General features: G+C 37.3%; 3 protein-coding genes across 3 annotated transcripts; all 3 read left to right on the top strand.

Annotated features, from left to right (window-relative positions):
* The first annotated feature begins 13,055 nt into the window (after nucleotides 1-13,055).
* LOC132639228 (uncharacterized) lies at nucleotides 13,056-16,736 on the top strand. Its single transcript, XM_060355696.1, has 2 exons — nucleotides 13,056-14,132; nucleotides 14,226-16,736. The coding sequence occupies exons 1-2, from the start codon at nucleotides 13,056-13,058 to the stop codon at nucleotides 16,734-16,736; spliced, it is 3,588 nt and encodes a 1,195-aa protein (XP_060211679.1).
* Nucleotides 16,737-28,111: 11,375 nt separating this feature from the next.
* Nucleotides 28,112-29,690, top strand: LOC132639229 (LRR receptor-like serine/threonine-protein kinase RGI5). Its single transcript, XM_060355697.1, has 3 exons — nucleotides 28,112-29,168; nucleotides 29,257-29,472; nucleotides 29,572-29,690. The coding sequence occupies exons 1-3, from the start codon at nucleotides 28,112-28,114 to the stop codon at nucleotides 29,688-29,690; spliced, it is 1,392 nt and encodes a 463-aa protein (XP_060211680.1).
* A 394-nt stretch (nucleotides 29,691-30,084) lies between these two features.
* LOC132640544 (receptor kinase-like protein Xa21) lies at nucleotides 30,085-32,275 on the top strand. The gene is made up of 2 exons (XM_060357156.1): nucleotides 30,085-31,631; nucleotides 31,730-32,275. Exons 1-2 carry the CDS (start codon nucleotides 30,092-30,094, stop codon nucleotides 32,071-32,073), a joined length of 1,884 nt encoding a protein of 627 aa, XP_060213139.1. The 5' UTR covers nucleotides 30,085-30,091; the 3' UTR covers nucleotides 32,074-32,275.
* The last annotated feature ends 39,814 nt before the right edge of the window (nucleotides 32,276-72,089 follow it).

Below are 72,089 nucleotides of genomic sequence, written 5' to 3' on the forward strand. Positions count from 1 at the left end.
CCCATTGCCTTTGGTGACCTATTGTTGTTCCTCCCGCAGAGGAAATTATTTAGTTTTGGGAGGGGGTATTGGTTCGGGCAGACTCGGGACTCGAAGCTTTTTGTCCTTTATTTTGTTTAAGTTTTGAGCTTTTTGCCTGCTATCCCTCGAAAAAGTCCCTGCAAAAGAAAAGCACTTACTTGTATTGAACCATTAAATTTTGGAAAAAAAAAAAAAAAACTCAAACTCACATACCATAGTTCTGTGGCCTACGACATTTAGGAGGTGTGAAGGAAGACTTATGTCCCGGATTTCAAGACTAAAGATGGATGGAAGTTTTAGAAAGGCTGGCATTGCTATTAATGGGAGCTAGACTTGAGAGATAATTAATTGATGCATTTGAAGACATTTGAAAGGTTGAGGGTGTCATTGAACTACACCAAAAGAAACTGCCCCAATTTTAAATTTGTGGGAATTTATTTTGAAATAGTGGAAAACCACACCCTTATGTAGGGTTGCCTACGTGTTTTGTCAGGACAAGAATTAGGCCAAAACGTAGTTCGAGAGGATGGCTAGAATTAAAAGGGAATATATGATGTATGTATAATCATGATTGCTTGGGACATGCTATGGCTTTGACAAAATGATACTTTTAGGTGGGTGTATGGAGATTGATAATTTTGAGCAAGAAATAAAAAATAGCATAGTGCATGGATGACTCCTGAAGGATGAGAATTTGTGAAAGTATGAGAAATAATAAAAGAGTATGTTATTGTTGTAAACACCTAATTTTTGACCGAACATAAGTTTTTACACCCTTTTAGCTTTTAAATATTTCTTTTAGATGTAGATTAGATATTTTGATTTTTATGTCAATTTTAGTTAGCTTTAAAAATTGAAAACTTTAAAAATAGAGTCACATTTCAGAATAAATCTCGTTTTCATTTTTATTTTTAAGAGAAAAGAAATTTGCAAAAAAAAAAAAATCCAGCAACCTAAACTACCCCATCACCCTCACGTCCCCATCCTAAATTAACTACCCAAGACCCCTTCCCCAACTCCCACTCTCTCAATCCCTTTTTTTTATGCAACCAAACACACACACACACTCCCACTCTCACACGATTTCTCACCAATACACATGCACACAACCATCTACACATACGGACACCTATATAAATGCATATCCACGCACAGAAACAGATAGAGATACAACCACAAAACCAGAAAAAAAGCAGAGGAGAAGAAAAAAAGAAAACGTAGGAAGAAAAAAAGAAAAAGAAGAACAAGAGAGAGTAGAAAAAAAAAATACACAGAAACGTAAAAGAGCAAACACACACACAAAAAAAAAAGTTTTTCTTAAAATTCGAGTTTGAGGTTTCCGTTGGTGGTTTCGAGTTCGTGTACTTGAAGTTAGTCGTTATTAACTAGGAAATCGGTAGAATATTGTAGCTTCATATTATTATTTTTCAGCGAGATATTTACGCAAAGGTAACAACCGAATCTTTCTAGTAGTTATTTGGTGTTTTTTTTTTTCTCAATATATAATACAATCCGTTCTGGCTCCATTTAAAATTTGTTGACGCTTTTGTTGAAGATCATGCATGTCTATTGAAGGTTTTGGTGATATTATGAACATGATGGATGAGTTTTAGTGGTATTTCTTCTTTCTTTCTATTTGCTGAATGTTAAAATGTTTAGTGATTAATATTTCGTTGGATTTATCTGCATATGTTTGTTTGTTTTGCCATTTTAATAATGAGTATAAACTGATATAAATCTTTTAATCATTACTATTTAAATGTTTCAAAAGTGAGTTGAGAACTCTAACTGCTAGTACACTTTTAGTTATGAAATTAAGAAGGAGAAGTTTATGTTTGATAAGTTATATGATATAGACAACTGAAACAGTTAAATGGAGGTTTGATTTTTATTACTAATGTGTTAAAGGAAACGAATAATTTATGTATTTTAAGTGCTTTGTTGCGGTGCTCCGTTTCAATACTTAAAAAGTTAAAATCTAAATTTATTTGTCTTTAATCATTATTATCATAACATGGAAATGCCCTTCATAGTTTGGGTTTTTGGATCTCTATCGTTGAAATAATTTGCATGAGTATGAATATTTTATTTAATGCTCAAATATTGAATCTTTGTAGGTCGAGTTCAGTTCTTGCATATTTTCTTTAAAAATTTATTTTACTCGTCTCTTTATCTCAAATTATTAGGGAGCACTCTTAGGTTGATAACATTTGTTTAAATGAGCAAATATTAGTCTAAGCATAACCGTGCTTAAATTATTAATGATATGTTCGGTTACAGTCTTATCAAAGAGTGAAAAGGGGACAAAATAATTGTTTTGGATTAATTACACCTTTTGACCTAAGATTTTAAATAAAGATAATCACCATTGTTTAAATAAGGTGAGTAGGTTAAAAATTCTAGGTGCGATACACAAGTTAAGGTCGCGTTTACGCGTCTAGCTGGTGTAAGTCGAGGCTGAGGTCGCAACTATGCATCTTAGTCAAGACTAGTAAAAGGTCAATAATATTTAAGCGAATCATAGGCATAGCTAAATAAACACATTTTCTTCAAGATTAATTTAAGCCGAATATTAGTTGATAAAGCGACCGTGCTAGAACCACGGGACTCGAGCGGTGCCTCACACCCTCCCCTCGGTCAACAGAATTCCTTACCCGGACTTTTATTTTCGCAGACCAATAAAAAGAGAGTCATTTCCTTTTGATTAGGGATTCATAAGGTGACTTGGAACACCAAAACTCAATTCCAAGTGGCGACTCTGTAACAAATAAAATAATCCCTCTTCAAAACGTCACTTTAATTGGAAAAACCCTTTTAAAATAAATTTAAATAAACTAATTTATTTATTTATGAAAAAAAAGGGGTGTGACAATTGTCACGATCCGACTAGGGGCCATGACGGGTACCCGGAGCTGACTACCGAGCACCTATCATTAGGCTAATCATCATACTCAACCTGAACATATAAAATCTCTAAAGCAACCCGTATCTATATACATAAGCCCTCACGGCTACAAAAATGATATACAAAAGTATGATGACATCATCATGGGACACAATTTACCCACACATACGTATCTACGAGCCTCTATTAAAGTACTAGACATAAGGACGGGACAGGACCCCGTCGTACCCAAAATATATACACAAAAGAATATGAACATAAGTAGCACCTCCGGAATAATGAAGTGCTCCTGTGAATCTGCTGATAAGCTCCTACGGATCCGCACTGTCTCCCTGTCTACCTGTGGGCATGAACATAGCGTCCAAAAAGAAAGGACGTCAGTACGAACATTGTATCGAGTATGTAAGGCATGAATAGTAATAGCATAATAAAGAAACAATGAAACATGAGCTGAAGATATGACCTGCTTAACCTTTAAAGGACAACACATGTATGCATATCATGTATACCATCATCGTTAACCCACATCCGGGTAACCATCATAATGCCGCCCACTAGTGGTGTCATGTCCGGCCCTCTAGGCACGGTGTAATCATAAGCATCCCGCATTAGCGGTAACATGTCCGGCCATCTAGGCACGGTGAAATCATATGCAGCTCGCCTTTGCGGTAAGGCACGGTGTAATCTCATCATCATATACATCTCATAAAGCATGCGTAAGAACTTAAGACAAACTATAACTCTATCGGGGTGACGTAAGGTCGAGAACCCCCGCTTTCATTATGGAGTAGTCATAATCATCCTGCCTCATCTTGAAGGAACTAGCATTATAAGGTGAGTGTAACAACAATAAATATCATCAAGGAATCATTAACTTCATAATAATATCATATCATAGGCTTTGGAATCTTTAGACATAGACTCATCATCATTATTATTCATATTCGTAACATAGCATAAGCCTTAGAATCTTTATAAACTTTGACTCGTATTTTCCGGAATGTAAGAAGGTCATGGAGAATAAGGATAGTCATGTCATAAGAATCATGCCTTAGAAAAGAATGGACTAGCTTTACATACCTTTACGTTTCGCTAACTTTATCACTTGAACGCTCCCCTCCAACATTCACGTTTCTACATTCAAGGGAGTTCGTACTAAAATTAGATAATCGATAACATAGGTATGCTTGAACTAAAGTTGGGCAGCATCTCCTTTGTTTCTACAACCTTCTCCATATCATATAACAACTCCCAAACATCAATAATAACATTCATAATCTCATAATCAACAATCTTCATCAACCATACATTATTCAATTCCCCCAATTCTATTTCAATGTCATCCATAACCATGGTCATAATACAACATTACATTCATCCTCCTATAATGTTTCTCCCATGTTATTAATATCATTTATAACAAGATTATACTCATAACATCTCAAGAATTATGATTCATGTCAACTACTATTCAAGAATACCATATTTTCACACTTGAGCTCCATGTTCCACTTTCTTCCATAATCTAAGTCTTTCAACCATTCGATATGCTAAATAACATGTAATGATTATGAAACTCACCTTTGATTGTGTAGGATAAAGTTTTGGATGAAAATGCTTCACTTGAAGAAAAACCCTAGCTTCAATCCAAAGAGATTTCTTGACTCTAGCAACCCCTAAGAGCTTCCTTGCACTTGATTTCCTTGAATTAATGATATTGCTCCTTGATTTCCCTTGGATTCTTGAATATGAAATGTGTGGAATGTTCTAGAGCCTTGGAGAGAAGTGGAGAAGTGTGAAAAATGACAATAATGAAGTGGGAACATCATTTTATGCTTGAAAATAACTCAGCCCGACGGGACTTTTACGGACACTTATATGGTCCGTATAACATTATACGGTCTGTATAAGTGACCGTACATCACCATCAGAGAAAACAACATTTCTGTTAGGTGTTATACGGACCCTTATACGGACCGTATAAATGGCCGTATAACCCCACCTTTATGAAATTATTTCCGTCATTCGTTTGATCTCCAATCCTTATGGAACCTCCTTAACACTTGTTTAACACTTCATTAGCAATCTAAGGAGCATTATAACTTTTCCTCAAGACGTCATTAAATCAACATTAGCTCGATACTTTGCAAACCCTTTCAAACACGACTTATACTTTACCTTCTTCAACGAACTTTCTTCGCTTACCTCAAACGTCTTTGGAATCTTAATTAGAACGCTTTAGTACTACTTCTTACTTATAGAAACATCGTATATTTCTCACCCTGCATTAGTCTATCTACCATGCGACGACATGAAATTTTCTGAGGTGTAACAGTTATTGATGTTGCAAGAATGAAAAACAAAAAAAACAAAGGTAAGATGGTGAAGTTCTAGCGATGACATGATTATGATTGGTGGTCCTAAAATCTAAATACGAATTTCAGTATTTTACAAAATTCAGGGTTCAACACAAGTCAACCAAAATAATTAGATAAAGTGACTAAGGTAGTGGAAAGCAAATAGCAACAATATTTATTTAATAGAGAAAATAAAAACTATGTAACAAATGAAGAGTATTTGGAAAATGAAAAGAATGTTCGAAATAAAGGATAAAATTCAACCTAGCTAAAAACAACTGCAAAACAGAATGTACAGTAAGCTAGAAATTCTAAGAGTTGTTTTATCTAGACAAAAGGTTCTCGAGCGGACTACTCGAGTGAGAAGGCCACACGGTCACACGAAAAAATTCGGACACCCCGCACATATGCCAGCTCTAATAAAATTTGGGATTCTAAAAGAAATTTGCGGGTACCCAAAACACACCTCGCGTACGCGTGTGATAGTGCGAGTTTTCCAAATTTGGAAGAAGTATGAACAGATTGACAATTCATATAAACCGGTAACACATATAAATACTAATATGAAAGCACAAAAAGATAGCAATTAAAGAGAAATAGTAAAAGGAAGATGCATAATTTACAATAAAGTGAAAAATAAAAATAAAAATGGTAAATAAAACTTGTTAGTCAAAAAAGGACAATGATAAAGTGTATGAAAAAAAATAGTAGATATGTACTTAAACAAATAAAGGAACAAGGAGAAGGATGTGCATGACTATTAAAATAATTACAGGCAAGTAAAAAAATAAACAAATACTCAAATAAATACAAAATCCCTCAAATAACATATTGAGTCCATTGTGGTTAGAACCTCCCCAACAGAGTCGCCATGTTGTTGCACACTATTTTTACCAAGGCTAAATAAAGTACAACTTATGAAGCTCTAAAAGGATTAATTATGTACATAGTCGCCACCTAGCATTTAAGGTATATTAGGGTACCTATAAATTATTAATGTATGCAGCTTAAAACTGATCTGTGAAGATAAGTGATATTCTAGGTAAGGGTTCAAATTATTCCGAAGGGAAGATGTTAGGCATCCTTCAAAATCCACAAAATGTGATTCCCGACTGGACCTGATTTAGTTACATGAGGGATGTACTAAAAAAATGGTTATTATATACAAAGAATTATAAAATAATCGAATAATAAATGTGAACGTCATGTAGTAAAATGTGAATATATGTGCATGTATGAAAATGTATATATATAATATGACAAATAATTAAAGTATAAAATTATTGTATTTGTGAACAAATATATATAAGAATAATCTTTGAGTTTTTTTAAAAGAATTTTAGAATTCTAGAAAAAAATAAAACTTATGATTAATAAATGATATAGGAGAAAGCTCGTAAAAATGACTTAAAGAATGAAAGTTGATCTATAAAGATTAAATAGCTAATGAAAGGATTTAATTGACAAATAAATAAAGCATAGAAAAGGACGGGGAATAAAAATGTATAATTAAGTGACTAATCAGTATTAGCTAAAAGAATCAATTGGTAACTGATTGACGAACCAACTTAGCATAAAAGGGTTTTATTAAAAATATATGACTGAGTATAATGCCCTTTTGTTGCCAAAAGGCATAACAGGTTTAAAGGGTATTTACAAATATTCAAGAAAATTAACTTAAAAGCATGACTTTAGTAAACAAAAGTAAAATATGCAGTGCCGAGAATATTAACAAATATGAGTACAATATTATAAATACGATGTGATACAAATAAGATAATACGAGTAAATGTTTTGCTTTGAAATAAAATAATAACGGCCTACGTTAATTTGCCTAAAACCCGTTGTAAACTTTAAATCACATAAGCAAAGCTTAAATATATAAATACCACCTCCCGACACCCCAAAAGTATAATTTTTCAATATGTTTTATACTTTGTACAATTTTAATTTTTCAATAAGTTTTATAATTTGTACAATTTTAAGAACGCATAAGTACATACAAACGGAGAATCAAAGAATATCTTTGAGTTTCTTTCGAACGTATTCTTCGGAAAGTAACTCCGGATACCTACATAAGACTTAGTAAAATTATTAGTAGTGGATAAATATTAATCGAAATGATAATAAATATACATTGCGATCTAAAATATAAACCTGTCTTATGTGCATGAGAGACCTCGAAAATTGACGGAAATTTCTTCATCGGCCAAAATATATTATTTGTTTTTCTAACTCACAAAAGAAAAGCAATTAGTAGAAAATTGATGAACAAACACCCAAAATGAAATAAAACAGTACATCAACCTAGCATAGTTCACCGAAGATTGAGGTTTGTTTCCTTCAGTTAGGTAGTGGTGTGAGAGCTCCTTGAGCAAAATAAATGGGGTTGGAAGTGCTGAGCAAATAAAAAGAAGAAATAGTTTCTCCCAGAATCAAAGAGATGAGAGGAGTTTGTGAGTATGAGAAAGGGAGAAAAGTGAGAAAGTCTTTTTTTTTTTCTAAAGAAAGAGGCACGAAAGAGTTTTAAAAAGAAAGATCAGCAAAGGAGTCCGCAACTTTTTTAATAAAAAAAAGTGTCAAAAGGCACCAAAATATCCAACTAAAAAAAAAAAGTAACCAAACTACGTAATAGGACCAAATTGCAAATTTACAGTTAAGTTCTATTGCGCACTAAATTAGTGCGCAATAGAGATTTTTTTTTTTTTTTTTTTTTTTTTTTTTTTTTTTTACAATTTTAAAGTTCTCAAATTCACATTTTTTTAATACTTTGACCAAAGATTAGTCATATTTCAAAACTCCGAAATATTAATATTTTATATAGAACTTGATATCTTTTTTTGCGGACAACAATGTCAGCACATTACATCAAGTATACCTAAATGTTTGGATCGTCGTTTTAGGGGTTGTAAAGTGCCCCGAAGTAAGTTTTGTTTGTTTGAATATTGTTATCTTTAGTTTAAGTGTTTTATTTTATAAGGTTTTGATTTAACTGTCTTATTATTTAGTTAAGGCATTACTTCATTTCGAATATATAAATAAAAATATTATATTAAAAAATAATTTATTTAATACGAGAGGTTCAAAATAATTCAAAAATAAAATAACAAAATAATATCCCTTATCATGTCCCTCCACCAAGGTTCGATCCCTAGTAGTTGAGGTAAAAAAGTAGTCAAATAGGTAGACCACCAAGCCAAGTAGGCATTTAACTAATATATAGACACTTTTTATGTTTAATAGTGTTCACTAATGTTGTTTATCTTCTTTTATCAAATTGAATTTTCTACATTGAAATTGACATTCAAAACATCATCACCACGGGATTTCCATCTTGAAATCTACTTTTTATCATCGCATTTTTACCAAGGAAGAATGAAAATTGTGCACCAATTTAGGGGAAAATTCAAATTGAATGAGATAATGGGCCTTTTTTTGGAAAATAGGCCTGGCCAAACCGCCTTGAGGCAGCTTGACCTGCTAGATCTCGGAAAAATACCCTGTAGACGACGAAATTTTATTAAAAGTAAATTCACAAGAAATTCGAATTATATTAAATCCAAGATATATTCGTCCGAACAAATATTATGGGCTAATATAATTGGATTAATTGCTTAAGTCCAATTGATATGGATTTAATTGAAAGACCAATTCAATTGGGCTAGCTAGTCTATCTTGTCGGACTTCACATGATGAGCCCACTCTATTAGCCCAAGGTCCATGCCACGTGTCAAATGACGTGGCGTGCCAAGTCAAGTCAAGGACCAGTAAAATCATGCCACGTGCATAAGTGACGCAGCATGTCAAGTCAATAGAAGAACCAATCAAATGTCGCCAAGTGTTCAAATGACATAGTTCAACCAATCATATACAAACCCTAGCTCTCCCCTGCAACTATAAATAGGGGTCTTCACAAAGCCAAAGGGGGAGGAAGAAAAAAATACATAGAGAAACTCTCAGCCGCAAGTCTTCCGCATACTAAGAAGTCTTCGCTCCAAGTGGTGAGCCGCAAGTTTCCATACCTCTACGTTTGTGATTAAAGCTCGGCTCCGCATTCGTAGTGAAATATCAACAACAAGTGATTCGTCCATTCAAGAATAAGGAAAAGCCCTTGATTGACGGCCGTATCGTGAGGAGAAGAATCAGATGATTACATCTTTTTATTTAAGATTTCATAAAGATTGTAACCCCCGCGCAAATTCTTGAAATCAAATATTATTCTTTGTCGCTATTTTTCTTGTCTTGATTATTATTTTCAGGAACTAAAGATTAGTCGTTACAAATTTGGCACACCCAGTGGGACCATCTTTACCTCTCATCTCTTCTCTCCAATAGTCGAACTTCAAAAACACTAAGATGGCTTCCAAGAAGGTCAACTCGAAATCCGCATCCGCAAAAACTACCGGATCCAAATTCTCTGTTGCTGTTGAAAACATCCTAGATGTTACTGAGGGGAGCGCCGGACCTGTCACAAGGAACCAAGCCAAATTGCTATGGCAACGAGTTCCGCAAGCACAGCCTGAATTTGCTGTCGTCTTTGGTTCGTCTTCCGCAAACACCACAGAAGAAGGGGAGAATGTCACCAAAATGGTGGAGAGGGTTCTAGCCCAACTTAGTTTATCTAAGCCCAAGAAATCCATCAGGCAAGCTGACGGTGACGTCTTGAGCACTGGATCTACTCCGCATAACATGTCTGCATCCTATGTTCGCAAAAATCTGTGTTATTCTTCTTCATCTATGATGGTGATGCATGCGATGATGACCAATGCTTCAACTGTTGAAGAACAACTCGCGAGCTTGACAAAGGCAATTGGAGACTTGACCAAATATGTGCAATATCAAGATAATCGAATTGTGAATTTGACAGATAGGTTTGATAGTGTGATGGAGGGGGATTCAAGTCATGCCCCTGGAAAACGTCCGCAAGCACAAGAAAGGATTGAATCTCCCGCAAAACAAGTGGAACATGCTTCAGAAATCCAAGTTTCCTCTGAAGGGATGATCCCAATCAATCAAATAAAGGAGTTCATCATGGGGACCATCAAGGATAAATATGATGTTTCCGCAAAATCATCCCTTACATATGCGAAGCCGTACACTGCAAGGATTGATAGCTTGAAGATGCCTGCTGGTTATCAACCCCCAAAATTTCAGCAGTTTGATGGCAAGGGAAATCCGAAGCAACATGTGGCACACTTCATTGAAACATGCAACAACGCTGGAACATATGGTGATTACCTTGCCAAAAAGTTTGTTCGTTCCCTTAAAGGTTATGCTTTTGATTGGTACACAGACCTTGAGTCTGGTTCCATTGATAGTTGGGAGCAAATGGAGCAGGAGTTTCTCAACCGCTTCTATAGCACAAGACGCACCGTAAGCATGGTGGAACTTACAAACACTCGCCAGCGAAAGGAAGAACCAGTTATTGACTTCATCAATCGATGGAGGCATGCAAGTCTAAACTGTAAAGATAGACTCAGCGAAGCTTCGGGAATAGAGATGTGCATTCAAGGTATGCACTGGGGTCTCACCTATATCTTGCAAGGCATAAAGCCTAAGACTTTTGAAGAATTGGCCACTCGTGCTCATGACATGGAGTTAAGCATGGCGTCAGTCGGAAGTGAAGCGCCGCCGGTCTACGAATCCCGCAAAGGTAAAGACAAGTAAGAAGTAAAAAAAGTGGGGAGATATTTTTCCAAGACCGAAAACAAAGAATCCATGAACGTTAATGTTGCACCTGTGAAGTTCACCACTAAAGTAAGAAAGAAGCAGAGTGTGAAGTTAACTTCTTTGGAGGATAGAGCTAACAGAAAACCAACTTTGAAGGAGATGCAAGAGAAGGAGTATCCATTCCTTGATTCAGACGTTTCTGCAATCTTTGATGAACTTCTTGGGCTGAAACTTTTTGAGTTACCCAAGATGAAGCGGCCGAATGAAGTAGGGAGAACTGATGAACCGAATTATTGCAAGTACCACCGATTGATCAGCCACCCTATAGAGAAATGCTTTGTTTTCAAGGATAAAGTTATGGAGCTAGCCCGCGAAGGAAAGATTTCACTTGAAGATGAGAAAGAAAGTGCAAACCAAGTTGGTGTCACAATTAGATCACTCGATCCAGTCATGACCTGCAACTTTGTTGAAGGATATGGAGAGAAAGACATCCCGAACATATGTCTGGCAGGAATGATTAAGTTTGGAGACTTCGAACTAGTTAATGTGAATGAAATGTTTTCTCTTCTTACACCGAGCGATATTGTGTCAGTAGAAGGAGGACCGTCTGAAGAAGATGAAGACCAAAGTGGTCATCTTGATGATGGGGGTTGGACTCTCGTAACTCGTCGCAAGCACCGTAAAACAGGTTCGCGAAAGGATTCAGTGAAACGACAAACTAAGGGAAAGAAGGTGAGTAAACCTGAAACAAAAATCCATCTAAGCACCCAAAGAAGGAGAAAATAGGAGGGCGCTACTACCAAGAACCACGTCGTCCAATAACATTAGGAGAATACTTGCCGAGTTGGTTTCACACCAAATTCGTCATTGATGATGTAAAAGCTTCATGTTGTACCGTTGATGAGAAGGAAGCGAAAAACGTGACCTCGTCATGTCCAACATCAGAGGACTCTGCAAAGTCATCTCCTGAAGTCATAGATGCGTGCATGGACAAAATCACATTCACCGATGATGACCTTCTACTCGGCGACATACCTCATAATCGCCCTTTATTAATGATTGGGTTTGCACGTGAGCAAAAGGTGAACAGAATCCTAATCGATGGTGGATCTGGAGTTAACATCCTTCCTATTCACACAATGAAGGAGCTTGGAATCGCAATGGAGGATCTTTCTGCAAGTCGTTTGATGATCCAAGGATTAAACCAAGGGGGACAAAGAGCCATAGGAGCTGTCAAAATAGACCTCACCATCGGCGAGTTGCAATCCAGCGCGTGGTTGCATGTGATCGATGCAAGGACTTCGTATAACATCTTGCTCGGTAGGCCTTGGGTACATGAGAACAAGGTGATCCCCTCTACCTACCACCAGTGTTTGAAGTATCATGAAGACGGAGTTGAAAAGAAGATTATGGCCGATGATAATCCCTTCACTGAAGCTGAAGCACACTTCGCCGATGCCAAGTTCTACTTAAAGAAATGTGCCGCAAAAGTTGATGAAGTTGCGATAAAAGAAAATGCTGAGTTTATGAACCAAAATGCAAAGGTGGCTACTTGTAAGGAGAAGGCTGCTGTTAAGGAAGATCAAAGGTCCTTCGATGTCAATAAGTTGCCCAACACAAATGGCGCTTCTTCGAGTAAGAAAGTGACTTATGTTCTTCGTTATGCTCCAAAGGCCAAAAAGGACGAGGGAAACATGTTGGGAGGACTAACCCTTCCTATCAAGCAGATCGACACCATAATGACATCTACGAAATTACTCAGAAAATTTGTGGCTAGCAGCTCGCTACAAAATGAAGCACTCCCTACGAGGCGTACAGGTGAAGGTTTCGATCCAAATGCTTACAAACTACTCGCAAAGGCTGGATACAATCCTAGCGAACCATCAAAATTAGGGAAGCTTCCGATGGAACCTGCGGCGAGGCAAAAACGTGAAGGTTTGGGGTATAAACAACCCCCACCAGTTCGCATCTCCATAAGAAGGGCAAGTAATAACTACATCACTGCAGAAGAGGAACCTCTTGCTTCTAACAAAAGGTCGTCTGTCTTCGACCGACTGGGAAAGTAGACCGCAAGAGTTTCTGTATTTGAGAGGTTAGGACCAATGAAGAATGGAAGCAAGATTCGGAGAAACCACAAGTGTATGAAATCATCAGTTTTTCCCAAATCTCAAAATATCTCCAAAGATTTCCGAAGTCTGATCCCTTCTAGGATGAGGCGGCAAACGGGTCTTGTGGTCTCATGTGGAGAAGTGCTAAAAGCAAAGTCGCATGTTGTGGTCTACACCAAGGAGCGGGATGAAGATAAAGAAAGTGTTGGCTCTTCATATCACGTTGCTGTACAAGATGAAAGGGATACTTTATCTCCAATAAGGGTTGGTGAAGAGTTGGAGGATGTTTATTGGTGTTACCATATATCTGTCGATGATGGCGAACCTCAAGAAGATGAAGACGTTAAGGATGCTCCGCCCGAATTTGAAGAAGGGGTAAAAACGACAGTCGACGCATTGAAAGAAATCAACCTTGGCACTGATGAAGATCCAAGGCCTACTTATGTAAATTCTTTACTTGCAGTCGATGAAGAGAGTGCTTATGTTGAATTACTTAAAGAGTATAAGGATGTATTTTCCTGGAGTTACAAAGAGATGCCTGGCTTAGACCCTAAAGTTGTGGTCCATCATCTCGCTGTCAAGAATGGCACACGTCCTATCAAACAAGCACAGCGACGTTTCAGGCCCGAATTGGTTCCCTTGATCGAAAATGAAGTTAACAAGCTTATTGAGGCTGGTTTCATTCGCGAAGTTAAGTTCCCCACATGGATTTCGAGCATTGTCCCTGTGAGAAAGAAGAATGGACAAATTCGAGTATGTGTTGACTTTAGGGATCTCAACAATGCATGCCCTAAGGATGAATTTCCACTTCCCATTGCTGAGCTTACGATTGATGCCACTACTGGATACGAGGCGATGTCCTTCATGGACGGCTCATCTGGTTATAACCAGATCCGCATGTCACCTAAGGATGAAGAGCTTACCGCATTCCGCACTCCTAAAGGTATTTATTGCTACAAAGTAATTCCTTTTGGCTTGAAGAATGCTGGAGCAACATACCAAAGAGCTATGCAAAATATCTTCGACAACATGCTTCACAAAAACGTCGAATGTTATGTTGACGATCTGGTGGTAAAATCAAGAAAAAGGAGTGATCACTTGCAAGACCTGAGAATGGTGTTTGACCTACTACGAAGGCACCAACTCAAAATGAATCCTTTGAAGTGTGCATTTGGGGTTACCTCCGGAAAATTCCTTGGCTTTGTCGTTCAACATCGGGGGATAGAAATTGATCAAGCCAAAGTAGATTCAATCGTGAAGATGGCGGAGCCAAGAAACATCCATGAGTTGAAAAGTCTGCAAGGGAAGCTGGCGTATCTTAGGAGATTCATCTCAAATCTAGCAGGGAAATGTCAGCCGTTCAGTCATCTCATGAAGAAAGGTGCTCCTTTCGAATGGGACCAAGCTTGTGACAACGCCTTTGAGAGCATAAAAAATTACTTGACCAAACCTCCAGTTCTAGCGGCTCCTGTGCCTGGAAAGCCATTGATACTATACATATCGGCACAAGAAAGTTCAGTTGGAGCACTCTTAGCCCAAGAGAATAGCAAAGGGAAAGAAAATGCCCTTTACTACTTGAGTAGGATGATGACGCCAAATGAGTTGAAGTATTCGCCGATTGAAAAGTTGTGTCTGGCCTTAGTCTTCTCGATTCAGAAGATGAAACACTACTTTCAAGCCCATGTAGTTCGTCTTATTTCCAAAGCAAACCCCATCAAATTTGTGATGTTGAAACCTGTCCTTAGCGACCGACTAGCAAGGTGGTATCTCCAATTTCAACAATTTGAGATTGTGTACGTTCCTCAAAAAGCTGTGAAAGGGAAAGCATTGGCGGATTTTCTAGCAGACCATCCGATACCCGATGACTGGGAATTAACTGATGAACTACCCGATGAGGATGCGATGGTCATTGAGATTCAACGGCCTTGGAAGATGTATTTTGATGGTGCTGCACATCGCGAAGTAGCTGGCGCTGGTGTGATATTTGTCACTTCTCAGGGGGAGGTCTTACCGTATTCCTTCACTTTAACACAATGTTGCTCTAACAATGTTGCAGAATATCAGGCACTCATACTTGGGCTTGAAATGGCTGTTGATATGAAGCAGTTACAATTACAAGTCTTTGGAGATTCTGAATTGGTAATCAATCAATTGTTGGGTACCTACGAGGTCAAAAAGCCAGAATTGCGTCCCTATCATCACTATGCACAAAAATTAATTGGGTGGCTCGGCAACGTAACTCTCCAACACGTGCCAAGAAAGGAAAATAAGAAAGCTGATGCTTTGGCTACTTTGGCTTCAACATTGAATTTGCCTGACCAAGCGCAAATCACTATCTGCCAGAAATGGATAGTACCACCGGAGGACGATGGGGATGAAGAAAGCAAACTCGAGCTTCTTGTGGCCGTTACTGAAGCTGAGAAAGTCGATTGGCGACAAACCATGATCGATTACTTGTGTTATAGCATTCTTCCAGAAGATCCAAAAAGAAAGACCGAAATTCTTCGTCGTGCCCCTCGCTTCCTTTACTACAAAGATACTTTGTACCGTAGATCATTCGAGGGAGTTCTCTTGTGTTGTCTGGGGGAAGAAGAAGCGACTCAAGCTATGCAAGAAGCCCACTCTGGAGTTTGTGGATCACATCAATCTAGGCCAAAACTGCACTTTCATATAAAAAGGATGGGGTATTATTGGCCAACAATGGTGAAAGATTGTTTGGACTATACGCGAAGTTGCAAAGCATGCCAATTTTATGCAAATTTTATACACCAACCTCCTGAGGTGTTACATCCAACTGTTGCATCTTGGCCATTTGACGCTTGGGGGATAGACGTGGTTGGACCGCTACCGAAATCTTCTGGTGGCCACTTGTACATCTTAGCTGCAACGGATTACTTTTCAAAATGGGCTGAGGCTGTCGCCCTCAAAGAAGTAAAAAAGGAGAATGTGGCAAACTTCATTCGAGTAAACATCATCTATCGTTTTGGCATTCCTAGTTATATCATAATAGATAATGGCAAGCCGTTCTCCAACAAGTTGATGACTAAGATTTGCGAGCTTTTTGGCTTCAAGCAACGAAACTCGTCTATGTATTATGCTGCTGCAAATGGACTAGCTGAAGCATTTAACAAGACCTTGTGCAACTTGTTAAAGAAGGTCGTCTCCAAGTCTAAAAGATATTGGCATGATAGAATGGAAGAAGCTCTTTGGGTATACCGAACGACTCATCGCACACCAACTCAAGCAACTCCTTATTCTCTTGTTTACGGAGCTGAAGCGGTCCTTCCACTTGAACGCCAAATACCTTCATTGCGGCTCGCTATCCAAGAAGGGCTCACTGAAGAGGAAAATGCTCGTCTACGCCTTGAAGAGTTAGAGGCCCTTGATGAGAAAAGGCTAGAAGCTCAGCAAAGCCTTGAATGTTATCAAGCTCGTCTTTCCCGTGCTTTCAATAAAAAGGTTCGCCTGAGGTCCTTCCAAGTTGGTGATCAAGTCCTGGCGGTAAGAAGACCTATTATCATATCTCATAAATCTGGACGAAAGTTCACTTCAAAGTGGGATGGGCCATATGTTGTCCAAGAAGCCTATACAAGTGGTGCTTACAAGCTTATAGATGCAGATGGCTTGCGGATCGGTCCCATCAACGGGAAATTCTTGAAGATGTACTATCCTTGAAGCAAGATGATACTCCTTGCCCGCATGAGTTTAAACTGTGTGCGGCCCCAAAAAAAAAAAAAGTCCGCTAGGTTGAAAACCTCGAAAGAGGCGGCCTAGGCAAAATTTAGGACAAACAAAAAATGTCCGCTAGGTTGAAAACCTCGAAAGGGGCGGCCTAGGCAAAAGTTAGGACAAAAAAAAAAATCGGAATTACGAAATGACTTGATCCTCTTCACCGAGGTACGTAGGCGCTTAGAGTTTCATTCTAAGTTCAGTCACACCAAAAAAAATCCTTCTTTCTTGTTCGGAACTACGAAATGACTTGATCCTCTTCACCGACGTACGTAGGCGCTTAGAGTTTCATTCTAAGTTCAGTCGCACAAAAACAAAATCCTTCTTTCTTGTTCGGAACTACGAAATGACTTGATCCTCTTCACCGAGGTACGTAGGCGCTTAGAGTTTCATTCTAAGTTCAGTCACACAAAAACAAATCCTTCTTTCTTGTTCGGAACTACGAAATGACTTGATCCTCTTCACCGAGGTACGTAGGCGCTTAGAGTTTCATTCTAAGTTCAGTCGCACCAAAAACAAAATCCTTCTTTCTTGTTCGAAACTACGAAATGACTTGATCCTCTTCACCGAGGTACGTAGGCGCTTAGAGTTTCATTCTAAGTTCAGTCGCACAAAAAAAAAATCCTTCTTTCTTGTTCGGAACTACGCAACGATTTGATCCTCTTTACCGAGCGAGGAGACAAACATAACTGGAAAGAAGAAGACAATTCACAGCAAGTGAGAACATTTTATAGGTTCATGCTTGAAAGAATTTGATACATCAATGATTGAAAGAAATGAAAATATCTATACAACATCCCATACAAAGTATCTAAGCTATTCATGATGGCAGTTGAAGCCGAAGATGATTGCAGTTTGTTTTAAACGCTTCTGTCAAGTCGACACTATTTCTTCAAAGAATGATGCCACTAAAATATCTGATGGATGCTTCAAGTAGTCGCTCGCCAAAGCTAGAATGTCGCTCCTATGACGAGTTGAGATTTCTTTTACCACAAATGCGCAAAGCTGAAGAGTCGAACAAGATAGATTCTAGCTGAACTTGGAGAATTATCTGTACGGATGTAGAAAGCATTTGGCCGTATTTTTTTTATAAATATTGTAGATCAATGAGTCCTCTTTCCATATAAATTGTAATCTCGTTATTTCGGCACTCGTACCCCGAGTTATGAATTTTCTCCCACCGAAGCGCAAAGCTGAAAATAGAACAAGGCAGCATCGGAGTCGAAATTTGGAGAATTATCTGTACAAATATAAAAGGAATCTGGCCGTGATTTTTATAGATATTGTAGATAAATGAGTCCTCTTTCCATAGAAATTGAAATCTCGTCATTTCGGCACTCGTAACCCGAGTTATGAATTTTCTCCCACCGAAGCGCAAAGCTGAAAAATAGAACAAGGCAGCATCGGAGTTGAAATTTGGAGAATTATCTGTACAAATATAAAAGGAATTTGGCCGTGATTTTTATATATATTGTAGATCAATGCGTCCTCTTTCCATATAAATTGGAATCTTGTGATTCCAACGCTCGTACTCCGAGTTATGAATTTTCTCCCGCTGAAGCGCGAAGCTGAAAAGTCGAACAAGGCAGAATTCGAGCTAAATTTCGAGAGAGAAAAAAATCACAAGATTCTTCAGTTATCGTCAAAAAAAGGTGGAGAGAAAATTGATCCAAATCACAAGACGAAATGATTCATGTTGAAATAAAGGCGACTACTTTTATTGCTTCAAGAAGGAAATGTCACTACATCATAATAAGCAATTAAAAAGTAAAAATCCTAAGCAAGAATCTAAGTCACGGAAAAGGCTTGAAGCATAGGATTTGTTGACGACTCGTCTCAACTGCCTCTTCAAGCTTGGATAGTCTCTCTGCTTCTTCATCAGATAACACATGATTAGCTTCAATAGTATGAATCTCGCCCTCTGTAATGGTGATTTTCTCTTGATTTTTGGACAACTCCTCTCGGTGTTTGTCAAGCAATGCAATAAGCTTCTCCTTCCTAGAGTTCAAGGCTGCTAAGTCTTTCTCCACATTCGCAAGATTTTCTTGAAGCTCCTTCATGGACCCATCTAGCTTTCCATGTTCTTGTTTAGCATCATCAAGGCGTCGTTGTGCATCTGAAAGTGATTCTTGGTGTAATTCTTTAGTCATCTTCGACGATTTCAAAGAGTCATACTCTGCATACGCCTTGAAGAAGTTCTCGACAAGACCCTCCAAAGCAGAAACATCGATAATATTGATTTTCCTAAGTTCCTCAAGAGTCGAAGCAATACTTGCCTCCAACACCACAAAGCTGTCTAAGGAACCTAAAGAAAATTGTGTAATCCATCCGCACAATGCACCCCATATCTCAGAGACGAAGGTTGATTTGAAGCGGAAAATAGTCCCTTGTGGATCAAAGATCGACGCGCTAGGTTGCAATGGCTGTGAGGAAGGTCTGAAGGGCTTCGGATGTGTAATCTGATCAATGACAACTTCAGCCGCGTTCATTGCGTCTAGTTTCTGGAAACCCAACTACAAAAAAAAAAAAAAAAAAAATTAGATTTAAAAACAAAAAGTGTAAATGCAGAAAATATGGAGAGAAGAAATATTACTTATTCTGCTACTTCTTCCAAGCCCATCATCGAGTTTGGATCCCCATCCAGATGGATATCAGATCCAAATGCTAATAGCGTCCAAATCAGCAAATTCATTATGGTGATCGTCGGACTCCTTCGATTTCCTTTCTAAACGATTCCAATGTCGATCTCCACTTGTATTACTCTCCGTCGAACTAGAGGATGCGATGGTATTTCCAACATCGATAGGAAGATAGGAAGGGCGAGACTTCTTGTTGCAAGGTGGTGCGAGACTTGATGTTTCTTTGGCGCCCTTGTCCAATGAACTCGAAGGCTCCCTTCTTTTGGAGGTATTGTTGGTCACCTTAGGAGCCGTAGAACTTGTCTTGGAGACTAGTCGGACGCGTTTAACTCCTTTGTCCATAGGGATTTCAACATCCTTCAAGGTTTTAGATTTAGAAGAAGTTTCATGAGCTTGCGGAGTATCATTAAGTTGCACCTCAAACTTAGAAGAAGGTTGCGATTTTTCTTTCATTCGAGTCGGACCTCTTTTGGACAACATAGGTGTATGATATTGCTTTGATTTCTGTGAAATAATTCGAGGACTCATTTCTGATGGATTTGTCCGATTGGCTAGCCACCATTCCATGTACTCACGAGTCATTAAAGGCGAACTACCTTCTGATGGGCGCACCGGAATTATGACTTTTGAAGAGGTTCCAAGGCGAATTGAAGAATTCCAAAGTTGTGCTAGTGTTAGCAATGTGCCATCGTATGGACGCTCCATGAGGTATCCAGGGATGTCTTGACAAAAACCAAATTGTCTGCTAAACCTATAAGGGCTATAGGACTCCACGATGAGATCCGCATCATGCCTAAGTGTAACATAGCTCGAACGAAGGCTTATGATAGTATCGTTCCATGAATCTGAGAGATCGCCAGTATCAGTGAAGTATAATTCCCTACCTTCTAGCAACGCCAAATGATGGAGGTGGCGGGCATCATCTTGTTGAAATAACTTTCGGGCATCAGAAAAATTGAAGTATTTGGCCATCTTCTCGCCAGAAATCTTGCATAAAGGTATACTCCGATGTGAGTGATTGGCACGATGATGGGTCTTAAAATATTCTCCTAGCCAGCCATATACATAGTGTATGGGGAAAATTATATTCCCCTACTTCAAGTCTGGACAAGTAGAGATCTCTCTCAAGACACGATATATGCTCGCAAGGACTGAGACTGCCAAAGAGAATTTCTCTCCATGAGCCATCAAGCTCGCTACTTTAAGGACGCTACCACGCACATAGTCAATTTTCTTATGGGGGAGAACAAACTTGCAGAGCCAACATGTTAGGAAAGCCGACAAATTCGTCTCATCTCTAAGTGAATCTTCCACTCCTAGCTCGACGAAGGGGGCATGCTCCTCATCGGTTCGTGGTAAGTAATTCATGTCAATATACCCAGAAGGATTGTGATTCAATCTTGTCTTCATTGCACGACCCTTCGACGCCTTTTGCGGATGCTCCGCATACCTGCTTGGTCCTCTAAACCAAAATTTCACCCAATCATGAATGGACACCTCATGACGGTCACCTTCGGCAAGTTTGTAAAAGGCTGAAAACAAGTATAGGCAGCTCTTGGGGAGCCATGGTTTCCCCTGATTGTCCATTTGCGTCAATTCTTTCGCCGAAGGAACAACTTCATCATAAAAAGATCCGTGAATGGGAAGTCCTGCAATTGTTCGTAAGTCCCAAAGCGAGATAGACATCTCCCCGACGAAAGTGGAAAGCCTATTGGTAGACGGACGCCAAAGCTCACAAAAAGCATGCAGTACTTTGTCATCATAATCATATGTGAACAAAGAAGCGTAGATGGCATCGTAAACTTTGACACGCTCCAAGACTTCCTTATAGCGAGGAAGCACATCTTCCACCCACTCCCAGTAGCCGGGTGTGTAGCAAACTTTGCCGAAACCAGAAGGAGGGACACTCCAGTTGTTGAAACATCCATGGGGATGAGAAGATTCGGTGGGCGCGACTTCTCGATGAATTGCGGACTACAACAGAGGGATGTCCATAACAGTGGCTTTGCCTGAGAAGTTGCTCATGACGTCTTTGGTCTATTTTTTAGACCATTCAGCAAGATGAAGCGTAGAAAGCTCTCCGTCAAGCGAGAAGGCACCGATCACTGGAGGTTGAACCTCCAAGGCAAGGACTTTGGCGTTCGGATTTCGTTTGTCGCTCACTATCTCTAGATGAGGATGCGGCGTATCGCGATCACAAAAGTGAATCATCTTTGTTCAAATTTAAAGCCGTACAGATGCGCCCAATGACCTGCAAAAGAAATTAAAAAAAAGGGACAGGTAAGTTTCGTAGAACATGTCCAAAGCCAAGAGAGCAAAACCAGATTTTGTGTCTGATTAAAAGAAATATACCTGAGCCAATATAGAACAATTTGATTGTGGTTTTCGTATATGACGTAGCTCTATGAGTCTTATTTCCGACGCCGCAAACCGTTCGTGATTGCGATGTTCCTATGTCAAGATATAAGATTTTTCGTCAGGACGCACAAAACTACTGAACCAGTGAACCAGAACTGAAAGTCTGATTCTCGATCAATATCTGAGTAAATATATAAGCAATTTGGTCATGGTTTCCGCGTATGACGTAGGTCTACGAGTCTAGTTTCCGAAACATCAAGCGGATCATGATTTCAACGTTCCTACATCGAGATATGGATTTTCTACCACAGACATGCAAAGCTGTGAATAAAGTGACGAAAATTCATATTGAAGAAGAGAATTACCTGAAAGAGATGCGTTCGAACCAACTCGATGATTCTGAAAATTGAGTTCAAACCACCATGATAATGCAGATGCGCCCAAAGACCTGCGAAAAAAAAGGGGACGGGTAAGTTTCGTAGAACATGTCCAAAGCCAAGAAAGCAAAATCAGATTCTGTGGCTGATTAAAACAAATATACCTGAGCCAATATAGAAGCAATTTGATTGTGGTTTTCGTATATGACGTAGCTCTATGAGTCGTCTTTCCGACGCCACAAACCATTCGTGATTGCGATGTTCCTAAGTCAAGATATAAGATTTTTCGTCAGGACGCGCGAGACTAATAAACCAGTGAACCAGAACTGAAGGTCTGATTCTCGATCAATATCTGAGTAAATATATAAGCGATTTGGTCATGGTTTCCACGTATGACGTAGCTCTACGAGTCTAGTTTCCGAAACATCAAGCGGATCATGATTTCGACGTTCCTACATCGGGATATGGATTTTCTACCACAGATATGTAGAGCTGCGAAGAAAGTGACGAAAATTCATGTTGAGGGAAAATTACCTGATAGAGCGATGGGTTCGAACCAAGTTGACAATGCTACAAATTGATGCCCAGCCACCATGAGAAGGCAGGATATTTATAGATGTCAAACACAAAGAAATCCTTGTACTAGTTGGAACCGAATTATGGAAAGTTTAAGTTTATAAATGGAAAGTTTGAACTTATGGAAATTTCATATGTTCTCCTAAGAAAATAACAAAAAATACCATGCAAATATGGAAAGTATCGAAAATATGGGAAGCATGAAAATATGGACGTATTGGCTGCTTGAAAATGGGGCTGTTTGAAAAGGAATCATAACTTGAGCTAGTTATGAAAATATAGACGTGTTGGCTGCTTGAAAAATGGGTTGTCATAACTTGAGCACCTAAACTAGCAAAAGTAAAAAAAAAAAAAAAAAAAAAAAGGAAGCTACAGGGATTTATCTTAATACAGATTTTGCCCGTTGTGTAGTTTATGACCCAAAACAAAATTATGATACTTCTTAAGTCTTGATAACATTTGCTGATAAGGAACTTGATTTCCTCGGCTATCAAATGGCAAGGAGTACCATACGATATTTCCCATCAACTGGAAACGCCTCGAAGTGCGAAATGAGTTAGCAAATGATCAAAAGTCGAGTGGACCTCTTGCAAATTAGAGAATGCCACCACCTAAAAACTCCGACGATCAAATTGCGGTGCCATTAAAGAACTTGACCGAGTTATTGTCAAGTCTCAAATATTTTGCAAAAAAACAAATCAACTACATGGAGTAAAAAAAAAATGTTTGCCGCACGAATGCTTCAAGTGTCGTCTCTAAAAGACCTGACAAGTCATGCACCTCAACAAGCCTTGAAGCAGGGGGCATTTGTAGACGACGAAATTTTATTAAAAGTAAATTCACAAGAAATTCGAATTATATTAAATCCAAGATATATTCATCCGAACAAATATTATGGGCTAATATAATTGGATTAATTGCTTAAGTCCAATTGGTATGGATTTAATTGAAAGACTAATTCAATTGGGCTAGCTAGTCTATCTTGTCGGACTTCACATGATGAGCCCACTCTATTAGCCCAAGGTCCATGCCACGTGTCAAATGACGTGGCGTGCCAAGTCAAGTCAAGGACCAGTAAAATCATGCCACGTGCATAAGTGACGCAGCATGTCAAGTCAATAGAAGAACCAATCAAATGTCGCCAAGTGTTCAAATGACATAGTTCAACCAATCATATACAAACCCTAGCTCTCCCCTGCAACTATAAATAGGGGTCTTCACAAAGCCAAAGGGGGAGGAAGAAAAAAATACATAGAGAAACTCTCAGCCGCAAGTCTTCCGCATACTAAGAAGTCTTCGCTCCAAGTGGTGAGCCGCAAGTTTCCATACCTCTACGTTTGTGATTAAAGCTCGGCTCCGCATTCGTAGTGAAATATCAACAACAAGTGATTCGTCCATTCAAGAATAAGGAAAAGCCCTTGATTGACGGCCGTATCGTGAGGAGAAGAATCAGATGATTACATCTTTTTATTTAAGATTTCATAAAGATTGTAACCCCCGCGCAAATTCTTGAAATCAAATATTATTCTTTGTCGCTATTTTTCTTGTCTTGATTATTATTTTCAGGAACTAAAGATTAGTCGTTACATACCCAAAATAAAATAAAAAATCGCGTAAAATGGACAACCGAGCGCAAAGTTATGACTGTTTAAAATTTCATCAATTTACAACTAATTTTTCTCCCTCTACTCCTTAAAATGAAATTGCCTTGACTAAAAAAAATAAGTTAAAACTTAATAAATTAAAAAACTTATAAAGTATAACACTTAAACCTAAAGATAACAAGTCACCAAACAAAACTTACTTCGGGGAACTTTACAACCCCTAAAACGATGAACCAAACGTTTAAGCCTACATTATTGTTCGCAGAAAAAAATATCAGTTAAAACATTGATATTCCGGAAATGCCGTGGTAATGAAGTTTTGAATGTCAATTTCAATGTTGGAAATTCAATTTGAGAAAACAAGATAAATAGCATTAGTGAACACTATAAAACATAAAAAGTGTCTACATATTGCTTAAACCTAAAGATAACAAGATTCAAACAAACAAAATTTACTTCGGGGCACTTTACAACCCCTAAAACGGCGATTCAAACATTTAGGTATACTTGATGCAATGAGCCGACATTGTTGTCCGCAAAAAAAGATATCAAGTTCTATATAAAATATTGATATTTCGAAGTTTTGAAACATTACTAATCTTTGGTCAAAGTATAAAAAAAAATGTGAATTTGAGAACTTTAAAATTGTACAAAAAAAAAACCTCTATTGCACACTAATTTAGTGCGCAATAGAACTTAACTGTAAATTTACAGTTTGGTCCTATTGCGCACTAATTTAGTGCGCAAAAGGTAGTTTGGTTACTTTTTTTTTAGTAGGATATTTTGATGCCTTTTGATACTTTTTGGGTTAAAAAAGTTGCAGACTCTCAGCAAAGTCTTCAAAGTTACATAAGAGGGCAAAAAGTTAGGAGCAAAAGTCTTCAAAGTTAGAAAAAGAGTGTTAGAGAAGTTTGAAAAGGAATGTGTGATTTGATATCACACATAATTTAACGAAAAATGTAGGAATTAACTGTGTTTGCGATAAACTCTCCGATTTTATAGGATGTATTAAATTATAATTAAACACATATAAGAAATGTAAGTTTGATATGCAATTAAAATATGTAAATAAATATTGTTATTTACAAAATACATCGTGTTGTAAAGAAATTAAAAAAAAATCTAATTATTTACTGAAATAAAATTGCAGTGTTGCGCAGTGTATGTGCAGATGACTGTGAAAAAGTAAAGATTATCAAAATTAATTTAAATGAAAATAAATTGATAAAAATTCTAATATTTCCATAAATATGGATAATTATCAATAAATTGTGTTAAAATTAAAAACAAAACGTGTAAAAAGTTGTATTTTGTGCCATTTAACGATTGGGATCATTGAGACGTTAATTTCAAGCACGATGAGGCAAAATTGGGTGTCAACAATTGCCTCCAGAAAGATACATTAAATTTAAATTTAAGTCCCCAAAGAAAATATAAATCAAAATAAAGAAAACAAAAAAATTAGAAGGGGTCAAACTTCTTGATATTTGTCTTTATGCTAAACAGGATAGGTTGAATTCGTAATTCAGTGAGATGCTTTTTATAAATGAGGCCGTGGGAAATTCTTTTCTTCCAACCTTGTTGTGATATAGGGAGTCATTCTTGCTTTCTCTCTCTTGGAAAGCTACTAGTTAACAAAGGGGATTGGGATTCGTCTCGCCCTAGAACACCAAACAGGAATTAAATTTTGGGCCTTCATCTTTCCGTCAAACCAGAACGAGAGCCAATCGGGTTAATATCCTTATTTCAAAGTGCTATAACATTCTCAAGTTAGTCGATCGGTTTCAAGTCAAATAAGGAAAACTAATAGATTCCACCTCTAGAAAACGTCCGATCAAACTAGTTTATAATTTTTTTTTGGCTTATCTATATAATTGATAAGCATAAAAATGCTTATAAGCGAAAGTCAATCATAAGTTGGCCTCCCATAGGCCCCAACTTATGGTTTTAGGGCTTATAAGCACTTTTAGTTTGACCAAACCTTTTACTATATTATTTTATCCTAATATCTTTTGTAAAATGTTCTTTCTAAAACATAAATTTTCAATTTTCTCTATTATATTTCCCGTCATTCGCCCTTTTTCTATTTTTGTAAAAACACTTTTAAATTTGTATTTTTTCGAAATAGCTTTGAGGACACTTTCATATCTCTAATAGAAAAAAGTGTTTATCAACATCTTTTTGCCAAATACATTAACTACTTATTATCAATTTTAATATTTTTATCCAAACATGTAACTACTTGGTTATAAGATCAGCTTCAACACCTAAAAACGCTTTTCAGGACATGATACTTATCAACTACATCTAATCAGCTAACCCAAATGAACTGTAAATGCAGTTATAGAAATATAATAACCTAAAGATAATGACAGTTGAAAAAAATAAGGGTTTCTAGTTGGTAAGAAATGAAGCACAAGTAATCCAATGCTTCCTTCCTCTTCCTGAATCATCACGCTAGAAAAAGTTGGCAATGCAACTCTCAATTTTCTTTTTCACTGTTTTAGGATCAATCACAAAAATGGTGGAAACAGTGATGGCTTGTAAAACTGCTTTAATAAGAACACCTAGAACTCTTGTAAGACAATTATTTTCCTTTGCCATCCTTGTAACCTCTCAGTGATCTTGGTCACCTTTTTTCTTCTCCCAAGTAGATTGGACATTCAAGATATTTAAAAGAGTTAATAGACAAAAACACACCTAAACTATAACTATTTCGCGAGTTTCATACATCAATTACCCATTATTGTCTTTATCTACCTAAACTATCACTCTATTTGTATTAACACACCTCGATGCTTAGTTGGCCAAATATTTGTTCCCAATCGACAATAGGCGTGTGGAGACCTACTCAACAAAAGGTGTGTTTTAATACAAAGAGAGTGAAAGTTTTGGCAGCTAAATGGAACAATGGATAGTCGAGGTATGAAACTAACGAAAAGATGATAGTTTAAGTGTTTTTTTTTATCTTTTTTAACCATTAACTCTATTTAAAAGGGAAGTTGCTGTTGTTATAGCCAACTATTTGGTTTAATTCCTCGATTGTATCAGCATAAGTGTTTGGAGCCGCCAAATAGCTAGAGAGTTGCCATTACCTGAGGAAAAAAGAATATTATCATCAGCATAGCATAACGATAATTGGGCATATTTTATGAACCAAAGTAATGAATAAAATCCTTTTTTGAGTTAAATTATTCATCATTATTGAAAGTAATTGACTGGAAAAAACAAAAGGAGAAGGTGAAAATTGCCAAATTTGCAAGACTTGGTTGGTTGTTGGTCTAGTCCTCAGGGCCCACATGACTTGGAAAATTTCTCTAAAACGAGTAGCTTTAATGCATGATAATTCCATATGAGGAAATTAAGGCAAGTTAGGTAACCAAGTAAACTGAAGATGTATTAATATTGAGACACTAGCGCAAAGGTAACACTACTTCTCACCACAATTCTAGAGAATATGAAAGCAAGACTTGGATGACTTGCACAAGTCTTTGGCTTATTAGAGGAATTTTTGCCACCATATTTACAATTCTGATTGAAACGTGCAAGACTTGGTTGATTTGGTGATATATATTAGTATTGATATGACAGAATGAATGAAGAAAAGTATTTTTTTTTCCTTTTTTCCTTAAAAGAGATTAGAATGAAAAATCTCCTAAAAATATAATTTAAAAATCCTGAAGACCAAAAGGGAGATCTCATTGCTATTTATAGTCTCAAAAACACAGGTTACTAGCCATACCATCTTCCTACTAATTTCTGCACTTATGGAGAAAGCCTTCACATTTTTTCTCTTAACCCTGGTGTTGCTTCACTATGTTATGGCTAGTTCAGCCATGACTCACACGAACATTACCACTGATCAATTAGCTCTTCTTTCCCTAAAAGCCCAAATCATTTCGGACCCATTTCACTTCTTGGATGAAAGCTGGTCTTCAGCCATTTCTGTTTGCCATTGGGCTGGAGTCACTTGTGGCTCTCGCCACCAAAGAGTGAAGTCCTTGAATCTTTCCAACATGGCTCTTATAGGCAAAATTCCACTTGATTTTGGAAACCTCTCATTTCTTGTTTCTCTAGACTTGGTAAACAACAGTTTTCATGGCAATTTGCCTCAAGAAATGGCACGCTTGCGTCGGCTTAAGTTTCTTGATTTAAGTTTCAACAACTTCAGAGGGGAGGTTCCTTCCTGGTTTGGGTTTTTACACCAACTTCAAGTTCTAAATCTTGGAAATAACAGTTTCACTGGTTCCATCCCTTCTTCATTTTCTAATATTTCCACACTTGAAACTTTGATCCTGAGATTCAATTCCATAGAGGGTCAAATCCCAATAGTGATTGGAAGTCTTATAAACCTTAGAAAATTAAACTTGAGGGGTAACAAGCTCATAGGCTCTATTCCTCTGTCACTCTTGAATGCCTCAAGGTTGGAGGCTTTAGATATATCTTTTAATTCACTTCAAGGAAACATTCCAGAAGGAATTGGCAATCTACACAACCTGAACTGGTTGTCCATACAATATAATCAGCTTACAGGTTCTATACCATTCAAAGTTTTCAATATTTCTAGAATCGAACACATTGCATTTTCAAGAAATAGCTTATCAGGAAATCTTCCCAATGGTTTATGCAATGGTCTCCCAATACTCAAAGGCCTTTATCTATCTGCAAACAAGCTTCATGGTCATATGCCTACAAGCTTGTCAAATTGTTCAGAACTTCAAATATTGTCTTTATCACTAAATGAGTTTGATGGACCAATACATAGTGAAATTGGAAGATTGAGTAACTTGCAGGTATTGTATCTCGAATCTAACCATTTCACAGGTATGATCTTGTATTATCTTATGTATGCTTGTAGTATTGTTCCAAGTTATTTCCACAAAAAAAAAAAATTATTGCACATGAATTGCAGGGATAATTCCACAAGAAATTGGAAATCTTGTTAATTTGGTGCAGTTGGACGTGGACAACAACCAATTTACCGGCTCTGTCCCGATCTCCATATATAATATCTCCTCACTACAAATTTTATTTCTATGGGGCAACAATCTCAGTGGATTCTTACCACGAGCGATTGGCAACTTAACCAAGCTACAGGCTCTAGAACTTAATGAAAATATCTTTACCAGTACGTATTAAAAGTGATAGTAAAAAAATACAACTTAGACTATATTGAAGTAATTAGGTAAATTCACTAGTATTCCTTCTTTGTTCATGTGTTTGACAGGTGAAATACCCAAAGAGATAAGAAATCTGGTGGAGTTGGAGATACTTAATCTTGGGTTTAATAGTTTTAGTGGTTCACTAGCAATGGATTGGGGAATTGCTGCGATTCTTCCTGAATAGCCTGGATTCTCCCGTCGAGAGTCACTTTGAAAGTATTACCCTTCAACATATCAGGGCTGAGAATATTTGCTCTTACACTCAATAATCTATCAGGAACTCTACCATCAAACATATGTTCCTTCTTACCCAACATTGAAGTGCTTAATTTGGTTGGCTTGACCAATCTTGCTGGGACTATACCTCATTCTATCTCCAATTGTTCAAAACTTACTATTCTAGAGCTTTCATACAACAAACTCACAGGCTTGATTCCCAATTCTCTGGGATATTTGACTCGTCTACAGGTCCTAGACTTTGCGAGAAACAATTTAACGAGTGACTTGTCATTAAGCTTCCTGACTTCCTTAACCAATTGCAGAAATTTAAAATATCTTTTTCTAGATTTGAACCCTCTAAATGGCATGCTTCCGGTCTCTACAGGGAACCTCTCCACATCTCTTATCAGGCTTCACATCTTCAGATGCAAAATCAAAGGGCTAATTCCAAATGAAGTTGGGAACTTAAGCAACTTATTAGTCCTGGATCTTTCTGGAAACAACTTGGTTGGATCGATTCCCACATCAATTGGCAACTTGAGAAACCTTCAGCGTTTCAACTTGAATAACAACAAACTTGCAGGATTTATTGGTGATGATCTTTGTAAGTTGCAGGGTTTGGGTGATATTTACTTGGGTCAAAATCAACTTTCTGGATCTCTTCCTTATTGTTTAGGGAATGTTACTTCCCTTAGGACAATATATCTGGGTTCCAATAAATTGAGTTCCAATATACCAACAAGCTTAGGGAATCTAAAAGATCTCGTGGTTCTTGACTTATCGTCAAACAACATGGGTGGTTCTTTACCTCCAGAAATTGGAAATTTAAACGTTGCAACACTGATAGATCTGTCAATGAATCAATTCTCAAATGAAATTCCAAAAGAAACGGGAGGATTGCAAAATCTGGTGCAACTTTCATTGAGACACAACAAGTTGCAAGGATCTATACCTGACTCAATGAGCAACATGGTAGGTTTGGAATTCCTAGACCTTTCTCATAATAATATATCGGGAATCATTCCCAAATCTTTGGAGAAACTTCATTATCTCAAGTATTTCAACGTTTCTGTCAACAAATTGTATGGTGAAATACCCTCATGGGGTCCTTTCAAGAACCTCTCCAGTCAGTTTTTCATCTTAAATGAAGCATTATGTGGTTCTACAAGATTTAAGGTCCCGCCATGCCCCACTTCATCAAAGCATAAACCAAATGGGAAAAAAATGCTAGTTCTATTTCTTATACTAGGAATTGCACTTGTCTTCATTCCTATTACCTTTGTGTTTGTATGGATAAGGTATGTAAGAGGTAAAAGAGCTCCTCAACAAGCTGATTCATTGTCCATCACAACAATAGGAAGAATTTCATACTATGAACTGCTCCAAGCAACTGATGCGCTTAGTGAGACTAATCTGATTGGTTCTGGAAGTTTCGGATCTGTCTACAAAGGAATTATTAGAAGTGGGGCTCATATTGCAGTTAAAGTGTTCAATCTGCAATTGGAAGCGGCATTCAAGAGTTTTGATACAGAATGTGAAGTTTTGCGCAGCCTTCGCCATAGGAATCTCGTAAAAGTCATCACTAGTTGTTCCAACCTTGATTTTAAGGCTTTAGTGCTCGAGTATATGCCTAATGGGAGTCTAGAGAAGTGTTTGTATTCGCACAACTACTTCTTAGACATCATGCAGAGACTAAGCATAATGATCGATGTTGCATGTGCATTGGAATATCTCCACCATGGGTGCTCGATGCCTGTGATTCACTGTGATCTGAAGCCTAGTAATGTCTTGCTGGATGAGAATATGGTTGCCCACCTAAGCGACTTTGGTATTTCAAAACTGCTTGGTGAAGCTGAAAGTGATTTATACACTAAAACTTTAGCAACATTGGGTTATATTGCACCAGGTATGTCTTTTGTTTTTTCTTTGAACACTGATTTTCCCTTCTTCTATTTTTCCACTAAGAAATTATGTTACATTTTTTAATTAACTATTTGGATGTAGAGTATGGATTGGACGGATTGGTTTCAATAAAATCTGATGTATATAGTTACGGAATCATGTTGATGGAAATATTTACAAGGAGAAAGCCTAATGATGAAATTTTTGAGGGAGATTTTAGTTTGAAGCAATGGGTGAGTAATTCACTCCCAGAGGCAGTAATGGATGTTGTAGATGTCAACTTGTTAACATCAATGGATAATCGTTTAGAGAAGGAGCTAGATGTTATGGCATCAATCATGAGAGTGGCACTGGATTGCTGTGTTGAATCTCCTGCAAGAAGGACAAATGTGAAAGACGTTGTTGGGATGCTACATAAGATCAAGATTCAACTTCTTTCATGTTAAGCATACTCCTCGAAACTTTTGTTCCAAATCCTTTGTTTGTCGCAAATGTTTACTAAATTTTTGGATTTATGTAAAGATTGCCTTTTTTGTTTTTGCATTTGGTTGGACAAGATTTTGTTTTCACTTTAGAAATCCTAATTGTAATGAATAGTAATATTTCCTCTTTAAATCAATGTCACAAATTGGTGGATATCACAATTAAGAGAGGAAAATAATTCTTTCTATTTCATGCTTTTTGGGTGTCTTCTAAACATGGTAGCACATTCTAGCTGTACAGTTTGGCACGACTCCTCTAGACAAGTCCAGAGTTGTATTGTTTTTTTTTTTTTTTTGTATTTTAAATAAATTAAGCGTATGCATAAGGGGCAATATACAACTAGCAGGCACAAAATTTCCATAATAACCTTACAACTTTATGCACGAGTATTATTCGTTGGACCAACTTCTTCCATTATTTTTTAGCATATCTAAAAAAAAATTGTGAGAATAGAAACATTACAGGGCATCAATTATAGGCATTTTGGAGGAACTATTTTTATATTTAGAGAGTTCCATCAGCAAATAAATCTAAGACCGAGTGTTTTCTTATGATGTCTCAAAGTAGACTAAGCACCTATTTTTTTTTTAATTGAGAAAAGCAAATAACAAACTTTTGTTTCCAACCTCTGTTTACTTAAATCAACTACACATGGTATCACACTTTCATGCTATTTGAAAACCCGCAGAAAAAAATGTAATTGCGATAGAACAAAAGAACTCCATTCTAAACCAACAATCAGAATTATGCATTTCATGGACATTAAAAAATAATCTCCCTGAATAACTCTTGCACACACTTTAGCGTTTAATAGATATTGAACACCTGAGACTAAGAGAAAACACATACATTTTGTAGATATTGATTGAGGCAAAACGTCGAACAATTGGTGGGCAATAATTCAAATGCGTTCATTATCAGTAGCAAAATTTCAAACCTTTCTACCATCTACTAATCACTTTATCAGTGTTGATACTCCATTTCGCCCCGTGCACTCTAAAAAATAAATGAAAAAGAACTCAAGAAAACACGACACTTAGGAGTAGTTCACAAATGGATCAACAGAACTTCAGTAATTGATGATATCCTTGAAAGGCATATAGTGTGTATTGAAATGGCAACATAAAGGATAGATTTCATACTTGAGTGAGTACTTTCACTTCCTTAAAGGTTCTCTTAGTGGAATCAAATCCGTCGAAGGAGAACTCTCCAATTATTTCTTCACACGACAGAGAACTACTCGATGCTTTGGTAAGTTCGAATGTTGCAAAGTTAAACTCTCTGGATCATATTAACACGAATAAACAGCTACAAGTCATAGGAAGTAAATCCAAACAATTGGTTGAAATTGTATATTCTCTCCAATTAGATTTTCTAACCTACAAGCTAGGACATCTACGAGGAAGAGGAGGAAGACGACTTGGCTCAGTGTTTTGCCAATGTAGCCAAAGAAGCTGACGTCTCTCCTAGGAAAAATCAAGAAAAAGCATTCTCATTTGTCATATCATCACATAGTGTGCTATAAACTCTGTGATATCATAGAGTACTTCCTTTTTAGCCCTTATTTTGTGCATGCTTGTTAATTAATCAAGGTTTGTTACTCATTAGATTGGTAAGGTAAGGCATAGCCCCATTGCTTGTACTTCTCTCTTTTGAGAATTTTATTTTTATTAATAAAAAAATGCTAGACATTCTATCTAGTGTATAAATTCTCTTAAAAAGAATATATAGAACCAACTAAAAAAAATAATAAAATTGTAATCCAACACTCATAACTTAAACATCCTTGCTCTACCTCTGGGTATGATAGTTGTATTTTGAAGCTTTGGTTTCTAGATTAATCATTTTGTACGGCACGGCTAACTAAGAGGGAGGAGTTTGCCCTTCTATTACGAGTTCAGCAGAATCGAGTAATTTGGAACACACCCTGTATTTGCATTAAAAATCTATTAAAGTGTACAAATTATTAACGTAGAAACCAATAATTCTGAACCACTGCTAACTAAGAGTAGAGTGGTGACTATAGACACACGTGTCTGTAAACATTGCATATGGTGTCTCAGTTTTATGTCATTGAACACCTATAGAGAAAAATGTAATTGCGACAGAACAAGAGAACTAACTCTCCAACTTAAACCAATAATCATAATCATGCATTATACGAACATTTAAAAAAACAATCTCCGTGAATCACTCGTGCACAAACTTTAGAGTTAACAACCGTCGAATACTTGAGACTTAGTAGAAAAACACAAACAATTTCTAGAAATTCATTAAGGGAAAATGTCGAACACTTTGTGGGCAATAATTCATGTGCTCAGCTGCATAATGAGTCCAAATTCTTAGGTTCACGGTAAGAAAAGCAAGTGGGTTTCAGTAATTGAATCCTTGAAAGCCATGCGGTGTATTGAAAACATAAAGGATAGATTTCATAGTGGAACCATACCTGAGTGAGTGCTTGCAATTGACTACAGAAACAACGAAGGAAAAATAACAAAAGTTTTACACCTAAGAGTGACCCCACTGGACACGGCTTCTTAAACTTCCTAGGACACTTAAACCTAATGCTCTAATACCAAGCTTTATCACGCCCCGAATTATGGCCTGGGCACAACACTGTCACGATCCAGCCCCGTGGGCCGTGACTAGTGCCCTACTTGGGCACCCAAACGGACATACAAACTAAATCATCATAACAAAGCTTAATACGGATTCCATATTCATCATTTCTAAACAGAGTTGAGAACGAATATTATCTTGCGCGATTGCGCGTACAAAACATCATATCAGAATCAAAAGAGGCGGCGGAATATACATCGCCGAACATATGCACATATATCAAAAAGCCGGCAAGGCTGTCAAATATATCAAAAGCCGACAAGGCTATCAAATGGCACAACGGCCCAAAACACATATACAAATGCACGCCGACAACGCTGCCATAACGAATAGGGACATATACACACATCTATACAGAAGTAGGCACACACCCACAATTACGTCTACAGACCTCTAAACAGACCAAACAGAACATATGGCGGGACAGGGCCTCGCCGTACCCCTGAACAAACATATACATACATAGCGAACAAAATATATATACCAAAAGTGTATGCTCTGAAATGAGAAGAACACTCCAAACAGTAGGAGAGGATATCCTAAACTGGGGGATCACCGAACTGTGCGTCTGTACCTGCGGGCATGAAACGCAGCCCCCGAAGAAAGGGGGTCAGTACGAAATATGTACTGAGTATGCAAAGCAGAATATACAGAAAACAAACCTGAGACATAAACGAAACAGAAGTGTCGAACATAAGTGCAAATCCAATCATATCAAAATGTTTAGTTTCAAATATGTAAGTCATGCATAGGGTACAGAGGAATATGGTCGCCCGCCCGTCGATGGCGCCATAACACAGCATAACACCAGAAAGATTTCAAATCTCCGTATCCCCGTCACATATCACATCACCACATAACGCCATACACAGCATAACACCAAATATAAGTGGAACCCGACCCTCTTTTGCGAGTAGCTCGGTGAACCATAAACATAGCATAACTCCGGAGTATATCAAAATGCGCACGACAACAGAACTGGCCCGGGACTCGGCGAAAGGAATAACAGAATGCACGAATAGAGACGTGAGTAGTCATATGCATACAATCATTATCATAAATTCAAACATAAGTAAAATGATCATATTTGAAAATCGAAATAATAATCTTAACAAATTCTTTCAAAAGTTTTCAAATTTCATAAAGGAAAGTCGCGGGACCTACGGGTGGGTATTTACCCGAGTCGGGCCCGCCTATGGAAAACATACATATCATATGTCATATAGACTTCTACAAAAATATTAGAATAATCTGAGCATATTTGTGCAAGATATGGCATTCCAAAAATTACGAACTTCTTTAAAGTGAATCCCTTTTTTTATGCAAAATTCGGAAGGCGGTTATTTCAAAGACATAAGGGTTCATATTTCATCAAATCATACATAAGAGTGCCAAAGAATATATGTAAAGATCATAGCGAACTCGGATTTCGAATTTAGGATTTCCTTAAGGCTAGTAGTCTAGCCTATTCATAACTAAAGCATGCCAAACGAAAGAAGGGTGCTTTACATACCTCGTACGCACTCCAAGCTAGCCAATCTAAAGCTAATCCAAATCTACGCCTCGGGCTCCCCAAGGTCTACAAATACGCCAACGAATACCAACCATTAGCTAAGGGCACTTAAGCCATCCATTCCAAACTAATCATTAAATTCTACAGAAAATTCGGCAGCATTTCCCCTGTAAATAGGCCATCTCGAGAATTTATCTCGCTAAAAATCAACAACAACAACCACAATAATCAACCTAGCAACATCAATAATAAATTCGGAAGGCAAAATAACATTAATAGCTCTCTTTTTCATCATTCGACAACTTTCCAATTATTCAATTCAATGGCTTACTTTCAAGCCACAATATCGTTCGTACTTTCGATTATTTACCCAAATCCATACTAACAACATTCAAGAACATTATAAACAATTCACAAAATTTTTCCAACAAGCCAATAATTTTTCTCCAAGTGGCTGAAAACAGCCCCCCCTTAGCCGAGAGCAGCCCCCTATTTTCTTTCCTCATTTTCAAGTCATGTTTTGTATCACAATCCACAATATATCGATGTCATTTTCACAAATATACGACTTACATCAAACGCATAATAAGGCCCAAATCAGCCCGCAAAATCTCAACATCATTCTTGAGTCATTAAATGCTCAATTCCAACTAGAATTCATAACGACGACAACCAAAACGCTAAGCGATATTAATGCGATCTTTGCCAAACATTTGGGACCATGCACGGCCACACCCACATATATACATATAGATGGTTCTAATTTATTTCTTCGCTCTACGACAATCAAACATGCTACAAGGAATTTAATTCATCAATTTTGTCACAACACCCATTTACATAACCACACCCATACACACGGCTAGAATACCTATCACACACCCCACTTCCAACATACAATATTTCATGATTTCCATCCATATTAACATACCACAACATGAATAAAATGTTCACAACACATAAACAAGAGCAAAACATACCTTTCTTCTTCAATACCACAATGGCTAGGGTTTTGCAATTGGACACAATGAATGGTTAGATGATCTCAACAATGCCTCCACGCTACTTAGGGACCTCAATATAGTGGGTTTGTATCAAGGAAATATTTTTTAGAGAGGCTAAAAATGGAGTTGGTTTTCCTCCACTTTGGCCGAGAACCATGGAGTGGTTGCTCCTCACTTCTTGCTTTATTTTTGCTAAGTAGAGAATGAGGAGAGATGACTTGAAAGTCATCTTTTAGTCCCACAAAAATATCTCCAAGTGTCTTGGCCCACACAATGTGTTGGACCAATTAAAATTGGCCACACAATGTGTGGGGACCATTCAACATACACGACCCACCATGGCATTTGCACAACAATTTTAATTCCAATTTTATGAATTGTGGTCCCAATTTTCCCTAAGTGTTCAATGCCATCAATTTCATATATAACTTATGTCTTAAAATAAAATCAAATGGTCAAAAGTCCCGACTTCAAATCCCGGAATAGTCTTGGCCTTAAATTATCATAGTTAATATGGGTTGTCCCAATGTATAAAAATATGGGACGTAACAAACACGACACTCGATGCCTGACTGCATGAAACCGAGCGAACCAACTGGCTGGCTGAATCAACATGTGACATCAAAACATACTAAATAGAAATAATACTAACACATGCTGATCTACTAAGAATTTGTCTGAAGTATCATAAATGCGAAAATAATGAATAAGCCCGAAAGTCTGAATAAGTGGCCGACAAGGCTAACACAAAAGCTTGCTAAACATCTGACTGACTGCAACTATAATCTATGCAGCCTCTAAGAATAATAAAGTCTGACTGTTTACTGGGACAAGGCCCCCGGCATACCTGACTGACTAGAAATACTAAAAAGATTATAAAGTGTGATAACGCCCCGAGGGAACTGGGGCTCACCAAATAGCTGGTATGATAATCCTAGCACTCTGAATCGTCCACCTACAAATCATTAACTGCAGCATGAAATGCAGGCCCCCGGGCAATAAAAGGGGACGTCCGTACATTTGAATTTCCCTTGTATGTAAAGCAACTGAATAAAATAACTATAAATGGGATGCTCGGGGAAAGGGGCAACCCAATAATAATAACAGGTAATACATGCTGAGATGGAAACTACAACTCTACTGAAACTATAAACTGAAATAGCAAGGGAGTAGAGTTATGAATACTCCCTGTTCTGTATCTGGAGCATTTGTTTATCTGTATTTATATATGTGAGGCCTCGACCCAAAATAAATGCACAACTATGGCCTCGGCCAAGTAGTGCGCAGTCGATAGCCTTGGCCAAGTATATTGTATACATAAGACTGTGCCCTTTGGCAGTCACATATGTTCAATTATTCATTAATTATTATTAAAGACTGAGACCACTACAATGAATAATAATGAACTAAGACACATATTCTAGAACTGACTGTGGGGACGGAAGTCTTGGCTGTTTCTAAGCGTACTAAATTTCTAGACAAGTCTTTTTAGATTACGTTCTGGGTCCACAACGTTCGGAATGAAAGTCATGAACAAATAATGAAACTGTAGAACAATGATGCTGCAGATATTCATGGAAACTAAAGTACAACTGTAATTCTGAGGCAACTACAATGATCAATAAACTGTTTCGTAGGGAGAATTACCAACATTCTAAAAAATAGTGAGTTAGCCTCACGTACCTTAATTCTGGCCTCGGAGCGTAATACAACGTTCGTCAACCCTTTCAACTTTAATCTATAGCAATACAAGTCAAAAGGATTCCATATTAGCAATAATATTCATGATTTGGTCATCTAAGCATTTTATCAAACACTTGGTAGGCATAAAGTGTCATGACCCAGCCCCGTGGGCCGCGACTGATGTCCTACATGGACACCCAAACAGACATACATACCGAATCGTCATATTACAGCTTGACTCAGACTTCATATTCATCATTTTAAACAGAGCTGAAAAACAAATAATATCTTAAGCGGTCGCGTGTACACAATATCATATCAAAGCCAAAAGGGGCGGCGGAATACACATCGCCGAACATATGCATATATACAAACATACAGGCCATTTTGGCCGTATCCAAATCTGATAGGTTGGCGGAATATACCTCGCCAGATACATACACGTATACAGACGAATGGGCCGTTTTGGCCATAATAGTAAATGGGACCGCACTAAGACGCAGATCATAGACAAACGAAAACACACATGACCCATGACCCACATATATGACTATAGGCCTCTACAAATCATAACAGAATCATATGGCGGGACAGGGCCCCGCCGTACCCCAAATAGTCAGATATACAGAAGCATATACATCATAAAAGATATGTACCAACATATGGGCTCCGGATCAAAATGAGCACTCTGTAATAGCAGAATATGTGACCTACACTGGCGGATAGCGAACCACTGTACCTGCGGGCATGAAACGCAGCCCCCGAAGAAAGGGGGTCAGTACGAAAGATGTACTGAGTATGTAAAGAATAAAGTACAGAAACTCAAACCACAACTGAAGTGAAAGGTACAGAGAGAAAATACCGAATCAGTACATCAAAGTCTGGGCTTAAAGCATATGCATATATATCATGCAAATAAAAATCATGCATAAGGCTCTGGAACGTGGTCAGCACTCCGACGCTGGTGCCACACACAGCATACTCCAGAAGGTTTCAAATATCCGTACAAACCCGAAACGTAATACATCATCACAACATATCACATCATCAAATCGTATCATAAGCCATATCACATCATAACTCCATAAACGGAACCCGGCCCTATGTCGAGGTCTCGGGAACCGTAACACATCATACTGCCGAATTTGTCATAGTGCGCACGATCACAAAACCGGCCCGGGAACCAGCGAACGATATCATAGTAGGCACGAGCAGAGTAGTGCGGAAACCATATGCATATACACAATTAAATTTCAAGACTCGACAAATAAATACATATACATATATTTTTGAGATCAGAAAGCTCAAAGTAAGTATCGAGTCTGTCGGAATTAGTATACAAAGATGTAAGCCTTTAAATTTACAAAATTTCGAAGATATACTTCATAAGCCATTTTCTTAAAATTTGGTATCATTCACATTAAGGAGCTTTCAAATAACTTATGGAGCAAATCAAACGAAGCCTTAAATTCATAGGCGAAAGTCCCCTTTTTATTTTATACAAAAATGGATCAAGTAAGACATACGAAGGAAATCTCGGGACTAGTGGGCCCATCTCGGGTCAAATCGAGGTGGCGTACGTAATTGACGAACATTAGACTCTATGAAGTCACCCAAGGGGATTCGGTTACGTTCATGACAATTATAGATATTTGAACATTTCTTTCCAACAAACCAAGGGTTCTAATTCAATTTTACTGAATGAAATAGTACCAAAAGTAAACTCGGATTTCTATGAACTGAATAATCCCCGAGGTTCAAATCAAAGCCTAGTACATCTAGGACATGCCAAGAGAAGGAAAGGGATAGCTTTACATACCTTACTTGTGTCTTATGCTCGTCCAAACTCAACTCCCATTTCGTCCAAAATCTACAATTGGTCATAGTTGCCAAATATGAGTTTCAAGCTTTTAAGAATTCTAATTTAATCCGTATTTGTCTATCGAAATTTCGGCAGCATTTTCCCTATAAATTCAACATCCCCGAGAATCATCTCGGTCCAAAACATCAACAACAACAAAACAACAATACCAACAACATCAACAATCATCACAAAATACGTTATAACATAAATAGTCTTCTTTTCCACATAGTTCAACAACTTCCATTCCAACTTCAATTTTTCAAACTAATATCAACATTTCCATATTCATTAACTAACTTAAGACCATATAAATACGATTCGAAACCATTTCACATTATTCCACAAAATGTAAAAAAGTTCCGCCAAAACCATAATTCGTCCAAAACCTTCAATCTTCGGCATAAATATTTATAACACATTTTCATCTTCTAATTTCATTAACCTTAATCATGATTCGCACCTTAAAATTTTTATTTTCATCATTATATAAATTTCCCATAAATCCACAAATCTTCCTACAACAACTCAACAACCAATTCTCATACAAATTTTGAGCTAGTATTCTTCCATTTACACCACAATGCTACTACAACACAATTAACATCATAAATAAAATTGGTTCATTCATCTACACACATACACCCATACGGCCACATGCACACCCACTTTGCAAACTTCCATATTTCTATAAATTCTACCCATTTCTACATACTACAACAAAAACAAGCCTTCATAACATAATTAAAAGGGATTAATTCTTACATTTTCCTCCTAACTTCTTCACTTGACCAAGGTGTTAAATCGATGAAACAAGCTGTCTATCTTCCGAAACAATTATACCACGTTGTAGAGGGTCCTTGAATTAGTAGGAATATCACAAGAAAATAATTTTAGGAGAAAGATTTCAAGGGGAAAATTTTTCTATGCCATGGCCGTATGGCCTTAATTTTTTTGCTCTTCTTTCGTTGTTTTTCTCCTTCTCTTGTTTTCTCTTGAAGCTTCTAATAATGAGGCTAATTTAATCACATGGAAATTAAATAAATTCCATGGGTTTGGGCCATGTATGGCCGGCCACCCCATGCAAATTGGGCCCAAATTTTCTTTTTTTTTATCCCAATGACTTGTGGATCACATTTTGTAATTCCCGAAACTAATTTTCGAAATTCCAATTTTGCCCTTGGCTTTCCTCCGCACTTCCACATCAATATTTTTCATGAATATCACACATATGTTAAATAAAATAAAAACATAGCCTTATTTCCTACAAGGCAAGATTATTCCAAATTTTCCAAATGCGCAAAAACGCGGGATATAACATTCTCCCCCCTTTAAAACATTCATCCTCTAATGTTAAATTAGTCTTATAGGGTCTGTCAAACATTTCGGGGGAGTTTCTTTTTATGAGTAGTACACATAATTCACTTACCAATTAATATAACAAATTTAGAAATTTAGATTACCGGTAGGTGTAGAGAACAGGTGAGGGTACTTTTTCTTCATTTCATCCTCTGCTTCCCAGGTCATTTCTTCTCTATTGTTGTTTCGCCATAAGACCTTAACAGAGGGTATATCTTTGGTACGTATCCTCCTCACCTAACGATCCAGAATAGCTACAGGTTGCTCTTCATAAGATAGGTCCTCCGTCACCTGAATATTATCCACCGAAAATACTCTGGAAGGATCACCGACACATTACGGAGCATGGATACAGGGAATACCGGATGTAGTGCCTCCAGATCAGATGGTAAGTCTAACTCATAGGCGACCTCACTTATCTTCCGAATAATATGATACGACCCGATATACCGCAGACTAGGCTTACCTTTTTTACCGAATCTCATTACACCCTTCATAGGCGACACTCTAAAAAATACCCAGTCGCTATTCTAGACCTCTAACGGTCGACGTCGTTTACCTGTATGTAATTTCTGTCGACTCTGGGCAGTCAATAACCATTCCCGAGTGAGTTTTTCCTTATCAATTGCTTCCTGAGTCACATCTTGCCCAATTAATTTAGTTTCACCCACATCAAACCAACCAATCAGGGATCTGCACTTTCTACTATATAAGGCTTCATACGGTGTCACCTGGATGCTGGCGTGATAACTATTATTATTGTAAGAAAATTCAATTAGTGGCAAATGATCATCCCAGTTACCTCCGAAGTCAATAACGCAGGCCCGCAACATACCTTCCAGTGTCTGAATAATGCGCTCGGCCTGTCCGTCGGACTGAGGATGAAATGTTGTGCTAAGACTCACCTGAGTCCCCAATCCTTTCCTGGAATGATCTCCAGAAATTCGCTGTAAACTGGACACCTCTGTCAGTTATAATAGATACAGGAACCCCGTGAAGTCTTATCATCTCTTTAATATATAGTCTGGCATAATCCTCAGCCAAATAAGTAGTCCGGACCAGAAGAAAATGGGTTGATTTCGTTAATCTATCAACAATGATTCAAATAGAATCATACCTGCATGGAGTGCGCGGTAATCCTCTAATGAAGTCCATATTAATCATTTCCCATTTCCAAGCTGGAATTTCCATTTTCTGTAGTAATCTGCCGGGCTTTTGATGCTCTATCTTGACTTACTGACAATTTGGGCATTGGCCAGCGACTCTGCAGTGTCCCTTTTCATACCATCCCATCAGTACAAACATTTAAGCTCATGGTACATTTTTGTTGATTCAGGATAAACAGAATACCGAACATTATGTGCTTTGCCCATAATTGACCGTCGCAGCCCTGCAACGTCAGGCACACATAATCTGCCTCTGTCTAACAATACCCCATCAGGTGATACCTTAAACTGGGTCATTTCCTTATCAAGGGTTGTATCTCTGTACCATACCAGAATAGAATCCTCGAACTAACGTTGTTTTACCTCTTCAATAATCGACGATTCAACAACTTCTCGGACAAAATCCCAATATTTCCAGAATCGACCAAACGGACTCCAAGGCTAGCTAATTGATGAATTTCACGAACCAATTCCTTCTTTCTGGATGCACACCGGTCAAACCGCCCATAGGTTTGCGACTAAGTGTGTCAGCCACAACGTTAGCTTTTCTAGGGTGGTACAGAATATCGACGTCATAATCTTTCAATAATTCAAACCATCTTCTCTACCGCAAATTCAGCTCCTTTTTGCTTAAAATATACTGGGGCTCTTATGGTCCGTACAAATATCAACGTGGACCCCATATAAGTAATGCCGCCACATTTTCAAAGCATGAATCACCGCGGCTAATTCCAGATTATGTGTGGGATAATTTCTCTCATGCGATTTGAACTGCCGGGGAGTACAAGTTATAATTCGACCGTACTGCATCAATACATAACCCGCTCCAATACTAAAAGCATTAGAATAACCAACCTACCCGTCTGGCCTCCCGGGAAGGGCCAGAACTAGAGCTGTAATTAATAAACTCTGTTCACAAATACCGATTCACTAGAATTTCACTGTCTTCTGAGTTAGCTCCGTTAATGGCGCCGTAATAGAAGTAAAGTTCTCCACAAATCTTCTGTAATATCCGGCCAATCCCAGAAAACTGCGTACCTCAGTCGATGTCGAAGGCCTAGGCCAATTCTTTATCGCTTTGACCTTCTATGTGTCAATTATTTCCATTTATACTTACTTTACTTTCATCCACTCCCCCCCCCCCCCCCTTTTTGGGGTTGTACTTATACCGTATCCATGCCTTTTCTTTATAATCTATAACTTGGTTATCTTCGTACGAGACCTTAACAAAATCACGAAGCGATGAGAACTCTCGATCATATAGTACAAAATCTTATCTGATAGTTGGCACTCAAATAATGTAATTAATGTAACAATTTATCTTTTAGTAACCGTATCCTTCCTTCATACCCGTTCCTTATCTGTCGTTCTAGTTTCTCGATAGTTGAATTACTTGATATTCACATGATTCCTCATTCCATGCCATAGGTTTTTCTTTTGCCCTGCAGTATTACCTTTTAGTTCGTTTTCGCAAATAATTCCGTGCTTTGCCCGTCGACTCTTTTAGAAGCTCTGCTTAATTACGTTCCTTACTGTTCACTTTTCTGACTTTTTGATCTCCTTATCTTCCACTCAATTACACTCTTTTCTTTCCAAAATATCGTTGTATTAGAATCTTCCAATCTCAACCGGTAGCAAAATGAATATCAGCTTATTTCGTAACATCTGTACCATACCTTTCGCTTTGTCTCACAAATTCTGTTCAGTTAATGTCTCCTATATATTACAACACTGGCTATTAGGGTTCACCTATCGATCGGCATAATCATAAATGGGGGTCCTATACATACACATATATTACTGCCATTACTTTTACAAGACATCTTCAATCACTTGTTCAAACTTACTCTAATTCCAGAGCTGCGTTTTTCTTTCTCCCTTTTCACCAATCTAACCCGTCTCAGCTCACGCGGCCTCTATAAAGCTTCTAACCACTCCACATACTCTAATTCCCTTTTAGGTTACCCCAAATTTCCTATTTATCTCTTATATCTATATTTGTGAAAATTTTAGTACATTTCCCACGGGGTCACCCATCCCAAAATTGCTCTAGCCCTGACACGCTTAACCGTAACTTTAATGCATTTAGATGCGTTAAGGCCGGTATAATTGCATAAATAGCCCCGCACAGACTTTATCACGTAATTTAGGACAAGTCGGGGTCTTAACAACTTTCAAAACTTTCTCGTAACGGGTCCCACCCTGATCTAGAGAGAATTCTTTTACTTTTTTTCTGATTATATAATTACCGTGTCGCTCCTTTCTAGATCCTTAATATTTACCTTCATCTATATATATATAATCCTGGACAGCCCACGAGTTTAAATTTTCATTCCACAAATTCCATCTCCAATTAATCTATAAGAATTTATAAAATGTTACTGTAAGGCATTCTCCAACCATTAGCAAAAGAAAACTAGAGTCCGACAAGCATCGCGGAACCTTTTAGTACTTAATTCACATAATTACCTCCATATTTATATTTTTCTTTTTGAGTCGTGAGTGAACCATTTAATTCCCAACTGCCTGTCATACATTTTGTATTCTCCCAATAAAATGAAACTTAATCGTTGGATATTTTTGCCCCTCAACATAGGCTTTTCTAAGGCAAAATGTGGTTGGAACATATTCTGGTTCGTTTAAATGAATTGCGAATTTGCTGCTCACATATGCTTCCTCGAAATAAAATTTCCCAAATAAGGATAATGCTTCTTACGAATGACATGGAGGGTATCTCTTAAACTTTAATCCAACATAATAAATTTACCCTATCGGTATCGACTTTCAAGACATATTAAGAGCTTATATCTTATTCTCCTTTTTTATATTTCTGGAAAATTTTGGGCAGATGTTTCTCTGTATTTCTTACTATCCCAAAACCTGCACACAGGAAATACCAACAATGCCTCACAGGGCCAACATAAATACGCATATATCATATCGTATCATAGCCACACAGGGCTAACAATTTCAAGTAAAAGTATAAAAATGTCGAGTCTTGCCTCACATGTCCAACTCAAACTGCACCTGATACACTTTCCTGTTTACTTTCCCTTTCAATTTTCAACTTTATGTTTCAATCGTACTTCAAATACCTTACCCGGAATACATCTTTCATACCATTGCTTACCTGTGTACTGTGTAGCTTCCTATACCATCAGTCGCTGTCTTCTGTCGATGTCATTCTTCAGCTGAAATCGAGGGTTAGTAAAAGGAATTCATTTCCTACGGCTGGCTCTATCGCACGGTATAAGATCCAAAGAAAGGTAACACCCTAAATGTCCTGTAGCCTCCTGTTTATAGATGTGGTGCACAACACACCGATAAACAAGACTCTACGAGACACGGCCTGTAGACATTCCGAGGACAAACCGCTCTGATACCACTTTTGTCACGACCCAGCCCCGTCGGCCGCGACTGATGTCCTACATGGACACCTAAACAGACATACATACCGAATCGTCATATTACAGCTTGACTCAGACTTCATATTCATCATTTTAAACAGAGCTGAAAAACAAATAATATCTTAAGCGGTCGCGTGTACACAATATCATATCAAAGCCAAAAGGGGCAGCGGAATACACATCGCCGAACATATGCATATATACAAACATACAGGCCATTTTGGCCGTATCCAAATCTGATAGGTTGGCGGAATATACCTCGCCAGATACATACACGTATACAGACGAATGGGCCGTTTTGGCCATAATAGTAAACGGGACCGCACTAAGACGCAGATCATAGACAAACGAACACACACATGACCCATGACCCACATATATGACTACATGCCTCTACAAATCATAACAGAATCATATGGCGGGACAGGGCCCCGCCGTACCCCAAATATTCAAATATACAGAAGCATATACATCATAAAAGATATGTACCAACATATGGGCTCCGGATCAAAATGAGCACTCTGTAATAGCAGAATATGTGACCTACACTGGCGGATCACGAACCACTGTACCTGCGGGCATGAAACGCAGCCCCCGAAGAAAGGGGGTCAGTACGAAAGATGTACTGAGTATGTAAAGCATAAAGTACAGAAACTCAAACCACAACTGAAGTGAAAGGTACAGAGAGAAAATACCGAATCAGTACATCAAATTCTGTGCTGAAAGCATATGTATACATATCATGCAAATAAAAATCATTCATAAGGCTCAGGAACGTGGTCACCACTCCGACGCTGGTGCCACACACAACATACTCCAGAAGGTTTCAAATATCCGTACAAACCCCGAACATAACATATCATCACAACATATCACATCATCAAATCGTATCATAAGCCATATCACAGCATAACTCCATAAACGGTACCCGTCCCTATGGCGAGGTCTCGGGAACCGTAACACATCATACTGCCGAATTTGTCATAGTGCTCACGATCACAAAACCGGCCCAGGAACCGGCGAACGATATCATAGTAGGCACGAGCAGAGTAGTGCGGAAACCATATGCATATACACAATTAAATTTGAAGACTCGACAAATAAATACATATACATATATTTTTGAGATCAGAAAGCTCAAAGTAAGTATCGAGTCTGTCGGAATTAGTATACAAAGATGTAAGCCTTTAAATTTACAAACTTTCGAAGATATACTTCATAAGCCATTTTCTGAAAATTTGGTATCATTCACATTAAGGAGCTTTCAAATAACTTATGGAGAAAATCAAACGAAGCCTTAAATTCATAAGCGAAAGTCCCCTTTTTATTTTATACAAAAATGGATCAAGTAAGACATACGAAGGAAATCTCGGGACTAGTGGGCCCCCCTCGGGTCAAATCGAGGTGGCGTACGTAATTTACGAACATTAGAATCTATGAAGTCACCCAAGGGGATTCAGTTACGTTCATGACAATTATAGATATTTGAACATTTCTTTCCAACAAACCAAGGGTTCTAATTCAATTTTACTGAATGAAATAGTACCAAAAGTAAACTCGGATTTCTATGAACGGAATAATCCCCAAGGTTCAAATCCAAGCCTAGTACATCTAGGACATGCCAAGAGAAGGAAAGGGATAGCTTTACATACCTTACTTGCGTCTTACGCTCGTCCAAACTCAACTCCCGTTTCGTCCAAAATCTTCAATTGGTCATAGTTGCCAAATATGAGTTTCAAGCTTCTAAGAATTCTAATTTAATCCGTATTTGTCTACCGAAATTTCGGCAGCATTTCCCCTATAAATTCAACATCGCCGAGAATCATCTCGGCCCAAAACATCAACAACAACAACACAACAATACCAACAACATCAACAATCATCACAAAATACGTTATAACATAAATAGTCTTCTTTTCCACATAGTTCAACAACTTCCATTCCAACTTCACAATTTCAAACTAATATCAACATTTCCATATTCATTAACTAACTTAAGACTATATAAATACGATTCGGAACCATTTCACATTATTCCACAAAATGTAAAAAAGTTCCGCCAAAATCATAATTCGTCCAAAACCTTCAATCTTCGGCATAAATATTTATAACACATTTTCATCTTCTAATTTCATTAACCTTAATCATGATTCACACCTTAAAATTTTTATTTTCATCATTATATAAAATTCCCATAAATCCACAAATCTTCCTACAACAACTCAACAACCAATTCTCATACAAATTTTGAGCTAGTATTCTTCCATTTACACCACAATGCCACTACAACACAATTAACATCATAAATAAAATTGGTTCATTCATCTACACACATACACCCATACGGCCACATGCACACATGCACACCCACTTTGCAAACTTCCATATTTCTATAAATTCTACCCATTTCTACATACTACAACAAAAACAAGCCTTCATAACATAATTAAAATGGATTAATTCTTACCTTTTCCTCCTAACTTCTTCACTTGACCAAGGTGTTAAATCGATGAAACAAGCTGTTTATCTTCCGAAACAATTATACCACGTTGTAGAGGGTCCTTGAATTAGTAGGAATATCACAAGAAAATAATTTTAGGAGAAAGATTTCAAGGGGAAATTTTTTCTATGCCATGGACGAATGGCCTTAATTTTTTTGCTCTTCTTTCGTTGTTTTTCTCCTTCTCTTGTTTTCTCTTAAAGCTTCTAATAATGAGGCTAATTTAATCACCTGGAAATTAAATAAATTCCATGGGTTTGGGCCATGTATGGCCGGCCACCCCATGCAAATTGGGCCCAAATTTTCTCTTTTGTTTTTTAGCCCAATGACTTGTGGATCACATTTTGTAATTCCAGAAATTAATTTCCGAAATTCCAATTTTGCCCTTGACTTTCCTCCGCACTTCCGCATCAATATTTTTCATGAATATCACACATATGTTAAATAAAATAAAAACATAGTCTTATTTCCTACAAGGCAAGATTATTCCAAATTTTCCAAATGCGCAAAAACGCGGGATATAACATAAAGTTCCACAACCTTCTTAATGGTGTTTCCTTCCCCCATACCCATTCTATTACTTCTAGGTGATTCTACAATCTCAAATAGGTGTAATAAACATCATTCTTCATCACCCATATGATTACAACAATCTCAAGTCAACAAATCCAAAACCCAAGCATAGTTTGTGTAATTCTCTTTACTAAACCCATTTACTATTCTCCCAACAACTTATCAATTCACTATTATGAATGATTAGAGAGTAGAAGCATTACATTTTTGAAGTTCAATCCTCTTGAATTCGAGTTTTAGGGTTTCCACGCCCAATAATAATGTACCACTCACAACTCTATCAATTAGAAAGGTGTACTCATGTTAGAAAGGGATTAGGGACTTGAATTCAACCTAGAATCATGATAAAACTTATCTTGGAGGTTTGTTGAGGCTTGGAACTTGATCCCTCTGACTTTAGGGTGATATTTCATGACTAGGGGTGTTAGAGAAATAAACCCCAAGCTTAAATATAACTTAAAACAGGAAAACGCGACTTTTGACTCGAAACCCGACCTTTTATGCGATGGGCCCGCGGCTCACATGCAGCGGGTGACACCTACATGTCAGTGGTCAAAAAGGGTGTTTTTGTACGATCTGCCCAAGATGCGGGGCCACAATATATTGTTGGAAAGATATTTCAAAGGAACACAACTTTCATTTTTAAAGTTTTCTCAAATTCTCAACAGATTTTCACGAAATTGGACTGGAAGGCTGACTATCAAAAATTTAGCCGATTCTATAGAATTTTAAGCGTCTTACTATTAGTCATCTTGAGACGATTATATCTCTTTGCTCCGATCTCTGCTTGGCCTGATCCTTATATCGTTAGAAACACATTTTTACGTAATATAACTTTCATTGGGTACTTTCCTGAATTCCCAACTAATCAAGGAGTTTTGGCTGCCCGAAGTAGGCCTATCAACCGTTTTCGCAAAAAGTTCAAACCTTCAAGTTTTCCACTAAAACTCTAATGATACAATTCTAACCTTAGTTTTAAGATACGGGGTGTAACATTTACCTTGGTGTCATGTGATTTTCTAGCTTCTATATCTCTCCATACTTCAGCCTCCCAACTAATCAAGGAGTTTTGGCTGCCCGAAGTAGGCCTATCAACCGTTTTCGCAAAAAGTTCAAACCTTCAAGTTTTCCACTAAAACTCTAATGATACAAGTCTAACCTTAGTTTTAAGATACGGGGTGTAACATTTACCTTGGTGTCATGTGATTTTCTAGCTTCTATATCTCTCCATACTTCACCCTTCTTCCTAGCTGCATACGTTGCTCCAGCTGAAACTACATAATCATTTGCTACAGCCAACTTATCCATTCCCTACATATCACGCCCCGAACCATGGCCTCGGCGTAACACAGCACTCGATGCCTGACTACATGTGACCGAGCGAACCACATGGCTTGCTGAATCATCATGAAGCATACATGAGCGGAAATATAACGTGAAGTGCATGATGAGCTTTTATAAAACATGATAAGTCATAGTGTTAAACATAAGAACTTAGTTAAATCATAAATGCGGACAATATCATACATGAGCTAAACCAGCTAACCAACTCGGGAAGCCTAACATGACATTTGTCTTGTCTATGAAACCTCTAACATGAGTCTGAAACACGTAACATACTTGCTGGGACAAGGCTCCCAGCATACCTTTAGATGCAAAACTAAATAAAGAAAGACAATGCCTAAACCCCGAATGAGATGGGGCTCACCAATAAGCTGGTAAGTGCATATCCTAATGAGCAGAGGCGTCGTACTGTAAATCCATACCTGTATCGTGAAATGCAGGTCCCCAAGCAATAAAAGGGGACGTTAGCACATTGAATGTACTGATATGTAAATTAACTGAAAGAAATAACATGGGACATGGAATAACATGATAAGAACTGAAACTAAAAACCTGGACATGAACATGAGCATGAGCATGGGTACATATATATATATATATATATATATATATAACATAAGTAAAACATCATAACTAGGGAGAGCATTTCATAAACCGACACATTATATCACTACGTGGATACGTGGAGTTTGGTGGCTTGCCGGACCAGCAGAGCCCTCATACCTTGCCAGGGTATAAGGTGGTAACGTGCCTGATGGATCCATTCAGTGTAAAATTAAGGAATCGTCCTAACTGGGCGGAGCGATCCTTGTCCTACGGTGGCTACGTAGTTTCGGGATATTTTAGCCTTTTTGGTAATTCGTGCAACTCCCAAAAATATGAACATGATATAATTGGCTAAGAAGCCCATGATTTTCGTGAATTAACTTGTACTTGTCCTATAATCATGATTTCACAAAATAACTTGTAAACATGGTTTCATGAAATTTAGTATGTATGTATCTTGAGTCATGGCATGAAGATAGTTATATAATACAATTGCATGAAAACTTGTAGACATGTATGATATTCATGAAATAAGCATTTTTATGTAAAAACATGCATGCAAGAACCCATGGAATACAAGATATGAGTTTTCATGCATTACGGACGGATTCTCAATAATCATAAAGAAATATTAAGAACTCAATGATGGAATTATAACAATTCATACATAATATAATCATGGACATGGACCTAGGGTTATCATGAGCATGGTATAGAAACCCTAGTTTTAGTAGAGAATCATAATTTATGGATTATGAGGCGTGGGGAAGAACAATGATGTTCCCACACGTAGATAGTAACTCTACATACTTGATAATGCTCCAAACTTAAATTAAAGACTCTAACTTTGAAGAGGATTTCCAAAATCTTGAATTCTTGAATCTTGAGATGGGTTTTCTTGAAAACCCTAGTTTAGGAATGATGATTTCTTCTTTAGATTATAAGGATATGTATTAGAATTGAATTGGAATAATTAGAGTAGGCTTACCTTGGTGTTCTTGATGATGGAAGAGGGTAGGAGGTCGTTCTTGGGCTTGAAGGAATGAAAAATAATGATTTGAACTGATAAGGACGAATATATACTGTTTTGGAAAATTGAATTTTACGCCCAGTTAAATACTGGCCGTATTTTGAAAGACGGGGCCGTATTTTGAAATACGGTCCGTATTCCGTATGGACTGCACTGCGTCTCTTCAGTAAAATGACCATAACTCTTTGCACAAATGTCCATTTGACCCAATAATATACCGTTGGAAATTTATTTCAAAGCTCTACAACTTTCATCAAGGAAGTTTTCTCAAATTCCAAATACATTTTAAAATACAGGCCGTATTTTGAGATACCGTATTTAACAATGTAACATCCAAATGCCAAATTCCAGAATGCTCAGAAATCTTTGGTACCATTTTACGTTTTGAAATATGGTCACTGTTCATGGGCGTAAACCCCCCATCTTTCAACTGAACTGGAAAATTCCAATTCTCACATTCTTTATCTGATTTTCTAAGTCTAGGATCATGGTCAAAGGTTAGGTTAAAGGTACATGGTGTTACACCAGAGGTGTCAAATAAACGGGTTAGAGATGCCAAATGAACAAGTTTGGCTCCTCAGTTTAGAAAAAAAAAAAGGATTTTTAATTCTGTTTAATAACTCAATTGAATTTTCTTTATTTGTGCTGATCTGTTTTGTTGGATCTGTGTTTATTATCTAAAAAAACATTTCAATTCTATTTTAGAAACTCAATTCTGATTTTTCTATCAAAGCAAAACACAGATCGATTTACAAATATTAAGTTACAGCTCCTTCTCATCATAGAACTGAAAAATGTTGTTGAAAACTGACTCATTTAGTTATTATTATTGCCTTTCTATTGTCGTTCTATCTGTAGACAACTTTAACGCATTAGTGCTGCCTTGACATCTAAAAGGTTTTCAGTTTCGGACTTTGAGTTGGTGTACAAAGTTAATTGCATGATTAAAAATATATTAATCGCATGGTAAAAGAAAGCAGATGTACCCATGTTGGTTTATTTGAATAGGTCACCATTATTTCGTTTTTCTAAGTTAAACACACACTATATTTACTTTGAAGACATGCAGACTTTTCAGTGGACTGTCAGTTACAACAACAACGTACCAATGTCAGGTGTAACGTCTTTATTTGTATAAATTATAGACTATTAGTGAGGCTAGGTGTAGAAACTATACATTCTTGATTTGTTTCATTCATTCACTAAGAGAGAATATATATAGGATACAATCTTGAACCCTAGTGAAACAAGGAAACTAAGATCCTAGTGAAACAAAAAAACTAACTAATATATGGTAATTATCTCCCTACAAATATGCTACCAAATAATATCAAATAATATAAAGATATTATACCGCAATACCCCCCCTCAAGTTGGAGCATGGGAATAAAAAATGCCCAACTTGGAAAGCAAGAAGTCAAACTGAGTTTTGCCGAGAGCTTTGGTAAAAATGTCTGCCAATTGTGAAGATGTTGAAATGTGTGACGGAGAAATCAAACCTTCCTTAATTGCATCACGAACCCTAGTAAACAAGAAAACTAAGATCCTAGTGAAACAACGAAACTAACTAATATATGGTAATTAATGAAACAAGGAAACTAACTAATATATGGTAATTATCTCCCTACAAATATGCTACCAAATAATATCAAATAATATAAAGATATTATACCGCAATACTAGCAAACTACTACCACTGTCCAACTCTATTATTTTTGATATATGGGTTTAAGATCAATTAATTATATATAATTTATTTGAATGTGATGGTAAGAAGATTCTAATTGTTTTTTGAGAAAAGACATGTTTTAACCCCTGAACTTGGCACGAAAACTCACTTTAGCAACTAAACTTAACTTCTATTTATTTACCCCCCTTAACAACTTACGTTTCAATTATTTTCTACCCTAAACAAATTATACCACTCTCACAATGGGAGGTGTATTACACTCGCGCCACGTCATTGCCACGTCATTGCCACGTCAATGCCACATCATTGCCATGTTAAAATTACCAACACTTCATTTTTTTGTTTTTCTTTAATTATTTTTTCTCTTTCTCCTTCTTCTTCTTTCTCCTCATACTCACCCTACTTTTAACAACCACTACGCCGCTGCTACCGCCACCGCCGCCGCCACCTCCGCTGCCACCACCACAAAAAAATCATTAGTATTATCAATCAAAAAAAAAATCACCACCACAATATTTAACCCGCATCCGCATCCACAACCACCACCATCATCTCCCCCAACAAATTTCATCCAACTCCTCAAATTAGTCCCACTTACACTTCAATTCATCCAAATTGGTTGTTTTGGTTGTTATTGTGGCCATTATTAGTATTATTATTAGCAAACTCATTTCTTCCATAACTTCATTTTTGAAAGAAAATAAAAATCAAAATCAAGAACCACCATCTTTAACCCACATCCACAACCACCACCATCATCTCCCCCAACAAATTTCATCCAACTACTTCTCAAATTAGTCCCACTTACACTTAAATTCGTCCAAATTGGTTGTTTTGATTGTTCTTGTTGGCCATTATTAGTATTATTATTAGCAAACCCATTTCTTCCATAACATTATTTTTGATATAAAAATCAAAATCAAGAAACCCAAAAATGGTAAAAATAAAGAGAAAGAGGGATTTGTGACGAAGAAGATGAAAGTGCAAGAGGGGGGGGGGGGTGAATTGTAAAAAAAAATTGATCTGTTAGTCGACTAGGTTGAGCTAGCAGTCGACTACCTACTCAGTGAGTACTAAATTAAGGTGCAAAAAATAATTGACACGCGTATTTTATACTGGTTCAGATTCAATGTGAATCCTAGTCCAGTCCCCTTGGGTTGCAAGGCTGATCTCTTCAGCTCTTTTATAAGGTTTAGTACAATGAAGGTTTTGAATGAAGTTCCTACGTCTACACTCAAACCACTCTTATTCTTTTTTATACAAAGCCTCACAAACTATAACTCTCTTTTCTCTCTTATTACACTATGAATCACTCAGACTAACAATGTTTATTTAAAAGTAAAGCAGAGCAATTGAGGTAATGAGACTGTTGCATAAAAACTTGTGTTTGTAAGGCAGCCCTTTTTATAGTGTTTTAGGCTCTTCACGCAGAGAGATCAACCCAAGGGATTTGATCCTTGGAAATGGAATTAAGGATCCTATTTCCAAGAATGAGACTGAGCTTTTACTGCTTTCCTTGTGCGTCGGGGCAGCATCAGATTTATTACTCTTCATGAGATATGCCTTTTAATGTTGAAGATGGCGTTTCCTTCTTTAAAACAATTTGATGTTGTTGGAATATTGCTTCTTTATTTTGCAGATATCTTTTCCTTTCTTGAAAGATTTTGTACTGCTGAAAAGTACTATTGGTTGCACCCTTAGGGCTGTGGAGTCATTTCTCGAGTGAGCCCAGGTCGTTAGGGCTGTTCTATGGGCTTCTATTTTGTTGGGGCTATTTTGTGGGCTCACATATATTCCTTGTGTGATTTACCTGCACAAGTAAAATTGTGATCATAAAAACTTGACACTAACAATCTCCCCCTTTTTGAGGATGACAATTTTTAGAAAATATGTAGTCAACTTCCCTGTAGCGGATGCTCCCCCTGAATGGGTGGAGGCTCCACCTGACTAGTCGACTAGTCCTTGTAGGCTCCCCCTGAGCAGTTGACTATCCTTCTCCCCCTTTGGCATCACTCAAAAAAACAAAAAAACAAAGAACCAGCAAACAACCAATAACAAAACAGGCTAAACCAAAGAACCACACAACAAAATAGACTAAAACAAAGAACAACTAGCGAATAGCAAATAGCAACTAGCAGCATAACCAAACATAAGTCCCACAAAAACATTGTTTAAACAGTTCAAAAAAAACATCCAACTAAGAACTATTCTTGGCGGCGGAAGATTGGATGACGAAGAAAGTAAGCTAATGTATTCACAATAGCATCCTTCATTTCAGTCAACGGAGTAGTAAGACGTTCAGGCATGGCGGAGACACTGGCTTGAAGCTTGGTGGACAGTTTGACCGCTTCCTTAATAACAACATCCAGTTTCAGCCGCAGCTTAGAGACATCAGCACCTATTTCCTTAGTCACGTCATGAATCTTCTCTACTTGAAACAATGTGGATGCCATTAAGTCTTTGATGGACTCAATTTTTTCATCCATAGACGAAAGTTTGGCGAGAAGTTCTTCATAGCATTCAGTGGAGACAACAGAAGGATCTGATTTTTTTCCCTTTGGTGGAGGGACCAGGTTGAGATGCCTTATATACGTCTTTTAACAACCGGGAATCATTGCTCAAGACATATCCCATGCTACCAAATGCCCTAGAGTTGTAGCATTGCTTAACTAGAGTGACGGGATAGTCGACTAAGTCGATTTTGTGGACTTCTAGTATGCGGGAGATAAGCATGCCATATGGTAGATTAGAAGGACTCAATCATGTAATTGATAATGATGGAGGAAAAAATTATTTTTTTCTTGGAAAGAAGGAAAAATGCAAAAATAGCATCACGTTGGGAGATAGTAGAGTAGGACCCAGCACGAGGAACAATGGTAGTGGCAACCATATGAGCAAGCACACGAGCTTCAAACGAGATATTGGACGGACCAATTTGAGAAGGAGCAGAGGTGGAATTTGAGAGGATTTTCTTAACATCGTCAAAAGACACTTCAAGAGATTCAGGCCAAAAAATTTTGGGTAGTTCGGAAAAACTAGAGCAGGTGCAACCAAAAATAGAGTCAAGAACAAAGCAATTTAGCACAATGTGAGTGCCAAGAACCAATGTTTCGAGTTCATCAGCTTTAGAAGACCTAAGATTGGCATAGAACATACGAACAGGAATTTCATACACATGAGGACGGGTTTTAAAAAAGTTTTCCCATCCTTGATAGACAAATACTTGTTTAACCTTACAACTTAGAGAGAGCATAAGTTCAAGATCGACAATGTTACACCCCACACCTTCAGAGCATCAGCAGGACACGTACATCACCGTAGTAATGGAGTGTCGGAGACGTCCCATGGCGCTTTGGAAGGTACAAGCCATAGGAAGTATGTAACAACGAAGTAAAAAGACGAATTACAATCTCGTACGTCGTAATCAGGAAAAGACTATTTTGAAACACAAGAACATGTCCATTATCAAGTATAATAAGTGATAAACATCATGTGCGGAGAGTTTCGGAAGATTTCGAGATCAAGCAAATTGAAGAAAATAAGTTTGACGAAAATTGAGAAATATTGGGCAGATTTTTAGTCAATTTTGGAGGGGTATATCTCCATGTATATTTGGGGTTTTAAGGTGTCTAAAAATCCTAAAATAATGTTCGGCGAGTCTAGTTTCTAATTCAATAAACCGCTCGTCGATAGGATATCGGAGTAGAGAATTATAGACGTTACAAACTGAGTTGTCGACGCAGAAACAGGACTGCTACAGTACTGCTACAGTACTGTAGCTACAGTGACGCCGCCTCAGCCCTTATAAAAAGGGGCAAACCCCCATTGTCATCATCCAAAAATGTCCAAAAATTTCCAGAACCTTCAGCAGCAAAAGGGGTCCTAAATCCCACTTAAAATTGAGGATTTTGAGCAAAAATTCAAGCTACGAATACCAATCGAAGTCCGGGCAACGCGTAGACGCGATTATAATTTCGTTTGGTGTTGGAGTTCGCTTGGGAACAAGTAAATGTTGAAGATTTTGCTACCTTCATAAAAAATAAGGTATGAATTGTTGAATCTCTTTCTCTATCAATATGAATTAAGGAATAATTTCAAGAATAGAGGTTATGGTGTGTTGTGTTGATGTTGTTGATTTATGGATTGAGGGTTGAAGAGAAATTTGGATGAAAATACATATATTTATCTTGTAGGATGTTAAGGATGTTGTTATTGATGTGTTGGTATTAATTTCGGCTTCTTTACGGAAATAAAGTATTCAAATAGTCGTATCACAAGTTGGTTAGTTGAGAAATTTAGAAGACATCGTGTGGGATGTTTTAGGAAGTATATTGGTATGGATAATGGTATTGTTGTTGATTGGTTGTTTATATTATGATTTCGGGCTAGGCATATAAATAGGGGAGATGCTGCCCGAATTTCGACAGAATCTAAAAGGATTTTAATTAAAGTTTCGAGATGAGCATATGATGATGATTCTAATAATAGTATGAATGATTGTATATGTAGATTACGAGGCTACGAATAATCTTCAGTGAATTGCAAGACAAGAAGTAAGTTGGAAGTTGAGAAATTATCTTCCAGGTATGTTAAGGCTAGTCCCCTTTATGGTCCTTTCGTTATAAATCTTTGTATCGTACTCATAATATCATTGGTTCCGCAAATGCTAGAAGTCCACGAATTTCGTGATCCTTATAATCTTATTGTGCTTCTAAAGGCATGATTCCGATACTATGGCTTCATAAAGGTTTCCATATCTTCCTCGTTTTCAAAAGTTAAATGTTTACGACTCCAAGGCATAATTCCTTTCCTAATAATTCATAGATGTTTTCCCAAGATGCCGTATTTTCCAAATCAGAGATTTATGATTATGTGATCTCTTATGATAACAGCGATGAGCATGTTTTTATGATGATAATGATGATGTCAAAAATGAGGATATTTTCTATGATGATGATGATTTTATGGCTAAAAGTCTCTAGTTATGAGATCAATGCTTTTATGAGATGATTTTATTCATAGAGATTTCCATGTACATGAGCTTTACATTATTATGATGACTATGATGAGAACGATTTTATGTTCAAAGGCTCCAAGTTTATGATTTCAATGACGATATGAGAATATTGAGCTATCTTTTGACCTTTCTTAATTTTATTCATTGTTGTTGGTCTCACCTTATAATAATTGTTCCTTCAAGGTGAGACAAAGCGACGATAATTATTCCATAATATAATCGGAGGTTACCGACCTTACGTCACTCCGATGTACTCATAGCTTTTATTTGTCTCTCATGCATGCTTTATATATATATATATATATATATATATATATATATATATATATATATATATATATATATATATATATGTATGTATTTTCTCACACCACACCGCGCTATAGTCGGCCGGGCAGGCACGTAGATGTGCACACCACTGCAGTGGGCATGTTATAATATTGCCCCGGACGCAGGCTAATGATGATAACACCGAGCCTTAATGGCCGGGCATGATATTATATATATGACACCGTGCCTTAATGGCCGGGCATGATACTATATATATGACACCGCGCCTTAATGGCCGGGCATGTTACTATGTATATGTATTGAAATGTTTTTTTAAAAGGCTAAGCATGCATGACATCCGCCTTACGAGGCATCCAGATGTACAGGTTATCTCTCTTATTCCTTGTTACTTTTCATATCTATGTTATGTTGTTACTCATGCCTTACATAGTCAGTATATTATTCTTACTGACGCCCCTTCTTGTGGGCACTGCGTTTCATACCACGCAGGTGTATACAGATGAGTAGAGGATATGGCTAGAAGATGTTCCAACTGGATTGGTGAGCTCCATTTTCTTCCGGAGTGTTGCCGAGTCAGAGTATCTATGTCATGGTATATTGATTTATGTTAGAGACTTTGCAGACAGAGTTATGTATACAGTATGCCAGTCTTGTAAGCGACTATTTAAGCCAATGTATCATTATGCATTACATTACAGATTTTCTTTGATTCGAGAAAGACGAAAAGAATGTTTTCGAAAAGCTTCCATTATGCATTTCATTTCATGACTCAAGAGTCCTGTGAGATTATGAGTATAACGAGAACCAGTGGGTTTGCTCGGCTCTAAGTAAGGGTCGGGTGCCCATCATGCCCTATCAGGATTGGGTTGTGACAGACAATCCTACCAGAAACGATGATTTTGTCCTCAAGAGACGAGACCAGTGCTTGATGATGTTCATCCCAAAAAAAATTTCGAAGATCAAGAGGTTTATCACAGATTGTTTTGAGTTTCTTGGAGGAGGTGGAGTATGCAGCCTCAAAAAGGGCTCGCTTTCCAAGATTACAAATGGGAATGCAATTGGAGTCGTCAGAGGAAGCAGGGTCACCGGAGATGACGGCGTCATGAGGAGTAGAGGAGGGAGTCTTACCCATTTCTTGGAGCCTTGAGCTTTGACGTGTGGAGGGAGTTGGAGTTTTTGCATTTTTCACCATTGAAGAGATGAGAAGATGGACAGAAGGGTTGGAAGAGAAAGGTGGAGAGGCAGGTGAAAAGGGTTTATGGGGATACAGGTAAAACAAAATGATTTATGGGAAAGGTAAAAAGTAAATATGGGAAGATGGGATTGTCATAAATTTGATGGGAATACAATATATGGCAAAGATTTGAGAAGCCGAAAATCTTGGCACGGATTGTTAAAAAAATTAGACAGATTTATCAATAATTCTCAAAGATCTTCTTAGCATGCAGAAACGTTCCTCAAGAAAGGGGTTTAGTAAAAATATCAGCAAGCTGGTTTTCAGTGTTAACAAAAACTATTTCAAAATCTCCCTGAGCAACATGATTTCTGATAAAATGATTCTTAATATCTATATGTTTGGCCCTAGAATGATGTATAGGATTTTTGGACAGACAGATAGCACTAGAATTATCACAGAAAATTTTTACAGGTTTAAAAAATAAGTCATAATCACTTAGTTGATAAGACATCCAAATTAGTTGTATACAACATTGACCAATAGCAATACATTCAGCCTCAGTAGTAGATAGAGATACTGATCCCTGTTTATTGCTATTCCATGAAATAAGAGATGTTTCTAGAAGCTGGCAAGTACCACTGGTACTTTTTCTATCATCTTTATCACCTGCAAAGTCTGCATCTGAAAAAAACCTTCAAGCGTAAAATCAGTGGTGTTAGGATACCATAAACCATAGTTAGTTGTTCCATGAACGTATCTAATGATACATTTAACAGCAGTAAGATGAGATTCCTTTGGAGCAGCTTGGAATCTAGCACACCTGCACACACTAAACATAATATCTGGTCGACTAGCCATTACGTAAAGCAGTGATCCAATCATTCTGCGATACTTGGTTTCATCAACAAGTTTTCCTTTTTCATCCTTATCAAGAGAGCAAGTAGGACTCATTGGAGTTCTCATATCTTTTGAATCAGACATCCCAAATTTTTGAACAAGTTCTTTAGCATACTTAGCTTGACATATAAATATTCCAGTTTCAGTTTGATGGATTTGTAGTCCCAAGAAGAATTTTAATTCTCCCATCATACTCATTTCGAACTCGCTTTGCATAAGATCAGAAAATTACTTGCACATAGAAGGGTTAGAGCTTCCAAAAATAATATCATCAACATATATTTGTATAATGAGATTTCCTAAGGAAGATCGTTTAATGAAAAGAGTTGTATCGATCTTTCCTCGAAAAAATCCATGACTTACCAGGAAGGAGCTTAAGCGTTCATACCATGCCCTAGGAGCTTGTTTAAGACCATAAAAAGCTTTACTCAATTTAAAGACGTGATAGGGAAATCTTATGTTTTCAAAACCTGGCGGCTGTTTAACGTACACTTCTTCTTCAATGAACCCATTTAAGAAAGCGCTTTTGACATCCATTTGAAAAAGTTTGAATTTTTAAAAAAAAGCATATGCAAGCAAAATTATAATGGATTCTAACCTGGCAACAGGAGCAAAGGTTTCATCATAGTTAACACCTTCCTGTTGTGAATATCCTTGAGCAACTAGTCGGGTTTTGTTTCTGACCACTTCTCCAGCCTCATTTAGCTTGTTTCTGTATACCCATTTTGTGTCAATGATTGAAGCATTCTCAGGTTTGGAAACTAGATTCCACACTTTGTTCTTTTCAAATTGATCAAGTTCCTCTTTCATAGCCTTGACCCAGTATTCATCTTTTTAGGCATCACCACCTTTCTTTGGTTCATATTGAGAAATAAGAGCAAGATTTACATTATTTTTACTAGATGCTCTAGTTTTCCTCCCTTCATGGATGTCTCCAATAACAAATTTCTTTGGATAGTCAGGTTCACTTCTCCATTCGTTTGGAACTGTACCAATAGTAACATCAATCGACTGAGGTGCATCAGGAGTTGACTCACAGGGTGCCTTTTCTTCAGTGGGTTTTGTAACTACTGCAGTAAGTATTTGACTGTCTTCTTCATCTGCAATTTTCCTTTTCTCGACCAGGTGATTAGTATTATCAAATACAACATGAATACTCTTCAATAGATAAAGTACGTTTGTTATAAATTCTATAAGATCTAGTAGTAGGAGAATAACCAAGAAATATACCTTCATCACTCCGAGGATCAAACTTACCAAGATTTTCCTTCCCATTATTGTGAACAAAACACTTACATCTAAAAGGATGAAAGTAGCTAATATTTGGTTTCTTACCTGTCCATAGCTCATACGGAGTTTTCTTAAGAATTGGTCTAATTAGGCATCTGTTCAAAATATGACAAGATGTACTTACCGCTTCTGCCCAAAAGTGATGTGGTAGGCTCGTTTCTATGATCATTGTTCTTGCCATATCTTGAAGGGTTCTGTTCTTTCGTTCAACTACATCATTTTGTTGCGGAGATCGAGGTGAAAAGAAATTGTGTGTGTATCCTTGATCATTACAGAATTCTTCAAAAGCTTTATTTTCAAATTCTCCTACATGATCACTTCTAATGGAAGTGATGTAATATCCTTTCTCACGCTGAATTTTCTCACAAAAAAAACTTAAAATTCTTTAAAGTATCATCTTTATGAGCAAGAAATATTACCCAAGTAAAACGAGAGAAGTCATCTATTATAACAAATGCGTACCTTTTTCCTCCAATGCTGGTAGTTCTAGTAGGACCGACTAGATCCATATGAAGTAATTGCAAGGGCTTGGATGTAGACACGATGTCTTTAGAACTAAAAGAGTTTCTAGTTTGTTTACCTTTCTGACATGAATCGCATAAGTTATCTTTTGTGTAGTTGAGTTTTGGCAATCCTATTACAAGATCATGTCTTGCTAGTTTCTCAATTAATCGCATACTAGCATGCCCAAGCTTCTTGTGCCACATCCATGGATCTTCTCCCATTGATGTCAGGCATATATGACCTTTAGGATTTTTGACAGAGTCCAGAGTGTACACATTTTTATTTCTGCTTCCAGGAAGAATCTTTGTCCCAGAGAAGTCTTCTATGACACAACCTGATTTACTAAATCTTATCTCAAGATCTGAATCACATAGCTAACTTACACTTAACAAGTTATACTTAAGTCCTTTTACCAACCAAACATTTGAAATGTCACAGGAATTATCAAAAGCAATAGTACTAATACCAAATTACCGTTCCAGTTGAATTGTCTCCAAAATTTACCAATCCTCCATTAAAGTCAGCGACTGGTTTAAATAGACTTTTGTCGCCTGTCATATGTCTTGAACACGCACTGTCTAGATACCATTTTCCCTTTTTTTTCTTGTGGTGTTCCTGCAAGACAAAAATTTTATTCTTGTTTAAGTACCCAAGAGTTCTTGGGTCCTTGATGGTTAGTTTCAAAACATTTAATTTTCTTGGGTTTCCATATCCAACCAAGTGCAGTTGAAAATCGAAATCTACAGTTATAATAGTTATGACCGAGATTTCCACAGAAAAAACATGTTTGAAAAGGTTTTCTTTCCACAATATAGGAATCAGTTGAACTATGCATTCCAGATTTCCTTTCAGTCCTTTTAAGAGTTCTAGTTGACTTATCAGTATTTAAAGAACCAGTTTTCTTTCTTTCAAAGTTGCTACTTACTTGCACAACCTTTTTCCCAGTGAACTCATGTGTATAAGTTAATTGGTTTGACTTGACATGGTTGTGGTTGGAACGTTTCAATAAAATATGTAATCTAGATTGTAAATTGTAAACTTCACTTTGAATTGAATTTTTTTCTTTTTCGCAAATTTCTAATCTTGATTCCCATTCCTTTTTCTCTCTCTTCAGTTTCTATATTCATCAAAAAAAATTATTTAGATCTATAACAGTTTGATCTAATAATTCTTGAGTTTCTTCACATTTAGCACAGGAATGAGAGCTTATCTTACAGCCTTCTTCCAGAGCCATGAAACACATATTTTCACCTTCTTCAGATTCTTCATCTGAGATCTCATCTTCACTCCAACTGCTGAAGGCTCTTTGTTTAGATAACCTCTGATTGGTTTCTTTCTTTTCTCGGGACATTCAGATGCAATATGGCCATATTTTCCACATTCATAACATTTTCTGTCATTCTTTTGCTATCCAGTGGGAGTCTTGCCTTTTCTAAAGTTTGAGCTTCCTTTTCTATTATTTCTTGATCTTCTCATGGCTTCTATCACATGCCTCAAAATCATAGCTACTTCTTCTTCTTTAAAATCATCATCAGATTTTTTAACTTGAGCCTTGAAAGCGACCACTTTCTTCTTTCATCCTTCTGGTATATTTGTATATGATTCTTTTCAAAAGCTATTAGATTTCCTCTTAATTCATCATAGGTGAACTTATCCAGATTTCCGTCTTCAAGAACAATGGCTTTGGTTTCCCAAGTCTTTGGCAGACTTCTAACAAGCTTTCTAACTTGTTGTGAGTTGGTATAAGTTACTCCAAGTGATTTGAGTTCTCCAATAATTTTGCTGAATCTTGTGAACATTGATTCGATGTTCTCATCGTCTTTCATCATAAATGCTTCATAATCGTGTCTTAGAGCATCAATTTTTGTTTCTCTTACTTTTGATGTTCCTTCATAAGTAACCTCAAGTTTATCCCACATTTCTTTGGCAGTATCACAATTTAAAAATTTTGTATACTCTTCTCCACTCACTGCACAGTAAAGCAAGGCTATTGCCCTTGCATTTATTTGCAGTGTCTCTTGTTGTTCTTTAGTAATGTCGTGTGACTCTAGATCAATTGTTGACGTTTCTGCATCTTCTTTGTTTTCAGTATCCGCTCTGGGAATGGGTTTAGGTCCTTTTTTAATCACGACCCAGGTTTGATAATCAGTTGATTGCACGAATATTTTGAATCTTTTCTTCCAGTGGCAATAGTGTTCACCATTAAAGTATGGTGGTCTTGTTGTGGAGTGCCCATCTTGCAATATTGCTCCAGGAATTTGATATCCAGCCATTTGATCTTTTCTCACGTGCTGTTAAGCACTGAAGGTGAGACCTTGCTCTGATACTAATTGAAAGTGCAAGAGGGGGGTGAATTGTTAAAAAAATTCGATCTGTTAGTCGACTAGGTTGAGCCAGCTCGACTACCTACTCAGTGAGTACTAAAGTAAGGTGTTGAAAATAAATGACACACGTATTTTATACTGGTTCAGATTCAATGTGAATCCTAGTCCAGTCCCTTTGGGTTGCAAGGGTGATCTCTTCAGCTCTTTTATAAGGTTTAGTACAATGAAGGTTTTGAATGAAGTTCCTACGTCTACACTCAAACCACTCTTATTCTTTTGTATACAAAGCCTCACAAACTATAACTCTCCTTTCTCTCTTATTACACTATGAATCACTCAGACTAACAATGTTTATTTAAAAGCAAAGCAGAGCAATGGAGGTAATGAGACTGTTGCATAAAACCTGTGTTTGTGAGGCAGCCCTTTTTATAGTGTTTTAGGCTCTTCACGCAGAGAGATCAACCCAAGGGATTTGATCCTTGGAAATGGAATTAAGGATCCTATTTCCAAGAATAAGACTGAGCTTTTGTTGCTTTCCTTGTGCGTCGGGGCAGCATCAAATTTATTACTCTTCATGAGATATGCCTTTTAATGTTGAAGATGACGTTTCCTTCTTTGAAACGATTTGATGTTGTTGGAATATTGCTTCTTTATTTTGCAGATATCTTTTCCTTTCTTGAAAGATTTTGTACTGCTGAAAAGTACTGTTGGTTGCACCCTTAGGGCTGTGGAGCCATTTCTCGAGTGAGCCCAGGTCGTTGGGACTGTTCTGTGGGCTTCTATTTTGTTGGGGCTATTTTGTGGGCTTACATATATTCCTTGTGTGATTTAATTACTATACCTACACAAGTAAAATTGTCATCATAAAAACTTGACACTAACAGAAGAAGCAGCAGCAGCTGGGGGAGGGGGGGCCGTGGCGGGGGAGAGGGGCGGGGCTGTGGCTGGGGGGGAGGGGTTGTGGCGGGGCTTTGGAGTGGGAAGAAGATGGTGGGTGGGGTTGTAGAGTGGTAGGGGGATTGTGAAGAAGATGGTTTTTATTTTTATTTTATTTTTAATTTTATAATGTTTATTTTATTTTTTAATTGTATAACCTTTATTTTATTTTTTTAATTTATAATATATATATGAGCAGGTCCACTTTTTTTGTTTTTCACTCTCTTAATTTTATTTTTTTTGCCACATCAGCATTTGGGGTGAAAAATAATTGAAACGTAAGTTGTTAAGGGGGGTAAATAAATAGAAGTTAAGTTTAATTGCTAAAGTGAATTTTCGTGTCAAGTTCAGGGGTTAAAACATGTCTTTTTCTCTTGTTTTTTTCTGCATCTCTTTTATTGTGCAGCCGTGAGATCTCTTGAAATCTCAAGTGGAATGTCCATATTTTCTTCAAAAGCTAGAAATCCTTAAGCATTAATTTCTCAAAACTTAGCTGGTACATTTCAGAGAGTTGGTAACGATGTGACTTTTGAAAACTTATTAATTTCCTACTCAAGTTGAATCATGGTAATAATTACTGCTTTGTAACTATGTTGTAGAAGAAGGAAGTTAGTGGAACATGGTCGGTGGGAATGACCTTAGGAAAGTTGAAGATCCTAAGGTAGACGGAAAAGACTCTGTTTCAAAAAGTTATAGTGGATGGTATAGCTTGCTTCATGGCGGCATATCTGTTGTCTCTTCAACAGACCAAGGTGTGAATTGTTCCTCAGTCTGATAGTATGATAACTGTGTAATTTGTTTCATGCATTTGTTATTCTGTCAAGTTTTATTTGCGTCATGCTCTGAATGTCCTCTAAAGTATTTGCAAACATGCATGAGAAGAAAGTTGAATCACACAACATGAACTCAGTGAAGAAGGTGAATCACAAAACACGAACACAATGAGACGATTTATGTTTGAAGTATGCTTGTGTATTGAACTTTAAATGTTTCAGAGGTAAAGGTAATATTTCCCTGACTAAATATTTTGAGCTGTTTGATTAAGCATTGTCTCCCTTTGTCAGTTTTTGTTTCTTGAACAACTCATGCTGCGAGATTCTGTTTTCAGTGAAGCATGTACGATTCATTCTCCCCTACCCTTCACCAGCATTTTGACTATTAAAATTAATTAGATAGATAGACTGGATTAATCTAGAGTTTTTGGTTTTGATAAAATTCACTAATCCTGCAATATGTTAAACTACTAAATGCTATTACTCCATTCTGCAAAACTATGTGCAGTATTAAAAATGAAAGCAGATATGTATCAAACACTCTAAACTGCAACTTCTATTTCAATTTCAGAGTTATGGTAACTTTAGAATTAACTCTCACAGCTTCCACATGAACTCAATATTTGTTTTTGAAATATTTTGGGTTTTAATTCTTTTTTTCTGCCATACTATTAGGTTGTACAGTTTCACTAAAGATGTGTTTGCCATAAAGATGTCTTGCAGTGAATAAATAAACAAAATATTCTCATGACCAATTAATGGCATTTCTTAACAGTAGCATTTCCTTTATAAAAATATGTAAGAATTACCAAGCTGGAAAGTAAATCTACAATTGGATTTTGTGTGCAAATCAGACCTGCTTTTCAAGTTGCCACTCTTGGTGCTCCAAACTCTTAAGTCTTCCCAACAGAAATCATTCTCAAGTCTCTCAATAGGAAATCATTCATTCTTATGCATTGACAGACTGCATATGAAACTTCACTTTAGAAGGCTGCAGTAAACAAAAAGTAGTTGGAATAGATTTCCTCCCACTAATAAGTATTTTGATTACATAATCTGAGCAAGTTCTTAATTCAAGATTATCTCAAAATCATTTGTCTTGTGAAATTCCACTCAATACCCTTTAAAATGTCAACTGTGAGTAAGATCTACAATGGAGAATGTTTTAGCTAGGATTTTCTTGTGTTTTTTGGCTAAACTATCTGCTTGCTTCTTTGATCAAACATTATTTAGCAAATCCAAAAATCATAATACTCCTGGACCTGGAGCAGAAAACTTTGTGGGATTCAAAGGGTTTATCACGTTTGCATTTTTGTTAGAGAATGCATGTAGATGTATATGTACCAATCACATTGTGGAATAGAATATATGGAAATTACTCCAATACCTTGTTCAGCAACATGGTATCAGAGCCTACTCAGTGTTGAATGGACGGCACATCGGAAGATCTGACTATTGGTCGCCGGAACTAAAGGTTGCCTTGGTTCTTGTGATCGAAACATTGTAAACATTTTTCACCATCTGTCTAGGAAGAAGCATTTCCTTTCGATATACTCTTACCTAGAACCAGCGGTCGGAGGAGGCGGGTGTGTATCTCACGCGCCGGCGAAGCAGCTAGAGACACCGCAGTTTCAGCCGAGCATGGATGGGCTAATCTTGGTCCAGCTTCCTGTTCCGACATCGTCTTGGTGACTCCGTCAATTTCTGATGGTCCTCTGATCACAGGACCATGTTTTGGAGAGGAAAGGCTTCGCAGCAGTTCCGTCGACATCCTTTTGGTTAGGTTTGAGATCTTCTTTTATTAGTTATTGCTCTCTGATTTCTAAATATTGTTGGAGGTTCTCTAGTGTGAATTGAATTCACTTGCTGATCAGAGATTTAGTTTGGGAAACGTGAAATTGCCTCTGGATCTCTTTGTTACTGTTCCTTTTAAATTGGGATCAAATTCTGATTTTGTTTAAGTGGAGAGTTTCTCTTGGGGCTTAGATTTATTCTGCTTTTGTGTATCGATTTGCTGGAGTCTATTGATTTCTCACTAGAAGTAATATGGAAACTGTGGGTCGTAGTCCATCTTTAGGTAGTATGGTTCTGGTTTTAGCGGATGAGTTTGTTAAATTTTGTGATGAAGTCTAAATCCACTCCTCAAAGAGAAAGTATACACGACCGTCGCAATATAATTTACCCAACTATGAGTCGGGGTCGATCCCAGAGGGAACAATATACTGGGCGATTTAAACAAGTAAGGAATTATCACCAACTAAACTAAGCCAAACACTTTTTCAATATTTGATTTTTTATTTAAAAACTAACAAAGATAAAACTAACTAGAAAGCAAATAAAATGATCAACGACCACAAGCATGGATACAAGGAACTCTCAAGTAACGATCCAATATATTTTACGATTTTACAACTAAAAGCGGGTTTATGTTAATAGATAATGATTTCTAAAATCTTATTGAAAGTCGTCCAACCAAATCAATGAATTTCACTCTAAGTTTTTCCAAGCCTTAGAGTGTGATATTAGACACAATCAATTTAACCTCAAGTAACTATCCTCTTCCGAGCTCAAGTTATTAGATGGGTTTAATGATCCAAAATCTTATTAATTAATCTTTTCCAACCTAGATTTCCTCTTCCGGGCTTAATCAAAGTAAATGGGCGAGTCTTAGGGTTAACTACTCCCTTAAGAATCATTCAAAACGAGATTAATTAAAGAAACGACGACCCATTTCATTAGAAATAAAAATCATTCAATACATAAGCATAACGAGAGGTTTCATCCAACTTTGCAAATGAATATTTTCATAAACAAGATTAAAGTTATGGAATAAAATTTTACACACTTAGATATACAATACAAAGCAAGGAATTAAAAAAATGAAGTAAAAGTTTAAGAAATGCTCAACCAAATCTTCAACTCCAAAGTGTGGTGTAGGAACCTAGTCTCCAAAACTTGTAAATACTACCAAAGATGATTTTTACAAACCCTAAAAGAGTATTTATAACATTCCAAAACAAGAACAAATTGTGGACAAAAATGCCCTGCGTGCAGCACATGCTGCAGCAAGTGCCACTCGCATGCACAACATGTTGCAGCAAGTGCTGCTCGCATGTGCTGCATTGCACAACATACTGCAGCAAGTGCTGCTCGCATGCACAACATGTTGCAGCAAGTGTTGCTGGCATGCGCTGGCAGCAAGCGCTACTTGTTCTATTTTTGCTCCGTTTTGCTCCATTTTGCTCCGTTTTGCTCCATTATGCTCTCCGGATATCTTATCCTACAAAACAACATAAATACACAAAAGGTAACACCAAAAGTGCTTGGAGAGTTACAAAAGCTTAAGGAATTAGCATCGATTATCCCGTAATTTCGCGGCACATCAGAAAGCATTGAAGGAATCAACTTCAATTAATGCTTTTGCTGGGTCAGATAAAACATGTCTCATCACCTCTTCAAATAAATGAGTGATTGATTCAAGTGCCACAAATCATATGACAGGTAATCGTAATATTTTTTCTAGCTTTCGATCACACAAAGCACCTTTACCAGTTACCGTAGCTGATGGATTAACTTGTAATAGTGTTGGATTTGGGACAGTTAAACCAACTTCCTCTATTACCCTATCATCTGTATTAAATCTACCAAAGTTGGCCTTTAATTTGATTTCTATCGGTAAAATTACCAGAGAACTTAATTGTTATATCTCATTTTATCTGGATCATTGTCTATTTTGTGATATTGTGACGAATCAGGTTATCGATAAGGGATGTGTCTATGATGATCTCTACATCCTTGATGAATGGGAGCCTCAGTCTGTTGCATGCTCCAGTGTCGTGTCTCTATTTGAAGCACATTGTCGACTAGGACACCCTTCTCTACCTCTATTGAAGAAACTTTGTCCTCAGTTTTAGAATATTTCTTCATTAGATTGTGAGTCATGTCGATTTATAAAAAACCATCATAGCTCGTTAGGACCAAGGATTAATAATCTAGCTGAGTCAGCTTTTGAGTTAGTCCATTCGGATGTTTGGGGGCCATGTCCTGTTGTTTCTATAACCAGGCATAAGTATTTTGTCACTTTTGTGGATGATTTCTCTAGAATGACTTGGATTTATTTTATGAAGAACTGATTTGAAGTGTTTACTCACTTTTGTGCTTTCTGTACTGAAGTCAAAACTCAATTCAATGTTTTAGTGCGTATTCTGACGAGTGATAATGCTAGAGAATATATGTCAGAATTATTTCAGTCCAACATGAGACAACACGGTATACTCCACCAGTCTTCATGTATTGATACACCCTCTCAAAATGGAGTTGCTGAGAGGAAGAACAGGCATCTACTTAAGACAGTTGTATTTGGCACTTTTATTCCAAATGAAGGTTCCTAAACAATTCTGGGCCGATGCAGTCTCCACCGCTTATTTTCTGATTAATCGCATGCCATCTACTGTGCTTACTGGTAATATGCCTTA

This window comes from Lycium barbarum, chromosome 5 (assembly GCF_019175385.1).
Source record: "Lycium barbarum isolate Lr01 chromosome 5, ASM1917538v2, whole genome shotgun sequence".
NCBI classification, from domain to species: Eukaryota; Viridiplantae; Streptophyta; class Magnoliopsida; order Solanales; family Solanaceae; genus Lycium; species Lycium barbarum.

What these genes read in the sequence shown, in the direction of transcription:
- LOC132639228 (XM_060355696.1), top strand. Translation starts at nt 13,056, where the DNA reads ATGAAGAATGGAAGCAAGATTCGGAGAAACCACAAGTGTATGAAATCA. An exon ending in GTTATGTTGACGATCTGGTG is followed by an intron (nt 14,133 to 14,225) that starts GTAAAATCAAGA and finishes AATCCTTTGAAG; the next exon opens with TGTGCATTTGGGGTTACCTC.
- LOC132640544 (XM_060357156.1), top strand. Translation starts at nt 30,092, where the DNA reads ATGCTTCCGGTCTCTACAGGGAACCTCTCCACATCTCTTATCAGGCTT. An exon ending in ATTGGGTTATATTGCACCAG is followed by an intron (nt 31,632 to 31,729) that starts GTATGTCTTTTG and finishes ATTTGGATGTAG; the next exon opens with AGTATGGATTGGACGGATTG.
- LOC132639229 (XM_060355697.1), top strand. Translation starts at nt 28,112, where the DNA reads ATGGAGAAAGCCTTCACATTTTTTCTCTTAACCCTGGTGTTGCTTCAC. An exon ending in CGAATCTAACCATTTCACAG is followed by an intron (nt 29,169 to 29,256) that starts GTATGATCTTGT and finishes CATGAATTGCAG; the next exon opens with GGATAATTCCACAAGAAATT. An exon ending in TAATGAAAATATCTTTACCA is followed by an intron (nt 29,473 to 29,571) that starts GTACGTATTAAA and finishes TGTGTTTGACAG; the next exon opens with GTGAAATACCCAAAGAGATA.